General features: G+C 39.8%; 1 protein-coding gene across 2 annotated transcripts; it reads right to left on the reverse strand.

The window, feature by feature from the left end:
• Positions 1-15,480: 15,480 nt before the first annotated feature.
• PPIL4 (peptidylprolyl isomerase like 4) lies at positions 15,481-56,197 on the reverse strand. Of its 2 annotated transcripts, none has more exons than XM_061428262.1 (13): positions 56,042-56,197; positions 49,371-49,438; positions 49,221-49,285; positions 48,815-48,932; positions 48,017-48,159; positions 44,163-44,259; positions 43,291-43,407; positions 37,602-37,726; positions 36,057-36,123; positions 34,494-34,605; positions 29,975-30,071; positions 24,465-24,612; positions 15,481-19,143 (listed from the first exon to the last, which is right to left on the reverse strand). In XM_061428262.1, the coding sequence occupies exons 1-13, from the start codon at positions 56,109-56,111 to the stop codon at positions 18,892-18,894; spliced, it is 1,479 nt and encodes a 492-aa protein (XP_061284246.1). In that variant the 5' UTR covers positions 56,112-56,197; the 3' UTR covers positions 15,481-18,891. The 2 variants fall into 2 exon arrangements, with proteins under 2 accessions (XP_061284246.1, XP_061284245.1); XM_061428261.1 differs by having other exon boundaries at positions 55,830-56,153.
• Positions 56,198-56,533: the final 336 nt, after the last annotated feature.

Raw genomic sequence — 56,533 nt, forward strand, 5'->3', positions numbered from 1 at the left:
CGGCCCTGGGCTTCCCTCTCTGTGGCCGCGCACGGGGTGGGCGGTCTCCTCTCTTACAATGGCCGGAGGAGCCTGACCCCAGCATCCTGGGACCCCAGCATCCTGAAGTCCAGCTTGCTGCAGCCTCAACAGGTATGGGCAACAAACCCCAAGCTCTGTGATTATTTCCAGCATTGGGGGATGCTCATCAGAAGAAAGAACACAATCAAACCCCACAGCAACCCACCTGCACAGCAAATGCCAATGTCCCTAATGTGACCAGTCCAGAAATATACAGTCACTCAGTTAGTCAAGCTGAGTTTAGAGCCTGGGAGTCGGTGCTGAGGAAATAAGAAAGCCACAAGTTACCAGACTTTCGATGCGCTGCTTTCTTGATTTCCCATCTGTGCCACACAGAAGATGGGAGGCAGTCTGCAATATTAAGGCACGTATAGATCGGAGAAGGCAATGGCACCCCACTCCAGTACTCTTGCCTGGAAAATCCCATGGACGGAGGAGCCTGGTAGGCTTCAGTCCATGGGGTCGCTAGCAGTCGCACACGACTGAGTGACTTCACTTTCACTTTTCACTTTCATGCATTGGAGGAGGAAATGGCAACCCACTCCAGTGTTCTTGCCTGGAGAATCCCAGGGATGGGGCAGCCTGGTGGGCTGCTGTCTATGGGATCACACAGAGTTGGACACGACTGAAGTGACTTAGCAGTAGAATGGATTACCTAAATAAAGATTAGAAGTACAGTGGGGATAAATTAGGAGTTTGGGATTAACATAAACACACTACTATGTTTAAAATAGACAGCTGGTGGGAATTTGCTGTATGACTCAGGGAGCTCAAACCCAGGCTCTGTGACAACCTAGAGGGGTGGGATGGGGTGGGAGGTGGGAGGGAGGTTCAGGAGGGAGGGGACATAAGTATACCTATGGCTGATTCATGTTGTTGTATGGCAAAAACCAACACAATATTGTAGAGCAATTGTCCTTCAATTAAAAATAAATAAATTGAGATGTTTAAAAAATAAAACAGATAACTAAAAAAGATCTACTGTATAGCACAGTATACAAAATACTCAATATTTTGTAATAACTTATAAGGGAAAAGAATCTGAAAAACAAATATATGTGTGTGTGTGTAACTAAATTACTTTGTTAAACAACTGAAACTAATACAACATTGTGAACCAGCCATACTCCATTCTTTTTAAATGATGAAAAGTCATACAATTAAAAAAATTTTTTTAATAATTAAAAAACAAAAACTACAGTCAGAAACCATTCAAAGAAAAAAAGAACATTACACTAGAACCTAGGTTAAAATAGTCACTTCACTTGAGCACTGATCCTAGCTTTGAAATTTGGGACACAATGGATTTTCTAATAACAGCTACCATTTGTTCACCCCCTGGCACCTGACTCCAGTACTCTTGCCTGGCAAATTCGATGGACAGAGGAGCCTGGTAGGCTGCAGTCCATGGGGTCACTAGCAGTCGGACACAACTGAGTGACTTCACTTTCACTTTTCACTTTCATGCATTGGAGAAGGAAATGGCAACCCACGCCAGTGTTCTTGCCTGGAGAATCCCAGGGACGGGGGAGCCTGGTGGGCTGCTGTCTATGGGGTCACACAGAGACGGACACGACTGAAGTGACTTAGCTTAGCAGCAGCCAGTGTATTTGCTAAGTTTCCATCAAAGTTTCCTAATCCGCACAACAGCTCTATAGCACAGGAAATATTCTTCCCAGTTTTGAGATGAGGTCATCAGTACTGAAGGGCTTCCCAGGTGGTGCTCCACCTCCCAATACAGGAGACACAAGTAACATGGGTTCAATCCCTGGATCGGGAAGTTCCCTTGGAGGAGAAAATGGCAAACCACTCCAGTATTCTTGTCTGGAGAATTCCATGGACAGAGGAGCCTGGGTGGGCTATATATAGTTCATGGGGTTGCAGATAGTCAGACACGACTGAGTGTGCACACATACACACACACACACACACAGAGCAGTGTTGAGAAAGGGTAACTGAACTGCCCAAGTTCACTCAGTAAGTGGTTTGAGTCAAGAGTCAAACCCAGGACCATCAGGCTCCAAAATACACCCTTTATCTGGCCTGTGTAGCCTCTCAGCTCTCAAACACCTAGTAAAGCGTGCTCAGTTCTCAAGAGAAAAAAAGATTTTCCTGGTATGAAATTTTAGGAGAAATCTAAGTCCTTATGTTGAGTGATGTACCAGATAATATTTTCAGCTCAAGTCCTGTAGAAGATGTGTGCATGTATGTTAAGTCCCTTCAGTTGTATTAGATTCTTTGCTGCCCCCATGAACTGTCACCCACCTGGCTCCTCTGTCCACAAGATTTTTCAGGCAAGAGTACTGGAGTGGGTTGCCATGCTCTCCTCCAGAGGATCTCCCCGACCTAGGGATCGAACCCACGTCTCTCACATCTCCTGCATTGGCAGGCGGGTTCTTTACCACTAGCCCCACCTGGGACATCATAGTAGATGAAGGGATATCAAATGCCGATTCTTCGCTGGAAGCCTCTGTCCAAGCGGTGGTGTTGCACCTCAATGCAGGGAAGGGTTTCTGTGTGGAAATGACCTGACGTTGTCCAGGAGCTTTATTCTCTGACTCTCTGGCCGAATAAAGCCACAGAACTCAGAGCCAATCACTCCTAAGGGGTTCCTTGGACTCTCTTGCCCAAATATCAGATTCTGAGGTGCAATAATTCTATGTACAGGATAGCAACCAGTCAAGGAAGGAATTCTCTGCAGAGGTTGCCAGGTGCCACCATGCTGCACACTTAACAAAAGATGAACCTGAGTAATGAAATTTCTGAATCCTGATCTGTATCAGTCCAGGGTGATGGACGCCTCTGCACAGGTCAGGCAACACAGCGGCCAGCAGCAAAAGCGAAAAAGACATTAGAACCTCCTCAACTATCAGGCAAGTCAGCATTTTTTTTGGCAGAGACCCCAGAATTCTGTGTCTGAAATCTCAAGAGACATTATGTAGACCTGAAAAACAGCTACTCTGTGGTCTTCATAAGCAAAGAACCACCATCTGGTGTCTTTATGGTATCTGATTTAGAGAAAACTCATCTTGGTTTCTCCACAACTGAAATGACTTAGCTGCTCTGACTGTCAGAAGTTGAAAGAGTTGAACCACTGTTTAGCCAGCCTGTGTGCATGCATGCTCAGTCGCTCAGTCGTGTCCAGCTCTTTGTGGCAACATGGATTGTGGCCCACCAGGCTCCTCTATCCGTGGTATTTCCCAGGCCAGAATACTGGACTGGGCTGCCATTTCCTCCTCCGGGGGATCTTCCAGGCCCAGGGATTGAACCTACTGTTTAGCCTATTTCTCCCTAATTGTAACCTGCTGGAGGTTACAGAGGTTACTCAATATGCCAGCAAATTTGGAAAACTCAGCAGTGACCAACAGGGCTGGAAAAGGTCAGTTTTCATTCCAATCCCAAAGAAAGACAATGCCAAAGAATGCTCAAACTACCACACAATTGCACTCATCTCACACGCTAGTAAAGTAATGCTCAAAATTCTTCAAGTCAGGCTTCAACAGCAAGTGAACCATGAACTTCCAGATGTTCAAGCTGGCTTTAGAAAAGGCAGAGGAACCAGAGATCAAATTGCCAACATCCGCTGGATCATCAAAAAAGCAAGAGAGTTCCAGAAAAACATCTATTTCTGCTTAATTGACTACCCCAAAGCCTTTCACTGTGTGGATCACAATAAACTGTGGAAAATTCTTCAAGAGATGGGAATACCAAACGACCTGACCTGCCTCCTGAGAAATCTGTATGCAGGTCAGCAACAGTTAGAACTGGACATGGAACAACAGACTGGTTCCAAATAGGAAAAGGAGTACGTCAAGGCTGTATATTGTCACCCTGCTTATTCTACTTCTATGCAGAGTACATTATGAGAAACGCTGGGCTGGAAAAAGCACAAGCTGGAATCAAGATTGCCGGGAGAAATATCAATAACCTCAGATATGCAGATGACACCACCCTTATGACAGAAAGTGAAGAACTAAAGAGACTTGATGAAAGTGAAAGAGCAGAGTGAAAAAGTAGGCTTAAAGTTCAACATTCAGAAAACGAAGATCATGGCATCTGGTCCCATCACTTCATGGCAAATAGATGGGGAAACAATGGAAACAGTGACAGACTTTATTTTCTTGGGCTCCAAAATCACTGCAGGTGGTGACTGCAGCCATGAAATTAAAAGACGCTTACTCCTTGGAAGAAAAGTTATGAACAACCTAGACAGCATATTAAAAAGCAGAGACATTACTTTGCCAACAAAGGTCCGTCTAGTCAAAGCTATGGTTTTTCCAGTAGTCATGTATGGATGTGACAGTTGGACTATAAAGAAAGCTGAGCACCAAAGAATTGATGCTTTTAAACTGTGGTGTTGGAGAAGACTCTTGAGAGTCCCCTGTACTGCAAGAAGATCCAACCAGTCCATCCTTAAGAAAATCAGTCCTGAATATTCATTGGAAGGACTGATGCTGAAGCTGAAACTCCAATACTTTGGCCACCTGATGCAAAGAAGTGACTCATTTGAAAAGACCGTGATGCTGGGAAAGATTGAAGGTGGGAAGAGAAGGGGATGACAGAGGATGAGATGGTTGGATGGCATCACCGACTCAATGGACATGAGTTTGAGTAAACTCCGGGAGTTTGTGATGGACAGGGAGGCTTGGTGTGCTGGAGTTCATGGGGTCACAAAGAGTCGGACACAACTGAGCAACTAAACTGAACTGAGAGGTTACAGTTTTAGTTACTGCATCATTGACCCCAAACTAGACTCTGCCCAGGAGACAGTGAAAAAAGAACAGCAACTTTCCACTTGCAGCAGTAACTTGGGCCCATGTTTACATGTCTCCAGAAGCTATTAGGGGAGTTCTCTGGCGATCCAGTGGTTAAGACTCCGTGCTTCCAGTGGAGGGGCCATAGGTTCCACCCTTGGTTGGGGAACTAAGATCCCACATGCTGGGTGGCTAAAAAGGAAAAAAAAAGCTATTAGACTTAGAGAACAGTGGGACCACGAGCGTGGCACACTTCCCTCTTCTGCTGTGCTGAAGATGGGCATTGAGTCTGCCCCGAGGCTATTTTTCCTCCACTCTGGCCCTTTGCGGTGAGAGACAGAAGTCTGTGCTTTCAGGAAGCAGCCTGGAGGTGCTGAGACAGTGGCTCCTAAATGTGGGGTATGGACCCTTTGCAGGGAGGAACACGTGGGCAGATGGCGTGGGCTGTTTCAGTGGTTCACCGACCCAGGGCAGAATCCTTGGCTTGTCTACTCCCCTGTACGAACAGCATGGGTGAGCACCAAAAACAGTCTGGATTGTATGATCTGTTTTCTCGATGAACTAAAACAGGGTGTAGGCATTTGTTGCTCTGATGGTTGTCAGCAGCTTCCTCCCATCGATTCCTCCACTGGCAGTGTGTGGGGGAGTTCTTTTTTCTCTGTCACCCCACGAAATTTTGAGCCTGTGATTCTTTTCGCTTTTTACCAGCCTGATGTGTGAGACATGGTAAGTCATTTCTCATGGTTGTTTTAACTTTTACTACCCTTATTACAGCGGTAAATAATCCACCAGCAATGCAGGAGACACAGGAGACATGGGTTCTGTCCCTGGGTCAGGAAGATCCCCTGGAAAAGGAAATGGCAACCCACTCCAATATTCCTGCCTGGGAAATCCCATGGACAGAGGAGCCTGGCAGGCTATAGTCTAAATGGTGGCAAAGAATTGGACATGACTGAGCACCTTCAGGAGCAGTAAATTGGAGGATCTTTTCACATGCTTACGGAGGATCCAGTTTTCTTCTTTTTTTCCTCTCTTGACCATTCGCCTACCCTGTAGTCTTTTTCTTATTAGTTGGTATTGATCTTCAGGTATTCTTCATACCAATCCTTTCTCTTTTATATATGTGTATCCTTGGTAACTTTCAGCTCCCAGTCAAATGGTTGTCTTTTTAGCTTTGTTTATGATGTTCTGGGACCTGTGGATGTCTTTCCTTTCATGGAGTCAAAACTTGTTTTTTCCTTTTTCACTTGTGATTTCTGAATCTTGTTTAAGAAGTCCTCCCCTATCCTGAGACTGTAAAGATATTTTCCTATATTATCTCTAAAGTTTGTAAGTTTCCCCTTTTTGTGATCAGATATTTTATGATGATGTGGAATTTTTCATAAATGGTATGAGAAAAGATCTAAGCTTATCAGGATAGCCAGTGTGGTGTCATGAACTTGAAGTCAGACTGCCCTGCCAATTATTAGCCTGGAGCAAATTATTTAACCTCCCTGTGCCTCCATTTCCTCATATGTAAAATAGGGAAAAGAACCATACCCACCCAGGACTTCCCTGGTGGTCCGGTGGTTAAGACTCTATACTGCCAATGCAGGGGGTGCAGGTTGGTTGGTAAGGGATCTAGGACCCCATGTGCCATGCAGTGCAGCCAAAAGATAAAGAAAAATAAAAACAAATAGTAATCATAAAGAAAACGGTTAGGGCATTCCCTGGTGATCCAGCGGCTAGGACTTTGTGTTCTCACTGCAGTGGCCTGGGTTCAATCCCAGGTCGGGGAACTGAGAGCCCATAAGTCACGTGGCCTGGCCAAAAATAAATAAATAAAAATAAAATGGTCAATAATAAATAATGCTTTAAAAATAATTAATTACAACTATCTCATCAGGATATCCTGAGAATTTAATTAATGCACATAGAGGGCTTGGAACACTGCTCGGCATTGAGTAAGTGCTTAATAGTTAGCTGTTATTATTACGAGCACTAACTTTTATGAAGATAGGATAACTAGAACTTATAATGGAAAGTTTAGGACCCAGGGAACACCGCAAAACTGCCAGGGCTACAGAGACAAGCAGAACAACGTTCCGGACCTTCAGCAGTCACGTGCACACCCACAAACCCAGCAGAAGCAAGTGGGAAAGCCGCTCTCATTGTTTTTTTGCTTAGGCAATAATCTAACCAGTTATTATTGGCTTTGCACAACAATCTAACTTAAAGCAGTTGTGTGTTTAAAACCATTTTTGTTTATTAAAATCTACCTTCTCTGAGTTCCACCTGAGATGCTACCACAAACAACTGCAGGGATCAAGGCAATAAGAACATTGCTAAATTCATTTCAATTTCATTTCACACTGCCCACCAGCCTGAGAAGCAAACACCAACCAAATAAAGTTTCTCCCCTTAGGGACATGACTTTCAACAAAGGACAGTCACTGTAAACGTTAGTGAGAAACAGACCTGCGTGCGTGCATGCTAAATTGTTTCAGTCGTGTCTGACTCTTTGCCACTCCATGGACTGTAGCCTGCCAGGCTCCTCTGTCCATGGAGATTCTCCAGGGAAGAACACTGGAGTGGGTTACCAGGCCCTCCTCCAGGGGATCTTCCTGACCCAGGGATTGAACCCATGTATCCTATGGCTCCTGCTTTGCAGGTGGATTCTTTACCACAGAGCCACCAGGGAAGCCCGAAGCAGACCTAGATGAAAGCAACCTCACTACCAATGATGTTTCAAGCTGGAGAGTTCTTTGCTGTGAAGGCTGCCCTGTGCAGTGTAGGATGGTAGCCAGTCTCTACCCACTCCATACCAGTGGCACAACCCTCCACATGGTGACAGCTAAAAATGTGCCCAGACATTGCAAAATGGTTCCTGGGGGTAAAATCTCCCCTGATTCAGAAGTGCTGGATCAGAGGTCCCATCAAAGGGGAAGTGCTGACTGCATGAGGGGCAGAGGAGGTCTTGCGGAGGAAAGGGTGGCTTGGTGGACTTTGAAGGAGAGTCTGAAGTGTCCTGGGAGAAGGCTGGGTTCTTTGGAACATTTCAGATAGAGGGAAACCCAGGCAGAGGCTCAGAGGGCCAAGAAGCATGACTGACACTGTGGCTGAGGTTCACAGGAGAACAACTCAACTCGGGAGGAACTGAGCAAGCTTTGTTTGTTTGTTTAGAAAGCATTTTCATTTTTAAAAAATAACAATTAATTGAATTGTTAATATGTTTTTCACACGTGGGTAGTTTTGTTGTGATTTCCACTTCTGGGTATCATGAAGTCACCAAGTTGGGAAAATGGAGTCTCAGAGTGCTCAAGGTTATCAAGAGAGGGGCCTGGCCTTTGAAAGGTCGTCTAGCCTTTGAAGCATCTCAGACCTGCTTACCAACCAACAGTAAGAAAAGGAAAAATTTTCCAGGGTGCTGTCCGACTGACTGTTCTTTCTCCAACCTCTGTTACCGAATTCACTGTCCTATCGTTTAGTATCTGAGTCGCTGACTGAGGGCTGGAGACTGTCTCTACTTAGACTGTGAGACTGTGTCTATGTAATTAAAATAAGTTGGTGTTTTGAAAAGTTCCCTAAATCTGCTGAAACCACAGTTTCAGTTGAAGTTGACTTTGGAGAACCCACTTTTTCTGGAGTCCATAGTTCTCTCACAAAAAGCCTTGAAGGAATTATGAGATGGTCTCACACACTCGTCGTTGTGAGGAAGAGAGATCATGAACCAACAGGTGTGAAGTTAGTGGGAAACAGGTAGAGAAACCCAGGTTAAGGGCACAGAAGGAGTAATGATAGCTGTGTTAAGATCAGGTATTTCTCCAGGGCTAATGACAGCAGATTATAAGTGTTCACATTTGAACACTTGCAACACATTCTACATCTAGAAACTTGCTCTCTAGGGCTCAGCTCTGTATCCTTGCCAACAGCATCTTTGCTGGCCTCTGGCCTAAGTGCTGCAGAGGATTTTCTTGAATGTGGTAAATACCTCACCCCTTGCAGTGGGTTGAAATGATATGTTCCAAAAAGATAATGTTCAAATGTCCTAAACTCCAATACCTGTGAACATGACTTTATTTGGATGTAGGGTCTCTGCAGACGTAATCAAGCTGATTTGCTATCAGACTGGATGAGGGTGGCCATGGCATCCCATGACTAGTGTCTTCATAAGAGAAAAGGTTTGGATCGAGAGACGCAGAAGAGCCAAAAGGAAGACGGCCAGGTGAACAGCAGCAGAGAAAGGCGCGATGCAGCTGTGAGTCAGGTCCATACCTGAAGCTAGGAATAGATGAGCTAAGATTCTTCCCTACAGCCTTCAGAGGGAACACAGCCCTGCTGATCCTTTGCCTCTGGACTTCGGGTCTCCAGATCTGTAAGAATCAATGCCTGTTGTTTTGGTGTGTTTTTTTTTTTTTTTTTTTTGTAATTATTTATTTTAACTGAAGGAAGAATGACTTGTTTTAAGCCACCCAGCTGGTGATACCATGTGATGGCAGCCCTAGGAAATGAGTAACCCCCGCAACACCTTCCCTCAGAGCCTTCAGCCGAGGTCACCATGGACTCCGCTAAGCTCACTGCTCCTGTGCAGCGGGAAGATGAGAAGGGGCCAGCGTGAGGCCCTGGGCCCAGGGGCTGGGAGCGCCGAGGAGCGGCTGTCTGCACGTACTTCTGCCTGGCCTGCTCCTACACACGCCCGGGGTGTGCCGCGAGAAGACAGCTGAGAAAAGCCCGAAGATCAAGCACAGAAGCCCGTGACATCCTTTCCCATAAGCATACACTCGGGGGGAAAGGCCACGAGTGTATGTCTTTGGTTTATTTTCAGAGAATGAGTAGTAGATAATTATCAACATAATAATGAAACACTGCTTAACGATAAAGTTTCAAATACATATTGCCATCAGCTGAGATGGCAGAATCTGTGGGGCCGGTCTCCTCCTGAGGTGAGGCACTCCCCTGTGTGTCCGATGTGCAAAGACAAATCTGGACAATTCCAGGCTAGCCCTCTGCACACATCCTACCAACGCAGTACAAAGTGAGCACCCCAAAACCGGGGCAGCGGGGGCAGGGGGCAGTCTCCATTCCAACCCTACACCAGATCAAAGTTTCATTCAAAGCATGTCGAGCTCCCACCATTCCAAAGATACTTGAAGTGTGTTCTGTAATATCCAGTGAGTGATTATGTCACTAAGATAGTATGACTTTGACAATTATTATTGTGTGGCCCATTCCACGATCTAGCACTGCACCAACCCGGATGACAAACACAGAAGGTGTCACGTTATTCATCGTCTCCTCTGGGAAGCCCGCTTTGATGTAAATCTGGATTGGGGGCTGTGTGTCAATAGATGGCAAATGAGTCGCGTGCAAGGCCATCCGAGGAACTTGGTGCCAACCCTTGGGTAACTATACACAACTGCCAGAGTGACTTTTTCAAAAGTCCAGTTGACTTTTTCAACTGCCTTTGTTAGACGTATATTCTGCTTCTCCTCTGTCTGGAAAATCAAGTCTCAGTTTTGCATTCAGCTCACTCCTCTCGCCTGTCCATGCTCTCTACTTGTGGTCCTCTGCTTCAGCCAGACCACCATATTACTCTCCCACTTGCCTTTCTGTTTTGTTTACTTTTTTGGCTGCGGCAGTTCTTAGTCGTGGCATGCGGAACCTTTAGCCGTGGCACGTGGGATCTAGTCCCCTGATCCGGGGCCCCTGCTTTGCCGGTGCAGAGTCTTAGCTACTGGACCACCAGGGAAGTCCCCCTCTTGCTTTTTGAGTCATTTTCTGACTTGAAATCCTAAAGTTCCCTTCTGCAGATCACACTGCCTGGAGGAAACAAAATTAAACAAAAATTTTTCTCTCTTTCAGGAAGAGGTCATTGTGATCTTGTTCTAGATTCACAACAACAAAACAGCACTTTTTAACTTCTCATTTCATCCAAGCTCTCTTGCTCATAAGTTACCATATTTTCGATCTTTTAGGTGTTTTGAGCATCCCGGTGTCCTAGGTAAAAATAAATAATAGCAATACAACCTTGTAATTGCACATAAAACATCTCTCCAAAACTCTGCCCAGCTGCCCCTTCAATGTGCAAGGAGAGGAAGCAAAGATAAAATTAAACCTAATTAGCAGTTCTGGGTAAGTAAGATAGGGTAAGAAGAAAGAATGTCTGTCCTATTAGAATAATTGAGGTTACTTGCTTTTAAAAAAGGGCAATTTTGAAAATTAAGGGGATCTCCATATTCTATCATTTAACAACAGGAAGCACAAACTTCTCTAAAATTTCCCATCAAAACATGGTTTCATAGCAACAGCCACTGAAAGGTAAGTCTTCTGTGATTTCGATTTTACTATCTGTAATATATTCTTTGTGACTCAGTCTTGATGCAAGTAAGAAATGTCAAACTTGAGACTGAAAACTCTTTACGATGAGTGGAAAACATAGGTATGAAATATATCTTCAGGAACTAAAAAGCAACTAATACATTAAGAGACATTTGTGAAAGTGTGGACCTACTTAAAGTTTCTCTTCTTTTAGCCTTTAATAGTTCTATTCAAAATCTTTGAAAATTCAACTGGTAAGGGAGATCAAATCTGAAACTTGACAGCAAAGTTATAAGTAATGAGCAATTTTAGTCTCATAATGGCTATTTTTTCCCTCTGAAAGATAAAAATATATACCTATAGCTACTTTTTTAAAGAAAAGTAAGATATTACTGGAGCCTGACTTTAAGAGTTCACCTAATACCTAGAGAAGCAAAACAGAAGCAGGAAACACAGTCACTTTACCCTAGATGTTAGTCGTAGTAACATAGCACCACGATAGCCTTTTATCTAGTCAAGGAGACTTGATGGACATTATATTTAGAGGTCACCTCCATTAAAAACAGTTTCTGATTAATAGGACTTAGTGTTTCCAAACACACATCTTTGCTAAAACTAGAGTCTTTCATACCTAAAATACCATCTGTGGCAATTAAGGATAGCTTTTCCTTGAAACAATAGGTTCAGAAAATTTTACTACTTTTATTTTTCCCACTGAACCTACTGAATTCAAATTTCAGTTGTCAGTAAGTTACTGCTTCTCAAGACTCCTATCACAGTCAATCATCATTTCTTCCTTGCTCATTCATTCTTTCAGAACAAATTTAGAATCTTCTGTATTTATCTTCTGTAATTTAGAATCTTACCTTTCTGTATTCAGGATGATAGTTTTTTATGCAATATCTATACAGCTTTCTTCTATTGATGCCTAAGAACTACATATGCAACCAGAGAGACACCTGCTCTTAGCAGTATGCTGCTGCTGCTGCTAAGTCGCTTCAGTTGTGTCCGAGTCTGTGTGACCCCGTAGACGGCAGCCTACCAGGCTCCACCATCCTTGGGATTCTCCAGGCAAGAACACTGGAGTGGGTTGCCATTTCCTTCTCCAATGCATGAAAGTGAAAAGTGAAAGTGAAGTTGCTCAGTCGTGTCTGACTCTTAGCGACCCCATGGACTGCAGCCTACCAGGCTCCTCTGTCCATGGGAGTTTCCAGGCAGTATAGTTGCCTGGATATTCTGAACTGTAACACCTCCATTCCCCTCTTGCTACTCTCTGTAAAACATCCACATGCCAGATAAATCAAGATAAGTTACAGCAATCGCACTTTAAGTGCACTGATGAGACTGTAAGACAGTTGGGGAATTTCCTCAAGACCGAAAATATATGAACAAAATGATAAGTTAACCACCAGCCATGAATGTAGAGCTTTGGGGACTAAGGGCCTCAGGCCACAGTGTTGAAAGACGTTAATGAAGACTAGTCTTTAGTCTTGATAGAAAGTTGGAAAATGGAATCTAAGATTTTCACATGAAGCCAGGAGAATAGAAGGGCTCTCCATCAGAGAAGGACTAGGCTGGGGGTGGTGGGGGCGGGGGAGGGATCTGCAAGCATCTTCCCAGCTTTGCAAGGGTGGAAATGGAGATGGATCATACTAACAGATTTATTTCCCTTGATATTTTATATACTCTATGTTTTATGGTTTAAAATTACACTATGTATGCACATGGAAATTGTAAGCCAAGAAATTAAAGTGGCCCTAGGTGACAGCATCACCTGAAGCCTAAAAAACAAATGTAAATCTTCTTTAGAGAAAAGCATCCTCAGTTTAGATACCTTAAGAGTCCCAAATTACATTTAAAAAAAATCAGAAACACATAAAAAAGAAGCCACTATACATAAGTTAGCAGAAAAAAACTAAAGATTCAAATTCTCAAAAAATTTAAATGGGAAGCTGTGTATCAGCAGTTAATTTGTTTTTATGGCCAGTTTCCCAGGTGGCACTGGTGGTAAAGAACCTGCCTGCCAATGCAGGAGACATAAGAGAGGCAAGTTTTTAGCTGTGGGTCAGGAAGTTCCCCTGGAGAAGGAAATGGCAACCCACTCCAGCATTCTTGCCTGGGAAATCCCATGGACAAAGGAGCCTGGCGGGCTACAGTCCATAGGGCTGCAAAGAATCAAACATGACTGAGGCGACTTAGTATGCACATGCAAGGAAATATCAAAGGTTGTGCTTCAGAAAAATGGAAAATGATACTATGTGGAAGATCTGAGATGCAAGAAGAATGGAGGGTAAAAGAAATGATTAACACATGGGTAAATCTAACAGTTACCTGTATAAAAACGGTAATAACAATACAGACTAAATCACAAGCTAGACTAAAACACTGGAGGATTAGAGCACAGAATTAGAAAAGCGGTGATTTTAACTTTAAAGGTGTCTAATATCTTCAAAATATCACCTTACATTTTAAGTATGGATGGGAAATTCAAAGGCAATTCCCCAGGACAAAGAAGATGAGGGGGAAGAGGGCAGAATATTTTTTAATGTTTTAAATTAATCCAAAAGAAAACGAAGGGAAAAAACCCAAAAAAGCACAAAATAAGGTGATATGAATCAATCCAAATACATTAGTAAATAATCAGGACTAAACTCATTAGTTACAATCAAACAACGCATTTTGCTATGTGCTGTTTCTGAGACACTAAAACATTAGGACCAAGTAAGACAAAATTAAAAGGGCAGTAAAAAAAATCAACTAGGTGTACTGCAAGTATCTTCACATAAATTGAAAACATCAATGAAAACAAAACATTTACAGAAAGACAAAGTAACAAAAACGAATAAACTCTTTGAGAGTAACAGAAAAGCTAAGAATTCTATAATCACTGAAATCTAATCATTAAATTTTCTCATGAAAGAAGTGCGAAGGTCAATTTTGTAGGCACCCTCTATCCAACATTCAAGGAAGAGCTATTTCAATCCTTCTATTTAATAGAAAAAAAGGAACAGTCACAAACTTATTGTATAATGTGGACATCAAATCCGGTTAAGAATAAAACAGAAAAGGAAGATTACAGGAAAGTTTTATCACAGTACTAGAAATTTTAGCCAGCAAGCACTATACGAATACCGCTGACACTTATTGTGCACATTAAAGACCCAAGAAAACCATACAAATTTTAAATATAAGACTTACAGCAAAATGGCTGGATATTTCAGGGATATTTAATAAAAAATATAACTTCTTTGGTCAAGAAACAGAAAAAAATCATTTTTAATATATCATTTATATTAGAACATAAATGATTAGCAGTAAATCTAACAAAAGATGTTCAAAAGCTTTCAAAAGAAAATTCTAAGAATTAAATGGAGGTTTGCTATCTTGGGGCCTCTCAGTGGTGCAGTGGTAAAGAATCTGCCTGCCGATGCAGGAGATGCCAGAGACTCAGGTTTGATCCCTGGATGGGGAAGATTCCCTGGAAAAGGAAATGGCAACTCACTCCAAGAATACTATTCTTGCCTGGGAAATTCCATAGACGGAGGAGCCTGGTGGGCTACAGTACATGGGATCACAAAGAGTTGGACACAACTGAGCACATGCTTGCATACACACGCACGCGCACACACACACACACACACACACACATGCAGCCTGTCTGAATAGGAAGATATATGAAGATATTGTTGCCACCAAGTGATTTACTGTTTGAATATAAATACAGTTGAAGTAGCAACAGAATCCTCTGGGAAAACGAACAAGTTGGTTCCAAATATACAGAAAAAATTGCTAATGAAACAGATGGCGGGTGGGTGAGCAGCAGATGTGGGCAGGTGGTGGGGGACTGTTGCTTAAATATCAAGACTTCTTTAAAGCCATAGAAGTGTAGATACTTGGTTTTTGTGTTGGAATAAACAATAAACCAACGGAATAGAGAACCCATGAAACAAAACCCATACACAAATCTATAGAAACTTATGACAGATCAATGGGAAATAGATGAACTATTCCTAACAGGTTTTTAAAAAGCATTATTTCCCTTGTGGCTCACTCAGCTGGTAAAGAACCTGCCTGCAATGTGGGAGACCTCGGTTCAATTCCTAGGTTGGGAAGATCCCCTGGAAAAGGGAACAGCTACCCACTCCAGTATTCTGGCCTGGAGAATTCCATGGACTGTATAGTCCATGGGGTCGCAAACAGTCATATACAACTGAGCTACTTTCAGTTCATAATAGATTTTGGACAACTGATTAGAGCCATATGTTGTGGGGGGAAAGTGAATTTAAATCCCTATTATCACACCATACACATACACACCAACAATTCAATGTGGACTGAATGTAAAAAACAAAACTTTATACTTTCGGAATATAGCAGAATATCTTTATTAAGGATTTCTTCAACAAAATACAAAAAGCACAAAACATATAGGGAAAGGTTAATAAATTTGACATTAAACTTAAAAATTTGTCTAAAATGCATAACCTAATTTTAATCAAATATCTAGACTTAACTCACAGCTTATAAAAAGTAGAAAGGATGGGAGGACACCATGAAGATATCATCAAATAATTTCAGAATGTGGAATATTCTACAAAGCAACTGGCCTGAACTCTTCAATCTCATTTAAAAAAAAAAGTGGTTGGGGTGGAAGGATAGCAGGAAACTCTTTTAGACCAAGAGAATAAAATGACAATAACAAGCCCTACATGAAGCATGGTTGAGCCTGGGTTTAAAAACAAATCAACACCAAAAAATGACATCCCTGGGACAGTGGGAGAAATCTGAGTATGTGTTACATAATATGAGATTGTTGTTTGTTTTCAGTGTGACAATACTATTGTGGTTACAGAGGACACTTTGTAGAAAATGCATGGTGAAATACTGAAAGGTGAAATATCATGTTTTCAATTTACTTTAAAATTATTCAACCACAAAATGTTACTGTTTAATCTGGATGGAATATATATGGAGGTTTGTTATGTTTTTGTGTTTCTACACATGTATGAAACCTTTCATATTAAAAAGTTTGGGGAGAAAGGTGGGGGAGGCGCAATTTACAACTTGTGCTCTTCCAAAGGCATCAACAGGTGAAAATGTAACCACGAACGGCGAGAAATGTTTACAACATTTAGTAGTAAAAAAGGACTAGTATCCACAATCTAATTCCTTAAGGAAACATAAAAAGGCAATAACATAAAATGCACAAAAGACAAGAAATAAGCTTTTCACTGAGAGCATTCAGGAAATGAATATACATGAAAAGAAGCTCGCTCAACCTTGTTAGCATTTAGGAAATGCACATTCAAACGAGACTTCCGCTCTGGCCAAAATGGAGCAACAGGGGCAGGATTTCCCTTCTCCACATTAACCAATGCGACACCTGTACAAAACATATACAACAGACTTTTTCAGACACTGGACAACTGTGCAGGACAGTGACTCTTGAGAGGAGAACAAACAGGGAAAGCCCTACCACTGCCCGAACTGACCGCAGGGAGAGCCCGGGCGTTCCCCTGGTGGGGCGTTTAGGACACCAAGGTAAAATCTGTGGGGCAGACTACTGAAAACAGCAACCCACTCCAGTATTCTTGCCTGGGAAATCCCATGGACAGGGAAGCCTGGCAGGCCCCAGTCCATGGGGTCACAGAGTTGGACACGACTAAGTGACTAATACATACACAGAGTGCTGGAGAGAGGAGGGAGCTACAAAGGGAGAATTCCAGATCTGCAGAGTTCCCCTGAGGCTTCAGCTAAACAGTGTATACACTTAAGAAAACTACCCAAAGGTGGGGAAGAACCACCAGAAAGGAATCAGTGGTAAAATTCAAGTTCATACAGGGCTCAGGATAGTTCTCATTCTCCATAGCCAGAGTGGAGAAAACTCATTATAAACCAGGCAAGAAGGAGGCTTATTCAGAAGGGTTATTACCTCAGTAGTGAGCAAAACCAGCTCTAGATTAAAAGCTGTTCTGGTCCTAGATCATTAAGTGTAAAAGCAAGCTATGAAAGGATCAAACTGCTTCTAAGTAACTATCTCTCAGAACAAAGCTCAACATATTTAAAGGAATAAGCTCCAGCATCCAACAATGTAAAATCCAAAAATTATCAGGCATGCAAAGAAGAAAATTACAACCTAATAATGACAGGGTAAAAAACTCAATAGAAACAGACAAGAAATGGTAGATGATAGAATGGTCAAAATAGTAATTACAAATAACATGTCAGATGTCCAAAACAAAAAACAAACAAACAAACAAAAAAGAGGAAAGCAGGAGTCTGGAAGGAGAGACATGGAAGATATTAAGAAAGACCCAAATGGAACTTCTGAAGATTAAAAATATAATGTATGAGGTGAAAAATACACTGGATAGGATTAATAAGAAATTAGATACTTCAGGAGAAAAGGCTAATGAACTTGAGGACATAGCGACTGAAACCAATCTGGAAGACAGAGGAAAAAAAAGACAAAGTAAAAACAAAACAGAGCACAAGAGTGCTTGCTGCGAGACAGTGTCAGGTGGTCTAACACACAATTAACAGTCCCAGAGGGAAAGAAATGAAGGACAGAGACAAAAAAAAACCCCAAAAATGAAAAAGCCCCCCAAATTCCAGATTTGGTGAAAACCATAAACCTACAGATAAACAGTCCCAGCAGAAGAAACATGAAGGGGAAAACAAACAAACAAAAACTATACCAAGCACATCATAATCAAAGTGCTTAACAGCAGTGATCAAGAGAAACCTTTAAAGCAACCAGAGAAAAAGAATTTAAAAAAAGCTTTATACAGAAGAACAAATGTAAGAATAATAGTAGTGTTCTTGCTGGAAACTATAATAATATACCACTTAACAGCCACTGGATTGGCAAAATTAAAAAGTCTGAAATTAGCAAGTACTAGACATGATATATGATGTGAAATATTACCATGTGAAACAAAGGTAATTCAAATAGTGCCTAGGGGTATGAACTGGTACAGCCACTGCAGAATATAATTTGGCATTATCTTATAAAGATGAAAATATCCATATCACATGACCAAGCAAATTATTCCTAAAGAATGTTTATAGCAGCATTATGTACAACAGCAAAAAAAAAAAACAAAAAAACACCAAAACCCCAAACATCCATCAACGGAAGAATGGATAAATTACGGACTTGTCATATAATACAGTATAGCAATAAAAATGAATGACTTTTAGAAGACACTAAGTTGAAAAAAGCCAGTCACAGAAGTAAACACACATTATACCATTTATATAAAATTCAAAAAAATACAAAACTTAGTACTTCATTTAGGGATATTTACATATGTTGTAGAACTGTAATAAGCAAGAGAATGACAAACACAACGTTCAAAATAATAATTATTTGAGGAGAGGGCACTTTTAAAATGCCAGCAATATTCATTTCCTAAGTTGGCTGATTGGTACATGGACATTTATTATTCTTTATACCTTATATATACATGATTGTGTATTTTTGCAGGTATGAAATACTTCATTAAAGATAAAGACTGAAAATATGAAAGACTTTAAAAATGAAAACTACTGATTTATGTATAACAATAAAATTAGTGTAAAAAAGTATACAAAGAAAATGTTCTTTATGTCTTTTAGCGCCCTACACAATCAGTATTAATCTAAAAGGGCCATAATCCTACTATGAAAAAAAATAACAAGCAGAGTCTTTAACTGCTCTCATACAAAATCTGAACATCTGGTACTCCAAGTTATACAAGAGTAAATACGTTAGCACTCATGTCTGATTCTTCGACTTTCATCTGTACTTGGATTTTTCTTTATCTTTGGATTTCCTGGGACTCCTGCTTCGGTCTCTCTTTTTACTCCTTTCTCTTTCATAGGGATCTGCCTGGTATTTGGATTTGTGACTGTTACTATAGTGGCCGTCCCTTTCTCGAGATCGGCTACGACTTCGATTCTGAGGTCGGTCCCTCTTTTCACTCTTTTGCTTCTCCCAACAACTTTCTTCTTCTTCATAGTGACCAAAGCCCATTTCCCTGTAGATATCCTATCAAAGAAATAGAGAGGTATAAGTGAAACAATAAAATAATCATTTTGTAGGTACTATCAATTCACAAAACTTAAGACATGTCTCCCATTAGCAAGCAGTTTTAACAGGTCAAATTTGAACACTACCACTAATGCCAAGAATCCTGTAAATTAAAAAGCAAAAATAATTCAGAAAAAGAGTTAACCATTTTCTCATTGATCTCACTGCTTTGTATCTACTATTTCAGCTGAACTGAAAGATCACATCTAAAAACAAGGAACTGAAATAGCCCAGTTGAAATAAGTCTTTGGGCAAAATTGCAATACCAAGAATTCTGGTTATGCACAGCCATCGTTCCACTCCCTCCTTCCCCCCTCCCCCAAAATGCGGTTCCATCACTGATCTACAATGAAACTATGAAAATCCCCATTAAGAAAGCTATAAAGAAGACATCATTTAAATAGCATATCCAAAAGAGATTTTAGACAGGTCAATCAGTCTAAAGAGGAGAGAAAACGGATTCTGAATACTTGGGTCTGAGCAATTGTTTTTAAAGTATTTTTTATAACAGCTTCTCTCTAAATCTTTAAATAAAGTTTCTTGTTTAGACTAAATGTTTTTTAACAAAATCATTATTAACATAGCCGATAAATGTTTTATTAAAATCATTATTGACACAGTTCTTTAAAAAAGAATTCACTGCCCCAAAGATGACAAAGTGGGTACATTTACTTCTATTTTCAATAACTAAATAGCAGTGGTCCATGGAATTCTCCAGCCAAGAATACTGGAGTGGGTGCCATCCCCTTCTCCAGCAGATCTTCCTGACCCAGGGACTGAACCCAGGTCTCCAGGACTGCAGGTGGATTCTTAACCGTCTTTACCATCTAAGCCACCAGAGAAGCCCCTCAAGTAGCAACAGTAACTTTTCCATACAGAAAAGGGCTAGTTACAGCACAACAACTCTATCTCTGCTTATGTTTTATCCTTGATCAAAACGAGTATCTCAGCAAGTGGCTGAAATCTAAAGATATCAGAGCCAATGCTCTTTCAAGAATAATTGATAAAATTCAACTTTCTTAAAAGATTTCTCAAAAGAAAGGGGAAATTCTGAGGACTGAACTCCCAAGTGCCCAATTCTATTACCTTAGACATTATTACAGTAGATGCAAATGTCAAGGTTTAAAATCCAAGTGATGAATACCTATGGTTATGGACTGGGTTTTAAGGAAATGATTCACAATTATTCCATATAATGTCCAGATACTAAACATTATGCTTATTACAGGGACTGCAGTACGGGAAAACAGACCTAACAAGACTGTCACATGCCAAAGCATTTGTGGAAGACCTCCTATAAACTGATTCACGATTTCCCACAATGCTAATAGTTCCTATCATTCTGTTAAGAGTCCCAGAGGTAGAAAATGAGTAGGCGTTTCAGCTTAAACTTTTACCAATTATTTTTGAGCAAAATGTGACCTCCCTAGGAAAAAGACTTTTTTTGTTCTTCCTGTAACATACACAAAATGTAAATATGTATGTACTATTCTGACTGTACAGCAAGCGCTGGTTGAGGCAATAAACTTCTTAAATGGAGAGACTGTTTTAACTGATGGATAATCCTATAAAGTCTTCAGCACACTATTATACCAACAGGCACTTACATGCTTTGAGTGTTTAAAATAAGAAAGAGATTACACAGTACTTAATTCTTTTTGAAAAAAATTGAGGAAGCTGAAAATCTGAAATGGACTGAAATCTTAAAGCCTCTCCTACTTGGCTTAGTTTTCAAAGCTACACAAGCTCTGAAGTCAGGCAGTTCTAGGTTCGAATGGTCTTTGCCATTTAGGAAAGGTGTCAAACAAATCCTCTTGAGGTTAGATTTATCAGTGAAGGTTTATAGAGAAGCTAAAAAGGACTTGAGATGAGCCTCAAAGGATGAGTGAGTTAGGGCTTGGATTGGCTGCAAGAAGGCTAATGCAAGAAGTGTATGTGAAAACTGAAAGCAAGGAAGACTGAGCACTGTATGCATGAAGGAGAAAAGTTTAGGTGAAGCCATATTAGAACAGATCCAAGTATGTGTCTGCACAGTGCTCAGTGCTCACAGAGTACAATGTTATCCTCCTTCTAGATATAAGGAAACTGAGACTCTAGAGATGGACATACACTGGAGAAAGTTATTTAACTGATCAGTAACTTTACATATAAAACTTAAAAAGGGGCAGTAATGGAAAAAAATACCGTATCTGACTGAATTTTTAAAAAATGTTAAAGTTTCAGTCCTCCTACTAAACTGTAAGTCCATGGGCTTGTGGGGTCAGGATCTTCATATCTAAGGTAAGGGAAACGACTGAGATGAGCTCTAAGTCATCTCCAGTATGGGTTTTTAGAAATTCTACTCATTTTATAGATTTAAGAAATAAGACATGATGATTAAACAAGCATGCAGCTAAAAAAAAAGAAAGAATACCATAAAGGCCAGTTTAAGGCAATCAACTTAACTGAGCCAATGACTTCCTGTAGAGTAGTCAAAAAATTAAAAAATCAACCTTTGCTGAGGTCTCTGGCAGTAAACTGGAGATTTAGTCACATCTAAATCACTAAAATAATATTAAATGATTAAAATAACAAAAACAGATTATAAGAATACTGAACACCTATGAAAGCCACAGAGGAGGACAGGCAAGCAATCTGATGCTTCTCAGCCAGGCAGCCACGGCTGAGTACTCATTTCCTGTAACCCCAGTAAAACTCAAACCTCAAGAACACAGTAACCATCTCTGGATTTAAGACATGAGGTGGAAAAATTATAAACAGATTTCAAATTGAACAGTAAGGCTGTCAGTCAATAAAAAACAAAGCACTTGAAGAAATAAAGCATTCTTAGGAAACTAAGCTCACCAAGCAAAAAGACCAAGAAATAGGAAAATTTGAGCTGTACCTGAAAATTACCTAGCACTGAAAATTTCCTTTAATGATTACGTAATACTTTTGAGATTAAACTTGAAAGGATAAAAAGCAGAATAACAGAAAAAATTGGGCCCACTGAAATCTTAAATATGGATGCTATTTTATTAGAAGGAAAAGAAAATCAGTGCAGCTACATTATTAAATCAAAGTATAAAACCAAAAACAACTGCTTTAATACACTTCAAGGGAAGAGATAAAGTTAGAATATTATTGCCAAAAGGGAAGGGCATTTGCTGCTGTTACTGTAAAGTCTTAAGTAATCAAATAGCAAGACAAAGAAAGACTCACAGAAAGGCAGGGGTGCAAACGTGAGAACCACAGACTTGAAATGCAGCCCATTTTCAGATTTTTTTAAGACTGCTGATTATCTCAAACACATCAACGTGTATTTCAGGCCTAAATTTATCACGGATTCCATGTACAAGTGTAAGATGAGGAGCTGTGGCAACTCATGGGACTTAGCATCATTATAGAGTTTTAGTGGAAAACATGCTAACTATTCATAGAAATGTGATATAGCTACCATTAAAAAAGATGTTGAGGTGATCAGTGGCTAAATTAATAAGAGTATAAAAATTAATAGGGAGATGTTCCTATTAGATGACACTGGAATATTATACTACGGGACAAGCTACATTAGAATTCACAATTGGATTTAGCAAAGAAAACTGCTGGCAGGAATATATTTCAGGGAAGGAGATTTAGGAAAGAATTTTGACAGGAATACATTCCAGGTAAGAGGAACAGCAGTAGGGGTCCAGGTCCAGATTTACACTGTGGTTCCACCACTCACTGGCTGCATTAAGACACTGGCAAGTAGCTTAACCTTTCTATCTTTCACCTGCTTGTGAACAGAGACAATAGCATCCACCTCGCATTACAAGGACGCAAGAGACATTACTATCACTGATTCATGTGAGGATTACTGGAGGGATTGACAAGGGTGTAACTTAAAAACAGAGAGTAGGGCATGAATGATGGCAATCTTTAAATAGCAAAAGGGCAACTGAAAGAAGAGAAAGTAGATCCTTGCTGGATGACAGCAAGGAGTAGGAGGATATGCTGTCTAGAGAATAGGGTGCTAATACATATAAAACATGCATTTGCTGTCATTTTTTAAAATGAAGAAAAAAACCATAAAACACATAAAATGGTTACCTTTGGGGAAAGAAGAAAAGGGGGAGAGGACAGGGATAGTAGCTAGGCGCCATATGTGTACCACTTTGTAGACTTCACTTTGGAAGCACACAATTTTTCAAACTACAACAGAAAATATTTTAAGCGATCTGTAAACATCAAAAGGAACAACTGAAATGTGAATCCAGTTAATGGCCTTACCACAGAGAGAAATGATTCCAAGTGATTTAAAACATACTGACTGTAAAAATAATAGTTACAGCCAATGTAGAAAATGTTTGCACACACACTTTTTGTTTCCACTTAATCTTAACAACGTGCCTGAGACAAATATTATCTCAATTTCACAGAGGAGGAGACCATGGCTCAAGAAAGTTTAAATTACGTGATGAGGTCACATTAATGATCAGCAATGTAGGAATCTGGGCTTCCCTTGTGGCTCAGCTGGTAAAGAACCCAAACCTAGCTCTTCTGACAGACAAATCCTTTACTCTGCCAGTCACACTGCATCTCTCCATCTGTGTCTTTGCTTGACATGCCCACTGCCGTGAGCTCCCCCAACCTCCCCAACTGAACGCTTCCTCATCTACCAGGCCCAGTTTAAAGGTCCTCGTGTGGTAAAAACCAGAGCAAGGGGTTGTAATGTAATCTGCTTTTCAATTAACTCAGAGCCAAACTGCAGGTTGGAAATGATTTCTTCTCTTTATAATTTACTTTCTTTGGGGAATTTTTATTATCATTGTCTTAGAAAATTTACTGTTTAGGAAAGCTTTGGGGATGATCAAGCTAACTATTTAATGTGGCTTTTATTTCATATATACCATATGGGAGGGCATAAATGTTTTTTTCAGGTTCTAAAACCTCAAGAGCTATAAGTGCTGTACATAACACCTGGTAATACATTAACATGATAAATTAGAAGGATTTTTTTTTTTTTTACAATAACCACACTTGTTTTTGATGGGAATGAGTAAGTGTTAATAGGGATGAAAATCATTCTTGCTTCACAATGTGGAACTATATGACATGTTAAGTTATTCTGGAAACAGTCTTTTATAATCTGTTATATATATTCTTGAAATTAAAGTTTCATTATCCGAGTAAAACCGTTCTACATCTTAAGAATTAAGAACGCATCCATCCCTGTTCAGAAGCATACCTTTATTCCTAAATTACATCATTAAGACGTATGTCTTTCTCTACAGCTGAGTCTGAATAACAGTACGTACCTGATTGGTATTTTTGATTGGCATGTAGTCCTCATCTTCTTTTTCTTCAGAGCAGTGGCGGGTCTTCTTCTTGTGCTTTTTACTTGTGTGTGAGTGACCTGCCCTTGAGTCTTCTGCCTGCTCATCTAGTACAAGTTCGTATTTGGCACTGGAGCAACTAGTTAAGGACAAATGTGAGAACTGACACAGATAATACATCGAAACATGAGAATCTGGTCAACAAAGGAGGCCATGAGGCTAAAGACAACTTTTTAAAGCAAAAAGCATCTCAGAGCATAGAATATATTTCTAAAACAAAACTAATTCATATTTTACTTCATTACACAGGCAGGAAAAATGGAAAGAACTCTTGTTTCAAATAAACAGTTTATAATGGGTAAGTGGGCAAAAAATACAGGGGAAAAATTGATTTCATAAATGAAAAATATAAGTAGCATTAAAAAAACAAGGAAACCTATTTGTCAATAATGAAAACATTTAAACTTAGAAAATGAAGCACATATTTAACTCGAAAATATTAAGACATTATAAACCCCAATGCCAGAGAAGCTATGTAAGATGAAAATACACTCACGTGACTCTTCGAGTGTAATTTCAGTCCTATAGGAGAAAATTTAGCAAGGCATATCAACAGTTATCATGTTGAAATTCAAATAAGAATTCATAAAAAACTGAAGTGACAGTAAGTTAAGTGAATAACGGCACAGCTGTCCCTCACTGTCCACCGGGGTTGGTTCCAGGACCTCCTAAGGAGACCAAACGCCACAGATGTTCACGGCCCTTATATAAAAAGCATAGTGTTTGCCTATAACCTACACACATGCTCCCTTACACTCCAAATCATCTCTAGATTACTTATAAAACCTACCGCAATGTAAATGTGATGTAAATAGATGTAAATACAATGTAAATGCTACATAAATAACTAGCTGCCTCCACAGCAAATGGAAGTTTTGCTTTTGGGGACTTTCTGGTATATTTTTACTGAATATTTTCCATCTGCAGTTGGAGACCCACGGATGCAGAACCTGCAGATGCAGAGGCCCGACTGCATACATAACAGGATCTATCTTAAATAACAGAAACTGAGAATAAGCCGCCTAGTAATAAAGGTACACATAAACACATCAGAGCACTGCAACGTGGAACTATAAAGGGAGTTATTAACAACGACAAATGAATGCTGTTAAATGACCTGGCACGGTGTCTATAAAAATTATAAGTTAAAACAGCCTGAAGCAAAAATTGTATATAACTATACAACTTTGTAAAAGATCAAGATTTGAAAGGAACAAGGAAAAATAAAACGTATCATTTGCCTAAATGGTAGAACTATGAGTGAATCTTTCTTAATTTCACATAAATATATTATAAAAATTATAATAATGTATGCTTTAATTTATAAATGTGTTTAATAAACTACAATATCTGAGAATGAGAAAAAATGTAAAACTATTAAGACCTCTCTAACAATAATCTTAAACCCTAAAACAGGCAAGACTAGAATAGTGGTTTTCAAAAAAAGATTAGGAGGAAGTCCGAAACACAGAACTATTTTAGTGGCGTGTAGGACTAGAGTAAAAGCAAACACACTTCCCTTAGGACTGGAGTTTCACGTCTCTTTTCACCAGGCCACAGCTCTATGCTCCCTCAGGGAGTAGGAAAACACTGCACCCTCTGGCTTCTCACAAGACGGCTGGCGACAGCTAACCAGCCTGTACCATTCTATCATTACCCCACTATCTCCAACTTCTTTCTTCCTTTAGTCCGTGTAACAGTGTTTCCACGGTACCTTAAGGATAGTCTCCTTTTCCGAATACAAATCCAATAGCCCTTGCCTATGATTTCACCTCAGTGTTTGCTCTACACATGCTGCTCTGTTCCAAGTGCATCAGAGTTCCTGAGTATTTCTAATTGCTACTCAACAGGGTATAAAATCCATTTAGTGGGTCACTGAAAGCCAGCATTTTAAAATAACACAGACCAGAAAACAGAGTACATGGAATCTAATAAAAACAGTATTTTATAAACTTGTCTTTCAATTCTGCGTGTATGTGTATGATTATACTTGGACTGTCCTGGGGGAAGATGTAAACTGTATTCCTTAAATAATGGACGAGAGTTAAAGAAAACAGTACCCCACCTCAGCCCTCATCTCCCCATATTTGTTGTAGCTTTAATGTCACTACTTACAGTATCATTTGAGGATCCTCTGACCCCTCACCTCTATTATAAGTCCCATACCTCATGAGAAACACTGGGCTGGAAGAAGCACATGCTGGAATCAAGATTGCTGGGAAAAGTATCAATAACCTCAGATATGCAAACGACGCCACCCATATGGCAGAAAGTGAAGAAGAACTAAAGAGCCTCTTGATAAAAGTGAAAGAGCAGAGTGAAAAAGTTGGCTTAAAGCTCAATGTTTAGAAAACTAAGATCATAGCATCTGGTTCCATCATTTCATGGCAAATAGATGGGGAAACAGTGGAAATAGGGGCTGACTTTATTTTTCAGTTCAGTTCAGTTCAGTTCAGTCACTCAGTCATGTCCAACTCTTTGCGACCCCATGAACTGCAGCACACCAGGCCTCCCTGTCCATCACCAACTCCCGGAGTCCACCCAAACCCATGTCCATTGAGTTGGTGATGCCATCCAACCATCTCATCCTCTGTCATCCCCTTCTTCTCCTGCCCTCAATCTTTCCCAGCATCAGGGTCTTTTCCAATGAGTCAGCTCTTTGCATCAGGTGGCCAAAGTATTGGAGTTTCAGCTTCAACATCAGTCCTTCCAATGAACACCCAGGACTGACCTCCTTTAGGATGGACTGGTTGACTTTATTTTGGGGGGCTCCAAAATCACTGCAGATGGTGACTGCAGCCATGAAATTAAAAGACGTTTACTCCTTGGAAGGAAAGCTATGACCAACCTAGACAGAATATTAAAAAGCAGAGACATTACTTTGCCAACAAAGGTCTGTCTAGTCAAGGCTATGGTTTTTCCAGTAGTCATGTATGGATGTGAGAGTTGGACTATAAAGAAAGCTGAGCGCCGAAGAATTGATGCTTTTGAACTGTGGTGTTGGAGAAGACTCTTGAGAGTCCCTTGGACTGCAAGGAGATCCAACCAGTCCATCCTAAAGGAGATCAGTCCTGGGTGTTCATTGGAAGGACTGATGTTGAAGCTAAAACTTCAATACTTTGGCCACCTGATGTGAAGAGCTGACTCACTGGAAAAGACCCTGAGAGTCAGACACGACTGAGCGACTGAACTAAACTGAACTGAACTATCCCACAGATGTACTTCTTTGCAACATTCTAGACATATTTAATTAATGGTGATTATTTAATGTCTGTTCTTCCCCCCAACTCCAATATACAACACAAGGTCCACGTGGGCAGGGGGCATGTTTCATAGCTAAACTTCTCTGGGCATGTAACAACCAAATAAGTATTGGCTAATTACTTGTAATACTAAGACACTCATTCTCTTCTTTCCTAGCTCATCCACTATCTTCTACTCACTACTACCATCCAGATTCTTAGAAGATGTCAAATCTCTCCAAAATCCTACTTCGTGATCCCCCTGACCTCTTTTCTCCAATTACTTCCCAAGGTCTAGTTCCCTCTTCTACCTCTATTTTTGAATCTTATTAATAGTTTTATAGTAATTTCTCTCTCATGATCTATAAAGTACATCCCATGTCTTTCTGACTATCAGTATTTAGATAATCTTCAGAATCCCCCTTGTTCACCATAGTAATAAAGTAATATATGTGAAAATATATATGAAAACATATGTTCTGTTCCTCTATTACTATACCTGAGACAATAAATGTCTTGCTAAAATGAAACCTATCAATTACCAAGAACATAAAGATCATTCCACTAGGTCAGATTCATGAATTCCTTTCTCTTGTTCAATATTCTGTCTCTGAACACGTGGTTTGCACCAGGACATGCCTGTCTTCTGTATCAGCTTCAAAGGGTTAAAGCAACACTGTTCAATACTTGCTATGGGAAGTGGCTTAAATTCAGATTAATGAAAATCAAACAAGCTATAAAATCCTGTTCCTCATTCCACTTCAGACGCTCGCTAACCACATGTAGTTAGTAGCCACACTGGACAGGGGAGATACAGCACATTTCCATCACTGCACAAGTCTCGTTAGACAGCACTGGGCTAGGTACTGATTCTTAAACATGCCTAGTTTCTTTCTTAACTCTTAGCAATCTATCACCTTGAATGTAAAACACTCTTATACTAGGTAGCCTTCCTTCTCAGCCTGAACACCCATGAGCAGAATATGCTCCTTCTACTTTACACTCCTTTTCATTTGTCCTACACACACCCCTCTTTCAGCTGCAGTTTCTAGTGATTTGCCTCAATTTAATTTCGAAGATTTGGTGAATAAACCTCAGGTGTATCTATCCATACCTTTTATGATTCTAAGATTTCAATCACATGCCCTCAAATGTTCATCTTTTCAGACCAATCTTAGTTTACTGTCTGGTTTGTTTGCACATGAAAGCTTCCCTCGTGCTGATTATGTCAGTACACTCCAGACATTATCCAGCTCTAACACTTTACAATGCTTTGTGTACTGCTGCTGCTGCTGCTAAGTCGCTTCAGTCGTGTCCGACTCTGGACGGCACTGCAGGCAGCCAATACAATAAAAAATAAATACACAACAGGTCAACCTGATATTCATCTTTCCTCGATGAATTCTTGGGGAAAAAAATGTTTACACAGTATGGGGAAAGAGTATCCCTAAAACACCAATAGAAACTAGGAAACAAAGAAACCACTCACCAGAAAGAACTGCAAAAGAAATAACCACGTGTGGAGTGATAGGTTTATAATGAGAGTATCAATGAACAAATTAAAATGACATCATATGAAAAGTATGTTTCATTGCTTCTTACTTGTCTCAACCTAAAACTTGGACAAATCTATAAAGAGTCAAGTCTCTGGATTTCTTTTTAATCCTATAGAGGTCAACTCTTGCACACAGTAGGAGTAAAATAAATATGTGTTGCTACACTAACAGTGTATCCTGCAGAAAGAGGGACAGGGAAGCCTGGCACACTGCGGTCCACGGGGTCACAGAGAGTCGGACATGACTTAGTGACTAAACACCACCACTACAAAGGGTTTAGCTTAGCTATGATAAATTTCTGTGAGAAATTTAAAACATTAAGATTATATATATAAAATACAACCCTTACCTGCAGATCTTCTGAAAATAAGTGGTAACCTTAACCTAAGTGTAGGGAGGTAAAAGAATTAGGCTTAAAATTTCTCAACCCTAACTTTCTCCCCACAACAAAGAATATATTGAAAAACAAAGTATACATATATAAAATGGTGAAAAGAGAGAAACTGATTTCATCACAGAGCATCTGGATTCAGGTGCCGTGTTTTCTATCGTCTTTTCATAAGATAGTATCACATTGTACTCTCCAGAGTAGAAGGTCAACACATACGGACCAACTAGTTCTTGTGAAGGATACTCCTGTTTGGGCTTTACTTTATCTTTCAGAACCAAATTAGATGGTTTATCCTGTTCTTTTTCATACTCCTTGAAATCACTCTTGGTGTATTTCCCACCTATTTAAAAAAGAAAAAAGAGCTTAGAAAAATCACCTGATTAATCAAGAATAACAATTATAAGAGGTATACATAAGAACTATTTTATAAGTGGCATATATATCAAGGCGGGGGTGGGGGGGGCTTCCCTGGTGGTCAGACGGTAAAGTATCTGCCTGCAATGCAGGAGACCCAGGGTTCGACCCCTGGGTTGGGAATATCCTCTGGAGAAGGGAATGGCTTCCCACTCCAGTATTCTTGCCTAGAGAATCCCATGGACAGAGAAGCCTGGTGGGCTACAGTCCATGGGTCGCAGACAGTTGGACACAACTGAGCAACTAAGCACATATATCAGAGGATACAAAAGGCTGAGAAGAAAACAAAAGAACCAAGCTAATTCATTCTTCACCATTATTTTAACTGAAATCAGAAATCCATTTAGTTAGGTAGTGATATGCTGCCCCCTAATGATATATATGAATATTACAACACCAAATTTTCAAATCCCAAATTACACAAAGAATACAACCACTGGAAAATAATGCAGGGTTTAAGTAGAGCCATTAAGTCTATGAGAACATTAGGCCCAAAGGAAATTGAGGGCTTAGGACTTGTACCTGAGATCTGAGAGACTTATATGTTTAGAAGAAGTGAGAGTTTAAAGATCTCTAATTTGTCAAGAGACAGTGCTCAAAATCTCAACAGAGCACCAAACAAATAGGGGACAGCAGGAAATGTACAGATTTTCACTAAAGAGATGTGAGAGGAAAGGGTTGAAGAGAGCACCAAAGATAAACTGTTTCTGCCCTGAAATTCTTAAGAGCACCTTTACTGTTTCCAAGGGCCAAAAATGAAATTAACACTTTCTTCAGAAAAACAGGATTGTTAACTGGCCTACCACAGCAGGGCATGAAAGCAGAGAGCATTCCATGTAGCCTCTCTACTCTCAAACCTAGTCTCTATCAGATGAGGATCGAGCTCCTGTCTATGTCCTAGACCTGCTGACTAACCTGCCTGACCCACCCCCTCAACCACTGTGAGGAAATGTTTCCAGAGGGGAAGGCCTGCTACAGAAGGGTCCAAGATTGCATGCGCAAATAAAGCCAACTTGAGGTACGCAGGTGTTTTGACTGAGAAACCTATATACTCCTTGACTGTCACTAGGGTATTTAAACAAAAGAGAAAAACAGTAAAAAGAGGGGTAAGCATCAAAGACAAGATTAACCTATTTGGCAATTTCAGGCTCTGGAAACAGAAATAGCCAGTAGACAATGTTTCATATAAATGTGAAACAAACAACCATAAAGAGTTAAAATACTGGTAACTGTAACAAATAGGCATGGTTTCATCACTGAAAAGGCATCTGCCATGTGCTTGCCATTAGGAGTCTCACCATGGATGAAGTACAGTTGGAGCAACAGATTAAAGTTAGAAATTCTGGATTCAAATTCTGACTCCAGTGAGAAGTTGTAGGTAAGAAACTTCAATTCTCTGAAATGCTCTTCACTTAGGAACTGAAAATAATATTAACATTTCACAGAGCTGTTGGAATCACCACATAGGCTATTAAGGAAAAGTACTTAGCACCGTGAATGGTACAGAGGATGTGTGCTCAGTCGCTCAGTCATATCCAACTCTTTGTGACCCCATGGACTGTACTCGGCCAGGCTCCTCTGTCCATGGGATTCTCCAGGCAAGAATACTGGAGTGGGTTGCCATTTCCTCCTCCAGGGGATCTTCCCGACGCAGGGATCAAACCCAAGTCTCCTGCAGCTCCTGCAATGGTAGGCATATTCTTTACCACTAAGCCACCTGGGAAGCCCAGGGCATAGGATACCACTCAATTTTTTAAATGTGAAAACATAATACATAAAATTATCTCAACATGAACTGAGATTAACAACAAATTACATGTTTATGACAGCACATAAGAAACTGAAGCATGTCTCCTATGACATTTTACTGTAAATAAACTACACTGAACCTACTTAGGAAGGCAGTATTATTTCTAAAGTGGGTAGATGGGTTAGGAAGAAAAGAAAATTGAGAGAGAAATTTAGATTCAGGACTGGTTTAAATCTGGGTAAACCTGACCCTAGGTAAATCACTTCACAAGATTCTGCTTCAAGTTCCCTCTCTGTAATGAAGAATTATATTTGTTTCATATGTATCCCAAATGACAAAATTAAATTAGCTTTCCAGGAAACCAGCTCCACAGAAGAGCTACTTGGCAGTACTTCGGGACCAGAACCATAATGCATTAGGTCAGTGTTTGTCTATGTTTCCTGAATGTACTTATTTGATTCTTTTGACCACAATTATTTGATTCTTTTGACCACAAAGCTGCAATTATCACATGTGGGTGGGGGAAAACATTCATAAGAACCATGAGAAATGGAGTGTTATACAGAAAAAGAAAATAATCCTAGAATTCCTAGTAAAATTTAGCATTACATAGTGAATAATTGCCAAAGTGAAATCTTTTAAACACACTGCATCAGTGATCAAAAACCCATATTATTTCAGTATACACAGATTCTACCTAAGTTTTGTATGCTACTACTAGGAGGAATTTATTTGACATATATATGCATTTGTGGGGAATGTCAGTATGTATAGGAATAGCACACAGTACACAGAAGAACAAAAGATTAGAAACTTGACTGTGCTTTAACAGGACTGGTTCAATAAATTATGATACACAATTCAATCAAACACTACACAGCCACTGAAAAGAATAAACTGTTCCTTTATATACTGATACAAACTATCTCTTAGATATATTGTTAAATGAAAAATGCAAGGTACGGAAACACTATGTATAGCATGCAGCCATTTGTTTTCCTTTACTAAAGGAGAAAACATACATATGTGTGTGTTTCTTTTTTAAAGGAGACAATTATATATATATATACATACACACATATATAATATATTTTATATAAATGGGAAAACATGAAATGAAATCCTAAACATCAAATAAGTGGCTCAGACGGTAAAGAATCTGCCTGCAATGCAGGAGACCCAGATTTAATCCCTGGGTCGGGAAGATCCCCTGGAGAAAGGAATGGCTTATGCTGTTGCTGCTGCTAAGTTGCTTCAGTCGTGTCCAACTCTGCGCAACCCCACAGACGGCAGCTTACAGGCTTCTCTGTCCCTGGGATTCTCCAGGCAAGAATGGCTACCCATCCAGTATTCCTGCCTGGAGAATTCCATGGACAGAGGAGCCTGGCAGGCTATGGTCCATGGGGTAGCAAAGAGTCAGACATGACTGAGTGACTAACGGTTATGCTTTCTTTTTTTTACATGTATATATATATGGAGAAGGCAATGGCACCCCACTCCAGTACTGCTGCCTGGAAACTCCCATGGATGGAGGAGCCTGGTAGGCTGTAGTCCATGGGGTCGCTAAGAGTCAGACACGACTGAGTGACTTCACTTTCACTTTCCACTTTCATGCATTGGAGAAGGAAATAGTAACCCTCTCCAGTGTTCTTGCCTGCAGAATCCCATGGAGGGAGAAGCCTGGTAGGCTGCAGTCCATGGGGTCGCACAGAGTTGGACATGACTGAAGCGACTTAGCAGCAGCATATATATATATAAATATGTATAATTAGATATATTCAAAGAATATATGTGGAAGGTTACAAAAGAAACAGGTAGCTGTGGTTACCTCTGGTAAGGGAAATTGGGTGGGTGAGGGCAGGAGTGGAAGAAACTTTGTTCTACCTCCTTTTCATTGATCTTTTCAATTTTGTACCGTGTGTGTGTGTTAGTCACTTAGTTGTGTCCGACTCTCTGTGACCCCATGGACTGTAGCCCACCAGGCTCCTCTGTCCATGGGATTCTATAGGCACGAATACTGGAGTGGATTGCCATTTCCTTCTCCAGGGGATCTTCCCAACCCAGGGACCAAACCCGGGTCTCCTGCATTGCAGGCAGATTCTTTACCATCTGAGCTATATATATATAACAACTAAAGCAAACAAACTTTAGAAGGAAGAATTAAGCCTTTGCATCATGGACTTCCTTGGCAGTACAGTGACTAAGACCTTGTTTGCACTGCAGAGGGCACAGGATCGATCCCTGGTCAGGGAACTAAGATCCTGCACACCGCACGGTGTGGCCAAAAGAAAGTTTTGCATCTAGACGAATCAAGCCACCAAAGTTATAATAATTACTTAGGAAACATGTCATGTCTGCAATGGGTAATTATAAGTGATTTATAAAAAGTCAAATGTAGTAAATATATTCCTCATTAGTTTAAAATACAAACACCCACACCACTCTACCCACCTTAGACACTAGAAAGCAGCTACATAAAATCAAACAGCAGGAGTTACATCTCTGAACATTTCTAATTAATAGCACTGTCAAAGGAGATACACACACACACACAAGAATGCAAAGCAAAACAGAAACAAATAAAGATGAACAACAAACCTTTTCCTTTCCATTTAACCTTTGCAACAGACTGGCTGAAGTCCACATGTATTCTTCTGTCATCTATAAGCACATTGTCCATTTTGAAGAATGCTTTCTCACAATCTTCTTCCTGAGAGTAATTATAAAAACTCAAGCATAAATCTTTATGGAAAAGATGTTTGCAGCCAGAATAAATACTGAAAATACAAAAAGTTCCTTGTTACTAAAACTAAACTTTGAATACTTATGCACCAAATGCTTTGCATCTATTACCTCAATTAACTCTGATAACAACCCTATGAGAAAAAAACATTCATAGCAAACTAAAGGTAGAGAGATCTCCTTTCTGCTGACAGCAATGTACCTTGTAAATATTACTTCTGGTGCACTTGACACAGTGTCTAGGTATAATTTGTTATGTGTCTGTGTTCCTCAACCCTCCAGTATACATTTTAACCCCAAGGGCCTGTTGCAGTACCTATTACCTGAAATACAGAAGGTATGTGACAAATACTTTGGAACAATTATAATTTAGGATGAGCTACTATTGGACATACATCAGTCCAAAGTTACAAAAAGAAATAACATAGCCTAGCATAATGGCTCAAAGTAGTAGGAACAGCACCAGACATATCTAAGTTCAAATCCTAAGAGTAAGTAACAGTTTTGGTATTTATTTATCAGATGAAGAAAAGTGCAGAGAAGAACTAGAATACAAATATTTGTAGCCACTGTATAAGTCACATTTAAATTTGATGATTTTTTAAGAATTACACTAAATATATGAGTATTTACAATGCTTTCAATCTGAACAATTTTACAAATATGGGTAGTTAATACTTGTAACAAAGAGTGTTAACTGAGTTATTAACTATTTCTTTGAAAATAAAACAGCAGAAGGCTATGACATTAACTAGGTGCACCATTTCAAACAAGTCGTGCTACCACTGTGTGTCCCAGTTTACTTATTTAGAAAAGGAGGATAGTGCCTGTCTCAGAGTTATGAGACCTAAATGTGAGCATAACACTTGCTTAAAGAAAATTACTTGAGTAATAAAAGCTATCGTTCCTATTATAGATCTCAAAAGTACTATCTAATCCAAATCTCAAATTTTATTTATAAGGAAAATAATGCCTAGAAAAAAGAATTCTAAATAAACTGCCAAATATCAAAAAATAGTTGGTCAATGACAGAGTTCAAATTAATATCTAGATCATAATAACACTCAAACTAGTTTTCTTTCTACTACTCAATTATTATATCTACCTAAATATCACTGAAAACTTATTTATAGAATGTGAAGGACTTTACCTAAAACTTTAAAAAAGTTTTAGATACATTCACACAGGTTGATATTGAACCCAAAATAAGTAAAAGTACATATACTAACATTAACAGATATTAAACTTACTCTCTATTCAAATATAATTAAAGTTATTTTTCTTAGGTGCTAAAGAAAAAGCAAACTAATTTCCTAATCTTACAGACCAGAAAAAGTTCTCTACATTTTCGCACTTTTTAACACCATAGAACAACAACAACAAAAAATACAAATTTAAGATAGCTATACTATGACTTACTTTTTCAAATTCAATAAAAGCATAACACAGGGATTCTCCAGTCTTCCAATCCCGGATAACTTCACAACTTGAAAGTAAGTATGGAAAAAGAAAGAAATAGAGAGCGTTCACTCTTACTTCTCAAAAGTAAAAAACAAAATAAGCCAATTATTAAAAGGCAAAGTTAAATTCACAGAATTATATTCCTTCAAATATCTTAAATAATAATTATTTTCTAAAATAATTGACCTGTCTAGTAACTAAGTTTTCTAGATTCTACTATGAATGCCCTATACAGGCCTATAATCCTCAATTCCTAAAACACTGGAGAACAAGATAAAAATATTTAATTTTTCTTTAGCAAAGGGAAATTACTGCTAAAAATTCTTTTAAATCATAATTTATTTTTAGTCAAATACAAATGAATTATAGATTATCTAATGTCACTACAGAAAAATGCACACACATTCATATATATATGCATGTTATTAGTAAACTTATGATTTGTTTTTTTTTTTAATTTTAATATAAACAAGGCTCAAATTTAATCCCATAAGTACAACTATTACATAGAACCAATCCATCTTAATAACCAAGTGAAAAGCCAGTAAGGTGGAATTTAACGCAATTGGTTTAACCCTTTTTGCTCATATATCTTAAGCCTCGTTTTAAAAACATGATATGAAACAGGGATATAAAACATTGTGAGAGGAAAAAAAAATTGTGAAAGGAAAAGCAATCACATTACAGCACATGGTTCAGCTGTTGCAGTATGTTAAGTACACATTAAAATGTAAATATTGAACAAAGACTTAACCAAAGTTATGACATAACCAAAGTAGCAGGCAGGGAGAATGAACAGGGTAGGATAGAAACAGAGGTTAATTCTCATATTCCTTAGCAGGAAATCAGTATATAACATCCAATATAAAAATAAGATGTAACAGCATAAGAATTTTTTATAAAGATGATTACCATCAGTGAGTGGAAAAATAAAGTCAGGTAGTCTTTTAGAGAAAAATTTTTCTTTCAATAGGAATAATAAAGAATGGCTTCACAGAAGAAAAAACATGAAATAAAAGGAAATTCTAAACATACTTTTAATCAATTATAAAATACTTCCCTTTCTCAAAGAAATACTAGCTTCAAAACTTTTGCATTAATAACACAGGCAAAATTAACCAAAAGAAAAATTTTAGAAAATTTAGATTAAAATTAATTTTGGAATAAGTTGCTGGAAATTCTAGGGAGAATTTAAATGAGATAAACATTTAAAATATTAAAGAAGGTTTTTGAAAATACTATAGAACTACACTTACACTGTTTTATTCACTTCCTGTTTTAGAGTTGAAATGTATGTGTTCTAAGAAAATCACTCAATTTATAACACACACACACATATCTACACATACGCATACACACGTGTTTTCTTCCCTACTATCCAACATATTCATATGTAAAACTCACTAGTATAAATTTCATCTATAGTTCAGACTCATCAAAAATGTCATTAGAAAACCACCAATACCTAGTTTCTCTAAATCTTTCACTAATTCTAAAAACTACCTTCTTATTGGCCCAAATCTTGAGAATATTATCTCCAGATCTTCATCTGTGGTCACTGGATTCAATTTACAAACAAATAGCACATTTTCTGGAGGTTTAATATCTGCATCAGGTAGGTCTCCCACCTAAATGATAAATAAACAAGAATATAAATCAACTCCTTTATTTCATTTCCATCATAAATACCATGAAGTTAGCCCACATTGCTGATTCCCTAAAATATCTAAATTTACATTATTAACTGTGGGCTCTGGGAAAGAGATCTAAACATATTTCAAAATTCAAAACTCCACTCTTCCTGGCAGTAACAGTAACAAGCATGGTATTCACACAAAGTGAAATTTACCAAGTCTACTGGCTTTAGAGTCCCAGTTTTATCTCTATTTTTTCTTTTTTCAAGTACTTGATCTATTTTTTAAAGAATTTACAAAAAGTGTATCTAAATTAAGTAGCATGAAAATAAAAAGACCCCATGGTGCCAACCAGCCTAAGAACTACCAGTAAAATGTTCCCTGATTCCATTATCCTTCTCTCACCACAAATGAGCCTTCGGTTTTTCTTCTTGGTCATTCTCTTACAGATTTAGTTTCACCACACAGGTATATATCCCTAACATATGTTTAGTTTTGCTTGTTTTTAAACTTTTGAAATACTATTATATTGAATCTAGCCTTTTACGTAAGTAATGCTCAATTCTTTTCCACATTATTGTGCAGTATGAAACACCAATTCCTGGATACAGTTTTGAGCTTTTTGACCTCACATATCATCTTCTATTTCAGGCAAACCAAAGTTAACTTCATAGTCAACTACCACAATGAACCCAGCAAACCGCATTCTACTGAAGAACTCGAGAGGGTGACAGTGAGATAAAACCATGATTTAATGATGGTGTTATTTTCATTGTGAGAAAACTATATTTACCATGAGCCTTTAGATGGGGAAACAATATTCCTTCATACATATATTAAAAAATTCTCAGAGATGATTTCAGGCAAGATTATCATGTGAAGTGTCTCCTCGTGAATAAACACATTTTTAAAAAGGTGGGGGCGGGGAGGACTTCCTTCATGGTCCAGTAGCTAAGACTGTGCTCCCAACACAGTGGGTAAACACTTGACCCTCGTCAAGGAAGACACTTGCCGTGTTCAGTTCAGTTCAGTTACTCAGTCGTGTCTGACTCTTAATGACCCCATGGACTACAGCACGCCAGGCTTCCCTGTCCTTCACCAACTCCTAGAGCTTGCTCAAACTCAAGTTCATTGAGCTGGTGATGCCAGCCAACCAACTCATCCTCTGTCATCCCCTTCTCCTCTTGCCTCCAATTTTTCCCAGCATCAGGGTCTTTTCCAATGAGTCAGTTCTTCACATAAGGTGGCCAAACTATTGCAGCTTCAGTAACAGTCCTTCCAATTCAGGACTGATTTCCTTTAGGATTGACTGATTTGATCTCCTTGCAACCCAAGGGATTTTCAAGAGTCTTCTCCAACACCACAGTTCAAAAGCATCAATTCTTCGGCACTCAGCATTCTTTATAGTCTAGCTCTCACATCTATACATGACTACTGGAAAAACCATAGCTTTGACTAGATAAACTTAGTTGGCAAAGTAATGTCTCTGCTTTTTTAATACACTATCTAGGTTTGTCACAGATTTTCTTCCAAGGAGCAAGCATCTTTTAATTTCATGGCTACAGTCACCAACTACAGTGATTTTAGAGCCCAAGAAAATAAAGTCTCTCACTGTTTCCATTGTTTCTCCATCTATTTGCCACGAAGTGATGGGACCAGATGCCATAATCTTAATTTTTTGAATGTTGAGTTTTAAGCCAGCTTTTTCACTCTCCTCTTTCACTTTCATCAAGAGCCTCTTCAGTTCTTCTTCGCTTTCTGCCATAATGGTGGTGTCATCTGCGTATCTGAGGTTATTGATATTTCTCCCAGCAATCATTGATTGCAGCTTGTGTTTCATCCAGTCCGGCATTTCACATGACATACTCTAAATATAAGTTAAATAAGCAAGGTGACAATAGACAGCCTTGATGAACTCCTTTCCCAATTTGGAACCAGTCCGTTGTTCCATGTCCAGTTCTAACTGTTGCTTCCTGACCTGCATACAGATTTTTCAGGAGGCAGGTCAGATGGTCTCGTATTCCTATCTCTTGAAGAATTTTCCACAGTTTGTTGTGATCCACATAGTCAAAGGCTTTAGCATAGTCAATGAACCAGATGTTTTTCTGGAACTCTCTTGCTTTTTCAATGATCCAACTGATGTTGGCAATTTGATCTCTGGTTTCTCTGCCTTTTCTAAATCCAGCGTGATCTGGAAGTTCTCAGTTCACATGCTGCTGAAGCCTAGCTTAGAGAATTTTGAGCATTACTCTGCTAATGTGTGAAATGAGTGCAATTATGTGGTAGTTTGAATATTCTTGGCATTGCCTTTCTTTGGGATTGGAATGAAAACTGATCTTTTCCAGTCCAGGTGCCACTGCTGAGTTTTCCAAATTTGCTGGCATATTTAGTGTAGCACTTTCACAGCATCATCTTTTAGGATTTGAAATAGCTCAACTGGAATTCCATCACCTCCACTAGCTTTGTTTGTAGTGATGCTTTCTAAGGCCCACTTGACTTTGCATTCTAGGATGTCTGGCTCTAGGTGAGTGATCACACCATCATGGTTAAATGGGTCATGAAGATCTTTTTTGTATAGTTCTTCTGTGTATTCTTGTCACCTCTTCTTAATATCTTCTGCTTCTGTCAGGTCCATGCTATTTCTGTCCTTTCTTGTGCCCATCTTTGCATGAAATGTTCCCTTGGTATCTCTATTTTCTAGAAGAGATCTCTAGTCTTTCACATTCTATTGTTTTCCTCTATCTCTTTGCATGGATCATTGAGGAAGGCTTTCTTATTTCTCCTTGCTATTCTTTGGAACTCTGCCTTCAAATAGATATATCTTTCCTTTTCACTTTGCCTTTCATTTCTCTTTTCTCAGTTATTTGTAAGGCCTCCTCAGACAATTTAAGTCTGAATTTGGCAATAAGGAGTTTATGATCTGAGCCACAGTCAGTTCCCCCTCTTGTTTTTGCTGACTCTATAGAGTTTCTCCATCTTTGGCTGCAAAGAAACAATCAAACTGATTTCAGTATTGACCATCTAGTGATGTCCATGTGTAGAGCTGTCTCCTGTGTTGTTAGAAGAGGGTGTCTGCTATGACTAGTGCGTTCTCTTGTCAAAACTCTGTTAGCCTTTGATCTGCTTCATATTTTACTCCAAGGTCAAACTTGCCTGTTACTCCAGGTATCTCCTGACCTCCTACTTTTGCATTCCAGTCCCTTATGATGACAAGGACATCTTTTTTTGATGTTAGTTGTAGAAAGTCTTGTAGGTCTTCATAGAACCGTTCAACTTCAGCTTCTTCGGCATTAGTGGTTGGGGCATAGACTTGGATTACTGTAAAAATGGTTTGCCTTGGAAACAAGAGATCATTCTGTCATTTTTGAGATTACACCCAAGTACTACATTTCGGACTCTTGTTGAATATGATGGCTACTCTATTTCTTCTAAGGAATTCTTGCTCACAGTAGTAGATACAATACTCACCTAAACTGAATTCACCCATTCCCGTCCATTTTAGTTCACTAATTTCTAAAATATCAATGTTCATTCTTGCCATCCTGTTTGACCACTTTCAATTTACCTTGATTCATACACCTAACATTCCAAATTCCTAAGCAATATTGTTCTTTACAGCATCTGACTTGACTTCCTATCACCAGTCACATCCACAACTCGGCATTGTTTTTGCTTTGGCTCAGCCTCTTCATTCTGGAGCTATTTTTCTGCTCTTCTCCAGAAGCATACTGGGTACCTACTGACCTCAGGAGTTCATCTTTCAGTGTCATATCTTTTTTCCTTTTCATACTGTTCATGGGATTCTCAAGGTAAGAATACTTAAGTGGTTTGCCATTCCCTTCTCCATTGGATCATGGTTTGTCAGAACTCTCCACCACGACCTGTCCATTTTGGCTGGCCCTACATGGCATGGCTCATAGTTTCACTTGCCATGTGGTGTGGCCAAAAAAAAAAAAAAGAAAAAAAGGATGAACCTGAGTAAAAGGTACATAGAAGTTCTCTGCATTATTTTTTTTTTCTGTAAATTTGAAATTCTCTGAAAATAACAAGTTTATGGAATATGTTAAACCCTTTTATTCTGGCATAAACTTTCTATTATTTGTTGTTCAAACTCTAATGATAATCTAATGTTCTTTTCCTTGTAAATCACTTACTTTTGCTGCCAGGTGTTCAAAAGATTTTTCTTTTAAGTCCATAATTTTCTTAGAGTTTGTCTCCGTGTTGACTGTTCTGGGTCAGAATTCTCAGGTAACACAGTATGTTCATTAAACTGTGCATTTTTAACTTTTTTAATTCAGTAAAGTTTTCTTGAATTATAGTCTTTAATATTTGTTCCTTCAGACTAGTGATGCTAATACAGATTTTAAAACAGATAAGGAATCTGAAAAGCACTACTACATAAAATGATGTTAGTAATAAAAACGTAATTATTAGCTATCCATTTTAAAATTGATGATCTACTACATGAAAGGTGTATCTATTCCACAAAAATAAGAAACGGGAAAAAAAGCCTAGTAGGTGAAATAATCATGTACTGAATAACTGTTCCCAAATGATTTCATATTGCTAGTAAAAGAGAAAAGGAGTACATTTTAGAGTGTTCAATTTCTGCCCAGGTTTATTTTATCCTATAATTACTATTTTATTATTTAATCTCAATACTAGAGATATACAAAGCATTATTCTTTATAATACTTAAAATTCAGTCCAAGAAACTTTAAAACTGAGATAAGTATTCAGATCAGTTCAGTCGCTCAGTCGTGTCCGACTCTTTGCGACCCCATGAGTCGCAGCACGCCAGGCCTCCCTGTCCATCACCAGCTCCCGGAGTTCACTCAGACTCACGTCCATCGAGTCAGTGACGCCATCCAGCCATCTCATCCTCTGTCATCCCCTTTTCCTCCTGCCCCCAGTCCCTCCCAGCATCAGAGTCTTTTCCAATGAGTCAACTCTTCACATGAGGTGGCCAAAGTACTGGAGTTTCAGCTTTAGCATCATTCTTTCCAAAGAAATCCCAGGGCTGATCTCCTTCAGAATGGACTGGTTGGATCTCCTTGCAGTCCAAGGGACTCTCAAGAGTCTTCTCCAACACCACAGTTCAAAAGCATCAATTCTTTGGCGCTCAGCTTTCTTCACAGTCCAACTCTCACATCTATACATGACTACTGGAAAAATCATAGCCTTGACTAGATGGACCTTTGTTGGCAAAGTAATGTCTCTGCTTTTCAATATGCTATCTAGGTTGGTCATAACTTTCCTTCCAAGGAGTAAGTGTCTTTTAATTTCATGGCTGATAAGTATAAGCAACTGAAATCCAATTAATATAAACTAGATACCCATTTCCCATGTGTTTAAAATGCATTTGACACTACACTGACAGTAGAACCAAACTGTTTCCTTTCATATGTGTTATGATGTCCTATCAAATTTAACCCAGAAAAGAACTCTGAGCTAAATTTCTAATATTTTAATACTATCAAAAAGTCAGGAATAAACTCACAATGAGTATGTATTGAACACCCTGCTGAATAACTATTTGAACAAAGTAATTACTTTACCATTTCTAGTAGAATAGCTTGAGTTTTGGCCTCTTTTTCAGCCTTTATTTCTTCTACTTCTTCAGCTGATCTCCCTTTGAAATCATCAATTTCTTCATCTGCTCCAATTCGACCACTCTGTAAGGCAGAAGTTACTCATATATATATATACATATAAATCTAAGAAACATGAGGCATTATGCTTTATTCTTAGTTCCATCAACTTTGTTAAAAGATTTGTTTCACAAATGTGAAACAAACTTATAAATCTCTGAAAACTGATTTAAGCTAATTCATTAATATGGGCTAAACTAGGCTTCTAATTTATTTTTAAATCAAAATAAACATTTATATAAGAACTATCTGGTACCCAAGTAAATGCTCAACACAGAAGATAAATGATCTTAGAAATTAAGGATTAAACCCTAACTACAGAGATAAATTTAGCTTTGAGGAAGTCTCATTAAGCAGAAATTTACACCTTAAAAGATCTGAGGGGAAGTCTCCACTATGCCACAGAAATTTCTGCATTCCAGCCTGGCTCAAAAGTGTCCCCAGTTGAAAAGTTCCCTCACAAGCTGACAATGTAATTTAGTCTTAAAGCTATACTCCTATCTAGAGTTAAGAGGTAAGAAAAATATTTCCCCAAGGTATTTGTATCCAGAGCCAAGACTGTTCTGGTGGAATAGAAACTAAATAAAGAATATTAGGGAAAAGATAGGTAGGAAAATGAGTGTCTCTACGGAAGAGAAAAAGAACTGCAAACTTTGCTTAGTATTACTGATCAAGCAAGATAATCATTCTGGAGAAATAAGTTTTAAAAAGGTAAAAAGCAAAATCCGTGCAAAACGTTAATACGTATGTACATTCAATCATAAGAAGACTCGACTCACATCTAGTTGTTCCCTTGTAGGTTCTGGTGATCGATCAGGAATTAATAAATCAGGAGGATCATCAAATGGATCATCTAAAATCACTGTATGATTTATCCTTACAAAATAAATCCAAGTCAAATGTTACATTCATATTATTTTAGAATCCATGCTTCACTTTTTATAAAAATTATAACAAATATCTTAAGTATCCCTAATGCCAAAAAAAAAAAAAAATCCACAAGCTCTTAAATTTTATTGTACAAGGGTATTACTAGGATATACTTTGACAGTTAGTGTCATTGCTTTTGATTGCTTGATATTATATATTAATTCTCTGCATTATGCTAAGATATAACGTGAATAGCTATATCTTAGTAATCTTGTCATCTCTCTCAATAATCTGAATTTCTTTAAAAACCTAAAGAATTAGTAATTCCTCCCAACATAAGCAATTATAATCAGTAGGGTAATGGTCTTCTCTATTTTAAAGATTCTTCAGATCAGATCAGATCAGTCGATCAGTCGTGTCCGACTCTTTGTGACCCCATGAATCGCAGCACGCCAGGCCTCCCTGTCCATCACCAGCTCCTGGAGTTCACTCAGACTCACGTCCATAGAGTCAATGATGCCATCCAGCCATCTCATCCTCTGTCATCCCCTTTTCCTCTTGCCCCCAGTCCCTCCCAGCATCAGAGTCTTTTCCAAGGAGTCAACTCTTCGCATGAAGTAGCCAAAGTATTGGAGTTTCAGCTTTAGCATCATTCCTTCCAAAGAAATCCCAGGGCTGATCTCCTTCAGAATGGACTGGTTGGATCTCCTTGCAGTCCAAGGGACTCTCAAGAGTCTTCTCCAACACCACAGTTCAAAACCATCAATTCTTCGGCGCTCAGCCTTCTTCACAGTCCAACTCTCACATCCATACATGACCACAGGAAAAACCATAGCCTTGACTAGATGGACCTTTGTTGGCAAAGTAATGTCTCTGCTTTTCAATATGCTATCTAGGTTGGTCATAACTTTCCTTCCAAGGAGTAAGCGTCTTTTAATTTCATGGCTTGCAGTCACCATCTGCAGTGATTTTGGAGCCCCCAAAAATAAAGTCTGACACTGTTTCCCCATCTATTTCCCATGAAGTGATGGGACCAGATGCCATGATCTTCGTTTTCTGAATGTTGAGCTTTAAGCCAACTTTTTCACTCTCCACTTTCACCTTCATCAAGAGGCTTTTTAGTTCCTCTTCACTTTCTGCCATAAGGGTGGTGTCATCTGCATATCTGAGGTTATTGATATTTCTTCCGGCAATCTTGATTCCAGCTTGTGTTTCTTCCAGTCCAGCGTTTCTCATGATGTACTCTGCACAGAAGTTAAATAAGCAGGGTGACAATATACAGCCTTGACGTACTCCTTTTCCTATTTGGAACCAGTCTGTTGTTCCATGTCCAGTTCTAACTGTTGCTTCCTGACCTGCATACAGATTTCTCAAGAGGCAGATCAGGTGGTCTGGTATTCCCATCTCTTTCAGAATTTTCCACAGTTTATTCTGATCCGCACAGTTAAAGGCTTTGGCATAGTCAATAAAGCAAAAATAGATGTTTTTCTGGAACTCTCTTGCTTTTTCCATGATCCACCAGATGTTGGCAATTTTATCTCTAGTTCCTCTGCCTTTTCTAAAACCAGCTTCAACATCAGGAAGTTCACGGTTCACATATTGCTGAAGCCTGGCTTGGAGAATTTTGAGCATTACTCCACTAGCGTGTGAGATGAGTGCAATTGTGTGGTAGTTTGAGCATTCTTTGGCATTGCCTTTCTTTGGGATTGGAATGAAAACTGACCTTTTCCAGTCCTGTGGCCACTGCTGAGTTTTCCAAATTTGCTGGCATATTGAGTGCAGCACTTTTACAGCATCATCTTTCAGGATTTGGAATACCTCCACTGGAATTCCATCACCTCCACTAGCTTTGTTCGTAGTGATGCTTTCTAAGGCCCACTTGACTTCACATTCCAGGATGTCTGGCTCTAGGTCAGTGATCACACCATCGTGATTATCTGGGTCGTGAAGATCTTTTTTGTACAGTTCTTCTGTGTATTCTTGCCATCTCTTCTTAATATCTTCTGTTTCTGTTAGGTCCATACCATTTCTGTCCTTTATCGAGCCCATCTTTGCATGAAATATTCCTTTGGTATCTCTGATTTTCTTGAAGAGATCCCTAGTCTTTCCCATTCTGTTGTTCTCCTCCATTTCTTTGCATTGATCGCTGAAGAAGGCTTTCTTATCTCTTCTTGCTATTCTTTGGAACTCTGCATTCACATGCTTATATCTTTCCTTTTCTCCTTTGCTTTTCCCTTCTCTTCTTTTCACAGCTATTTGTAAGGCCTCCCCAGACAGCCATTTTGCCTTTTTGCATTTCTTTTCCATGGGGATGGTCTTGATCCCTGTCTCCTGTACAATGTCACGAACCTCATTCCATAGTTCATCAGGCACTCTTATCTATGAGATCTAAGCCCTTAAATCTATTTCTCACTTCCACTGTATAATCATAAGGGATTTGATTTAGGTCATACCTGAATGGTCTAGTGGTTTTCCCTACTTTCTTCAATTTAAGTCTGAATTTGGCAATAAGGAGTTCATGGTCTGAGCCACAGTCAGCTCCTATTAGCCTCTGCCCTGCTTCAATCTGTACTCCGAGGCCAAATTTGCCTGTTATTCCAGGTATTTCTTGACTTACTACTTTTGCATTCCAGTCCCCTATAATGAAAAGGACATCTTTTTTGGGTGTTAGTTCTAAAAGATCTTGTAGGTCTTCATAGAACCGTTCAACTTCAGCTTCTTCAGCGTTACTGGTTGGGGCAGACTTGGATTATTGTGATATTGAACGGTTTGCCTTGGAAACGAACAGAGATCATTCTGTCGTTTTTGAGATTGCATCCAAGTACTGCATTTTGGACTCTTTTGTTGACCATGATGGCTACTCCATTTTTTCTGAGGGATTCCTGCCCACAGTAGTAGATATAATGGTCATCTGAGTTAAATTCACCCATTCCAGTCCATTTCAGTTCGCTGATTCCTAGAATGTCGACATTCACTCTTGCCATCTCTTGTTTGACCACTTTCAATTTGCCTTGATTCATGGACCTGGCATTCCAGGTTCCTATGAAATACTGCTCTTTACAGCATCGGACCTTGCTTCTATCACCAGTCACATCCACAGCTGGGTATTGTTTTTGCTTTGGCTCCATCCCTTCATTCTTTCTGGAGTTATTTCTCCACTGATCTCCAGTAGCGTACTGGGCACCTACTGACCTGGGGAGCTCCTCTTTCAGTATCCTATCATTTTGCCTTTTCATACTGTTCATGGGGTTCTCAAGGCAAGAATACTGAAGTGGTTTGCCATTCCCTTTTCCAGTGGACCACATTCTGTCAGATCTCTCCATCATGACCCGCCCATCTTGGTTGCCCCCCGGGCATGGCTTAGTTTCATTGAGTTAGACAAGGCTGTGGTCCTCGTGTGATTAGATTGACTAGTTTTCTGTGAGTATGGTTTCAATGTGTCTGCCCTCTGATGCCCTCTTGCAACACCTACCATCTTACTTGGGTTTCTCTTACCTTGGGCGTGGGGTATCTCTTCATAGCTGCTCCAGCAAAGCACAGCCAATGCTTCTTACCTTGGATGAGGGGTATCTCCTCACTGCCACCCTTCCTGACCTTCAACGTGGGATAGCTCCTCTAGGCCCTCCTGTGCCCACGCAGTCTCCAATTAATTCACATTTTAGAATTATCCAAAAACCAGTCCTATGTATGCCATCCCCATTATCTGGCAAACATCACATATTAAAACACTGTAGTACATTCTAATAATAAATAGTAACCATACCTGATATCTTGATATGGTACAAAGTCCTTATCAACAAAGGTCTCGTTAATTTTCTTAATTATGTCCATGCCTTCTGTCACCTCACCAAACACTGTATGAACACCATCAAGGTAATCCAGATTCTCTCCTGTTGTAATAAGAAACTATATAAAAAAGACATTTAATAAATACAAATATATACGTGTGTGTGCGCGTGTATATATACATATATATAAAATTCAAACTGCTGTTAGTTACAAGATACTCTACATTAACTGCATTTAGTACTTGTTACTGGTATTTCTCACCCACCTGTTACTACTACTAAATGAAAGGCACAAAGTTTATACCTAAAATATCAATAAATACACAGATGCTTAATTGTTTAAAATACTTGAACAAACCAAATCTCAAGTTTTTTCACATGTAAACTCTGAGGAAAAAAAGCATCTACTCCAATGGGAATGTTGTGACAGTGAATGAAACGTACTCAACATGACCTGTTTTGAAAGAAGGAATAAATACTGCAAGGACAGGCCTTTCTGTCTCTGAACAGTGATGATCTATGAATTGTGGGATTATAGGTAATGTTATTTTCTTCTTTGTACTTTCCTGTATTTTCTAAATTTCTCCCAAAGGATATGCCTTACATTCAAAAGAACAAAATAATAAGGATCTTTTTTAACACAGGAGAAAACAGTGTCATTTTTTAATTCTAACAAATATCTTTGGTTGAAATTCTTTCCTTACTAGATAGTTCAAAAAGATAATTTTGTGGGTGCCTTCCAGCAAAACTCATCTCCTCACGCACTTCCTAACCTGAGATCCATGCTGATCACTGCCATTGTTCACCATGGACACAGTGCCCTTCTTCTTGTGCTTAATTCTTGGCACTTTTTCAGCCTCGAAGAAGCTTGCTTGATCACCATACAGTTGACTAAAAATACATATAATAAGGTTATAAAATATAAGTACACTCAACATGAAATACAGACATACTAAAATTATATATATAGGGCACTAGAGTTAGCATATAAGGTTACCATTTCTTTATAGAAATGGTACCAGTATTCAAAAATACTCCTTTTTTTTTGCTATAGACATTTATGGAACTTGGAAAAAATCTATATTTGAACCATATTTTAAAATGCAGATTAAAATATACTACTTAACATTTTTAAGAAGAATTTCTATTTTTTATCCATTTGAAAATAAAGAAACTTACCCAAAAACTGATTCTCCTCCACGTCCAGTCCCTGTAGGATCACCAGTCTGTATGATAAAATCCCTCTGTAATATATAGGAGACTTCATTAATTCAGAGTTTGTTAGATGGTTCCAGTAACAAAGAACATGACTAATATCTACCAACTCACCTGGACATTGTGAATAAGGCAATAATTGTAATATTTTATTTTGCACAACTTCAGGAAATTCAAGCAAGCTGAAAAAAAGTAAATACTAAATTTACCACAGCAGTTCACAAACACATTTTCAATCAAGTAAAGGCACAGTTAGTATAATTTAATTTCTAAGCCATCATATAAAAACCTCCCCAAATGGTCAAATGTCCAAAGCCATTTAAAAAATATAAGTAAGCTTCCCTCATAGCTTAGTCGGTAAAGAATCTGCCTGCAATGCAGGAGACTGGGGTTTGACTCCTGGGTCAGGAAGATCCCCTGGCAAAGGAAATGGCAACCCATTCCCCTATTCTTGCCTGGAGAATCCTATGGACAGAGGAGGTTGGCAGACTACAGTCCATGAGATCGCAAGAGTCAGACACCACTTAGCAACTAAACCACCACCAAGCCTAGAAAAATGCAGTATATTTTAAGTTATCTTTTATTCTCTTTTTCTTTGGATTTTTTGGGCATCTGAGCTATACAGGAAATTAAAACTTATCTGGGATAAGCAATCATCTATTTTTTTCCTATTTTGTAATTTATTTTTAATTGAAGGATAATTGCTTTACAATATTATGTTGGTTTCTGCCATATATCAGCATGAATCAGCCATAGGTGTACATATATCCCCTCCCTCTTGAAACTCCCTCCCACCTCCCTTCCCAACCCACCCCTCTAGGTTGTCACAGAGCACCAGTTTGAGCTCTCTGAGTCATCAGCAATCATCTATTGATGAATTGATTTTGTTAAGAGAAAAAAAAAAATTAAAGAGGACACTGTGACGGGAAAGGATCTAGCAGAGCATCTGAAAATGGGTGCAGCGTATTTACACTAGAGAAAACAAAGTATCCAGGATCAACTGTTTCACAATGATTCAACAGCCCTTCCCGAAGATCCATACACTCACCATGTACCTCTGGAGAAGGGAACTGTTACCCTATGCCAGGGGATCTTCCAAACCCTGGATTGAATCCAGGTCTCCTGTACTACAAGTATATTCTTTACCATCGGAGCCACCAGGGAAGCCCCAAGAATACTGGAGGGGGTAGCCATTCCCTTCACAAATATCCATACACTAAACATGTACCACCTTTTTAAAATAAATTCACTCATTTATCCAATAAACCCTGAGTATCCTCTAGGCATTTGGCACTCTGTTAGGTCAAATGCCAGTAAATCTCTGCTGTTAACAAGTTCGTAGCCTCGGTGTAGAGAAACATTCTAGCAAGTTCTCAAGGCACTAAGCTAGAAAACAGACAGACAGAAAGATACATGAAGGATCCCTACCCCTCAAGGAGCTTATACTAAATGAGGGTCCTTACACCTGAACTCAGTTATAATACTGAGCATACCTGATAATACCATTGGTGCACTTAAATAGTACAATTTTGTTAATAAATATGCCACAAGAATTGAAGAGAGAGACTGTTTCTGGCTGGGGAAAAGAGAAGACCTCCTGGAGGCTGAAACTGAACATTAAAAAAACTGGACTGGCAGAGAGTAGAGAGGAGCCATTTCAAGGTGGGAAGACATTGTGAAACGGCCTACCGTCCTCCAGAGGATCTTCCAGACCCAGAAATTGAACCTGTGTCTCTTGAGTATCATGCATTGCGGGCAGATTCTTTACCACTACGCCACCTGGGAAGCCCCATTTAAGAGCTATATCAACCAACACAATACATGGTCTTTGTTTGAATCCCATTTCAAATGATGAAATATTCTTTTAAATGTTTATGAGACAACAGATAAACATGAATGTTACTAAGGAATTATTGGGGCTCCCCTGGTGGCTCAGTGGTAAAGAATCTGCCTGCAAATGTAGAAGACACAGGTTCAATCTTTGGATTGGGAGGATATCCTGGAGAAGGAAATGGCAACCCACTTCATGCCTGGTAAATCCCATGGACAGAGGAGCCTGGCAGGCTTACAACCCACTGGGTCACAAAAGAGTCAGACAGGACTGAGCAACTAAACAACAAAGAGAAATTATTGCTTATTTCTCTAGACGTGACCATGGCTTGTGGTTATCTTTTTTAAAAAATATCTTTTGTTGTTCAGTCACTTAGTCGTGTTCAACTTTGAGACCCCATGGACTGCAGCATGCCAGGCTTCCCTATCCTTCACCATCTCCCAGAACTTGCTCAAACTCATGTCCATTGAGTTAGTGATGCCATCCAACCATCTCATCCTCTGTCATTCCCTTCTCCTCCTGCCTTCAATCTTTTCCAGCATCAGGGTCGGCTCTTCACATCAGCTGGCCAAAGTACTGGAGCTTCAGCTTCAGCATCAGTCCTTCCAATGAGTATACAGAGTTGATTTCCTTTAGGATGGACTGGTTGGATCTCCTTGTAGTCCAAGGGACTCTCAAGAGTCTTTTCCAACACTACAGTTCAAAAGCATCAATTCTTCATGGCTCAGCATTCCTTATGGTCCAACTCTCACATCCATACGTGACTGCTGGAAAAACCATAGCTTTGACTATACAGACCTTTGTCAACAAAGTAATGTCTCTGCTTTTTAATATGATGCCTAGGTTTGTCATAGCTTTTCTTCCAAGGAGCAAGCACCTTTTAATTAATTACAGATTAAATAAATGTCATGTGTTAGTGACTCAGTCATGTCCGACTCTTTGCCACCCCGTGGATTGTAGCCTGCCAGGTTCCTCTGTCCATGGAATTTCTCCACGCAAGAATACTGGAGTGGGTTGCCATTTCCTTCTCCAGGGGCTCTTCCCAACCCAGGGATCGAACCCAGGTCTCCAGCATTGCAGGTGGATTCTTTACCATCTGAGCCACCAGGGAAGCCCTTTAATGTCATGTAAAGGAATTCCCTGTCAGTGCAGTGGTTAGGACTCAGCACTTTCACTGCCACGGCCTGAGGTTCAACCCTTGGTCAGAGAAGTAAGATCCCACAGGCTGCATGGCACAGTCAAAAACAAACAAAAAATTCAGCAGATGTGGCAATATAAATGAAACACACATTAACAACTGTTAAATGAAGCTGATGATCAACACCGGAGAGTTCATTTACATGATTCTACTTTTGTATATGTTTAAAGTTTTATATAATAAAAAGTTTTTATAAAAAGGAAAAGGGAGAGAAGGAGTGAGGAAAAAAGAAAAATAAGTCTGAATATATTTATTACAGATTGATAAGTAGTTACACATATAAGTAGATATCCAATCACAACTACATACACATTACAAATATATACAAAGAGCATGGATTTATGTTTTAAGTGTTCCAAGCTATCATTCCAGAAACACTGCAAAATCACACACAAAAAACATTCTGTTAATTCGGTGGGATAATCCTACCTCCCTTTCATTTCTCATAATTCTAGGGGAAAAGGCCCATTCCTTGCCAAATGCTGCTCCACATGGAACGTGTCAAACTCAAAAACAAAACCGAAAGGTGAAAAATACAATTCTCTATAAGACTCTGTGAAGCCCTGGATGCTGTCATCCTTAAAGCTTACCCCAGTGAAAGTGAAAGTCAGTCCTTTCCGACTCTGGGACCCCCATGGACTATACATGTCCATGGAATTTTCCAGCCCAGAATACTGGAGTGGGTTGTCTTTCCTTTCTCCAGGGAATCTTCCCAAACCAGGGATCAAACCCAGGTCTGCCGCATTGCAGGCAGATTCTTTACCAGCTGAGCCACAAGAGAAGCCCAAGAATACTGGAGTGGGTAGCCTATCCCTTCTCCAGCAGATCTTCCCAACCCAGGAATTGAACCAGTCTCCTGCACTGCAGGCGGATTCTTTACCAACTGAGCTATGACGGAAGCTCAAAGCTTACACCAATAACATAAGGCAATCCATTATTTTCTTTAAGGCAGTTTCAGTTGAGTTTCTATCACTTGAACAAACAGTCAATATGTGAACCGTGAACTTCCTGATGTTCAAGCTGGTTTTAGAAAAGGCAGAGGAACCAGAGATCAAATTGCCAACATCTGCTGGATCATGGAAAAAGCAAGAGAGTTCCAGAAAAACATCTATTTCTGCTTTACTGACTATGCCAAAGCCTTTGACTGTGTGGATCACAATAAACTGTGGAAAATTCTGAAAGAGATGGGAATACCAGACCACCTGATCTGCCTCTTGAGAAATCTGTATGCAGGTCAGGAAGCAACAGTTAGAACTGGACATGGAACAACAGACTGGTTCCAAATAGGAAAAGGAGTATGTCAAGGCTGTATATTGTCACCCTGCTTATTTTACTTCTATGCAGAGTACATCATGAGAAACGCTGGTCTGGAAGAAGCACAAGCTGGAATCAAGATTGCCGGAAGAAATATCAATAACCTCAGATATGCAGATGACACCACCCTTATGGCAGAAAGTGAAGAGGAACTAAAAAGCCTCTTGATGAAGGTGAAAGTGGAGAGTGAAAAAGTTGGCTTAAAGCTCAACATTCAGAAAATGAAGATCATGGCATCTGGTCCCATCACTTCATGGGAAATAGATGGGGAAACAGTGGAAACAGTGTCAGACTTTATTTTTGGGGGCTCCAAAATCACTACAGATGGTGACTGCAGCCATGAAATTAAAAGACGCTTACTCCTTGGAAGGAAGGTTATGACCAACCTAGATAGCATATTCAAAAGCAGAGACATTACTTTGCCAACAAAGGTTCGTCTAGTCAAGGCTATGATTTTTCCTGTGGTCATGTATGGATGTGAGAGTTGGACTGTGAAGAAGGCTGAGCGCCGAAGAATTGATGCTTTTGAACTGTGGTGTTGGAGAAGGCTCCTGAGAGTCCCTTGGACTGCAAGGAGATCCAACCAGTCCATTCTGAAGGAGATCAGCCCTGGGATTTCTTTGGAAGGAATGATGCTAAAGCTGAAACTCCAGTACTTTGGCCACCTCATGCGAAGAGTTGACTCACTGGAAAAGACTCTGATGCTGGGAGGGATTGGGGGCAGGAGGAGAAGGGGACAACAGAGGATGAGATGGCTGGATGGCATCACTGACTCGATGGACGTGAGTCTGAGTGAACTCCGGGAGTTGGTGATGGACAGGGAGACCTGGCGTGCTGCAACTCATGGGGTCGCAAAGAGTCGGACACGACTTAGCGACTGATTTGATCTAATCTGATCTAACAAACAGTCTGAATACAACACATATTATCCATCACTTCGGTGTGTGCACCTTCAAAGTGTCAGGCACTGCACTAGGTGCTCAAGATACAGAGATAATCAAGGAATAGTCCCTGCTCTCTTAAAGTTTACATCTTGAGAGGAGACCAAGACTTGAAAATAATTCCAGGCTAACAGGAAAATGTATAACAAAATACGTACTATGTGATTTATAAAAGACCTGAGGCAGAGCAAAAGAAACCAATCTTAACTCTGCTCAGGGACACAGGGAGCTTCACAGAACAGATCATGCTTGACCTGAGAACTGATTAATAAACAGGAAGTTTGCCAAAAGGACAACAGTGGGGAGAAATGTGGGGCACAGGCATCAGTATAAGAAAGGAATAGATGTATGTTGAGAGTTGCTGGGGTGGGGGTGATAACTCAGTGCGGAAAAAAGCGCAGCACCTCAGCAGGCACTCATGGTACCATATTGTATAGTTTGTTTCATCTTCTTTGACAAACTGCATTCCTTGGGGGCAGGACCCTGATTGTAACTAAACTCTCCTGTTTAGTTACAGTTTCTCCAGTTTCTCCCCACTCTGAAACATTCTCCATATTGTTGCCTATTATCCTAAAACAAGTTTGTTACGCCTCTCTCAATCCTGCTTTCAAACCCTTCAAAGACTGTGGTTTTCAGTAGGGCACACAAGGTTATTCAGGACCAAACCTAACCTACAAAATGTGTATGACCAGACTCACGGTCTGCCATTACACTGTCAAGCCACGCCGATCTACTTGCCGTTTCCAGAAAATTCCAAGCAAACAAGAACACCCTCACTCCCATTTTTAAAAGAGCGCATTTTTAAAAGAATGCACAAGTGCTCTGCATTCTTCTTTAGCTCTGCTTCTCCCCACCCCCAGCCAGGAAGAATTACTCCCTCCTCTGGTTTCCATGGCAACTTACACATTCTTCCACTACATCGCTTAAGAAATTAAATGGTTTGCGGCGCCTATTTCCCCCAATGGAAAATTAGACCTTTGAGGGCAAGACGCCCATCCCACGGCTTGGCACAAAGTCTCGCGTAGTGGGCGATCAACGAGTGTTTGCTAAGACTGGGTGCACACCTCCGGACAGCCCTCCCTCTACCTAGGAGGGATGCCCACACTCACTGCTCCAAGCCCTTCGTCCCTGCTTTCATCAAGACTTACTGATTACACACCAAGGAATACTCGCTATGTTCCTGACTAGTAAGCCACAAAAGCTAAGGGCACTGAATATGCAGCCTGCACTACACACACACACACACACACACACACACACACACACAGGGATTTAATAACTACAAGCACCTGCCACCCGACTGGCCAGCACCAGAGGCGGAGAAAGGTTGCTCCTCAGAAACAAACTTTTCAACCAGGGCCCGCTGATAAACTGCGCGATCGCGGGTACCATCAGCCCAGAAGCTCCAGCCAGTCCACGCCGGGGACTGGGAAGAAAAGGAAAAGCGCGGGGGAAAAAAAGAGCGCGGCCCGCTGAGAGGTGAGCAGGGCCGGGGCCTCACCGCGCGGCCGCTCCTCTGTGTACAGGTCGATGACGACGTCGCCCAAAGTGGTCTCCAGCAGAACCGCCATGGCGCCCGCTCCTCCTCGCAACAAGCCCCGGGGGTGACAGGCGCAGCCCTACGTCATCTACGCCACGCGTCACCCTCAACGCGACGCCTTTTTACGTCATCCCTCCGGCGACACCGCCCCCTCTGGGAGGCTCCTTGGGAGGGTCTGGTTCGTGGCAAGCCAAACCCTCTGTGGGTTCCCGGCCTTTTCGCGGCCCTTTTGAAAAATCTTCCAAAGGCCCTGGGGACTGGGCCGGAAGGCTGTCACTCAAAGTGCCTTCTGTGAAGGGTTTGCGCTCCATTTTGTGTCCATCTCAAAAACGACGCGGACCTTTCTTTAATGCGCCATAGGCCCTCTGTTTCGTCGTTCGAAGGCCACTGTGGGGCGCCACGTTCCCCCGCCGGGTTGGGACAACTACGCCGAGTCCCCTAGTCGGTCTCTTA

The sequence above is a fragment of the Bos javanicus genome, chromosome 9, assembly GCF_032452875.1.
Source record: "Bos javanicus breed banteng chromosome 9, ARS-OSU_banteng_1.0, whole genome shotgun sequence".
NCBI lineage: Eukaryota > Metazoa > Chordata > Mammalia > Artiodactyla > Bovidae > Bos > Bos javanicus.

Excerpts from the sequence above, each read along its gene's own strand:
- PPIL4 (XM_061428261.1), bottom strand. The coding sequence starts at position 55,932 with ATGGTACCCGCGATCGCGCAGTTTATCAGCGGGCCCTGGTTGAAAAGT. Across the intron at positions 49,439-55,829 it reads GCTGGCCAGTCGGGTGGCAG|CTTGCTTGAATTTCCTGAAG; the intron begins GTGCTTGTAGTT and ends ACTTTTTTTCAG. Across the intron at positions 34,606-36,056 it reads CTTTTATTGAATTTGAAAAA|GAAGAAGATTGTGAGAAAGC; the intron begins GTAAGTCATAGT and ends AATTACTCTCAG.